We start from the raw sequence: 70,273 nt of genomic DNA, 5'->3' as shown, positions 1-70,273 counted from the left end.
CCCAGCCCCAGCCCTAGGCTCTCTCCCCTCTGCTTCCTCTGCCACCCCCACTCCCAGCCAGGCTCTTTGCCCTGCTATGTGGTCACCCCACTGTTGCTTCTGAATGGGCCGCCTCCCCAACCTGCCCCAGCCCAGGCCCCCTGCTGAGACTCTCCCCTGAAAGCCATGGTTGGGCTGGTGCTCCCTGCCTTGGGAGGGTGCTCCCTCTGTGTGTTTCCCACCATTCCTGAACTCTGGAACTGGGAGAATTCAACCAAAGGATAATTGGAGCAATGTGGAATTGTGTTCTCGGCGCTTTGATGGAATTTCTGTAAGATTTACTTTGTTTTAATACATAGTCTCAGGAGAGGGTGCAGGGGAGGGAATGGTCTCTGTACCAGAAAATAAGTCATTTCTTCCACAGATGCCTCCAGTGTGAGCAGAGGAGGATGCACATGACCCCAGACACAGGCTCCTCCTCCGTGAACACCATTCGCCTTTTAGAATGACCCCTGTAACATGGAATGTAGGAAAAAATATGATGATCAGGAGAAATGCTCTTATTTTAGGCTGGGCATGGTGGCTCATGCCTGTAATCCTAGCACTTTGGGAGGCTGAGGTGGGTGGATCACTTGAGGTCAGAAGTTCAAGACCTGCCTGACCAGCATGGTGAGACCTTGTCTCTACTGAAAATACAAAAAATTAGCCAGGCGTCGTGGTGGGTGCCTGTAATCCCAGCTACTTTGGAGGCTGAGGCAGGAGAATTGGTTGAACCTGGGAGGCGCAGGCTGCAGTGAGCCGAAATCGTGCCATTGCACTCCAGGCTGGGTGACACAGTAAGACTCTGTCTTAGAAAAAAAAAAAAAGAAGAGTAGCCTTGGCCTGGAAATTCGGTGTGATCCCAATGTAAAAATAATAATCATCATTATTGGACAGGTGAAATGTGAGGAAGTAATTGAGCTGAAATGTTCAAGCAGTTGTTTTAAGGTGAAGAGTTTTATTCTCTGTTGCATTTTCCTAATGGGTTGGGAGATGTGTGGCAGAAAAACTGGGAGGTTGAGGGTGTCCATTGGTAGAAGAGAGCTGGGGTTCCAGCTGGGAGAGGTCACCCCAACCCTGCCGCCCCTGCCAGCATCCCCTCCTCTTTCTCCCAGTCTTCCTGCCTGGGAAAGCAGCAGACATTCTCAGGGCTGCGGAGGGATGGGGGAGGCCCAGAGCCCAGGGCCGTCTAGGGAGTGGTGTTCAGTGGGCATCAGCCCCCAGGACTCTGGGGGTTGTCTCTGCATTGGCGGGTTTCTCCCTCGTGCCTTCAGAAACCCGATGGAGGCAACGTATCCACACACATTCTACTTCCACTTTAAAAACCTACTGAAAGTCACAGATCAGAACGAAACCTGGCTGTGCTTCACCGTGGAAGTTATAAAGCACCACTTAACTGTCTCCTGGAAGACGGGCGTCCTCTGAAACCAGGTAGCACCAAAGTCCTAGTTACACTCCAAATAGGAGCTAAGCAGCTGGGGATGCCGAAAACACAACAATGAGTGACGTGCCCGGTGCGGGCTCTCCTGTGTGTACTTTCCTGCCACATGTCTTTTTTTTTTTTTTTTTTTTTTTTTGAGATAGTCTTGCTCAGTCACCCAGGCTAGAGTGCAGTGGTGTGATCTTGGCTCACTGCAACCTCTGCTTCCTGGGTTCAGGAGATTCTCCTGCCTTAGTCTCCCGAGTAGCTGGGATTACAGGTGCCCATCACCATGCCCAGCTAATTTTTTTTTGTATTTTTAGTAGAAATAGGATTTCATCATGTTGGCCAGGCTGGTTTCAAACTCCTGTCCTCACAGGATCCGCCTCCCTTGGCCTCCCAAAGTGCTAGGATTACAGGCATGAGCCACCGCGCCCAACCTCCTCCCACATTAAGTCCGCGGCCCAGATCTTCCTCCCTGACTCTCCTGGGATCGGATGGTGGAGGGGGTTTGTCTCTTCCCAAAAGGCCTTGCTTAGAGCCCAGCACCCTCACTCTTGACTTTCTTTCCCAAAATCTTGTCATGGAGCTGTGCATCTGGCAGTCATCGGGAAACAGCAGCTGTGGGAAGCGGGGGCTGTGGTGTCCGGCACTGTGTCTGGGCCAGTCACCGCTGGGCTGGTGGGGCCGCCCCCGCCACTGCCCTGATTCCTTGATGTCAAGGACACATCATCACAGGATGGTGAACCCTTGCTCCTCACCATGCCGCCCCCATAGGGGCCACTGACCTCCCACCCACCCTGTCATGTCCCACCCACCCCTGCAGCCCCCACTGCCCAGGCAGGAGACTTTTCAAAGTGTGTTTGGGGAGGGAGCCATCTGTGTTTTGGGCAGGCCTGGCCTACAGTAGTGCTGGCCACAGAAACAGCCAGGACTCAGGACTGAAGCACAAGTCTTTCCAGTTCCCACATGCTAAAAAGGTGACAAGAACTTCTCTTCAAGTTTTTCTGATGAGCACTCACCTCCCACCCTCAAACCCCAGGGGCCTCTCTTTTCCTCCTGACTCTCTAGACCTGGCTTCCCTCTCTAGGTTCTCAGTTTTTGTCCCAGCGCTGGTCTCTCCTCCGATGGTGCCAATTCCAGGTCTTCCCCCTCCTGGGGCAGGTGCACAGGGAGCCTGAAAATCCCAGTGAGTAATGGTGCTGTGCCCCAGCCAGTGAAGATGGTTGGAGAGGAGATTCTCCTCACTTGTCTTTAAATGAGCATCTGCTATTTCTTACAAATGTTCCATGTCTCTGGACTTGGCCTAAGCCTTTTTATGTTCAGTGTCGTCTCATTCTCCCTAATATTAACGAAAGGGGGTTGCTTGTAGGACCACTTTTCTTTGAGGAAGCCTTGTTTCCTTTTCTTGAGAACACAAAGTGAGTGAGTGGTAGAGCCCAGATTCATACCCAGGTCCACTCAAAATGATGGCGAACAGAGATTGATTGATTGATTGATTGATTTCTTTTCTTTTCTTTTCTTTCTTTTCTTTCTTTCCCTCTCCTCTCCTTTCCTCTCTCTCTTCTTTTGCTGCTACCTCCAAACACCGATTTTTCTAATTCTGGTTATGTCAGGATGTATAGAGAGGGGCTGGGAGAGGCCTTCAAGGTGGGGCTGGTGTTTCCAAGCCAGGAGTCCTGAGCTGCCCCGTCTGGCCTGAGAAACACGTTTGGGAGACCTCATGGCATCGTAAGGGATGTGGAAAATGCTATGAATTATATGAAAAGAGGTCCCTGCCAGGCTCCTCTCCCCAGTGATCCCCCTCAGGAGTGTACCTGCCCCGATGCTGGGTGTGGTAGGAGTTAACCCTGCAGGCAGGAGGAAGCCCCAGCGGGTCCATCTCCAGCAGGGGCTGTGGGTAAGCAGAGCCAGGACGCGGGTGCATGGTGAGGCCAGGGAATGAGACCCAGCTCTACCTCAGGAAGAGGAGCAGGGTCCTCCCCGGAGGGCCTGAACACACCACACTGAGCTGACCCTGGGGAGGCCCTGAAAAGGCCTAAACAGGCTCCAGGACTGTGCTGACTTCCTGATAATCCCCCAGAAGGGGTCAGAGAGAGAAGATCAGTGGCCCCCACAAAATGAGTGGAAGCCCCTCCTCTGACAGGTATCTCAGTATATGGGGAGCAGGGACGGATTGGGGGGTGCAAGAGAGGAGCAAGGGGTAGTCCCAGGAGGAGTCTTAGGTCTTTTGATTTCCCCCACCTTTGTCCACAGACACCTGATGGATCCAGACACCTTCACTTTCAACTTTAACAATGACCTTTCGGTCCTTGGACGGCACCAGACCTACTTGTGCTACGAGGTGGAGCACCGGGACAATGGCACCTGGGTCCCGATGGACCAGCACTGGGGATTTCTATGCAACCAGGTGACCAACACAGTCACCTGCATCCAGGCAGGGTCCTCCCAATCCAGGGACATGCATGGGCAGAAGGTTCTTTGTGGTACCTGTGGTGTCCTGCAGAATGTCTGTCACCTGTGCTTCCTGCAGCTGCTGCTGCTTGGCCCTGGTGTTGGGGTGGGGAACTTTGGCTTCAGTGACTCCATGGCCAGTTGGGTTGAGTCACTAATTAGAGAAAATGCAATTTAATTTAATAATTAATGCAATATTTTAAAATGCAAATTTAATGCAAATAGACCACAATGAATAAAACTGAAGATTTTAATAAAGACTGACAGGAGAGTGCTGTCCCGTGTATATTGGAGCTGGGGCGAAATCAAGCCTCATTGCTCCTGATCTGTTTGTATTTAATGGACAATATTTTGCTTATCTTGGGATTTCTGCATAACACTTGATATTTTTAATACTGCAGAGAAAATCATGCATCCTAGTAACTGGGGTTTTGGTGACTCCTCTAATTTTGTGCTGGAGGCCCCCGCCTCCCCAGCCCCACCTGATCCAGGCCCTCCCTCCCTGTTCACCACACATCACCTCACACTCTGTTTCCTTTTCTAGGCTAGGAATCCTCTCCATGGCGTTGACAGCTGCCACGCGGAGCTGTGCTTCCTGGACCAGGTTTCTTCTTGGCAGTTGGACCCGGCCCAGACGTACAGGGTCACTTGGTTCATCTCCTGGAGCCCCTGCTTCAGCTGGGGCTGTGCTGAGCAAGTGCATGCGTTCCTTCAGGAGAACACACACGTAAGACTGCGCATCTTCGCTGCCCGCATCTATGATTACGACCCCCTGTATCAGGAGGCACTGCGAACGCTGCGGGATGCTGGGGCCCAAGTCTTCATCATGACCTATGAAGGTAAGAATGGAAGGTTTGGGTGGGGGGGGGGGGGGGGGGACAGGAGAGGTCTCTGGGAAGAAAAGGAGAAAGGCCTTGGTCTGCTGCCTGCAGAGACGATGGCTGCACTCTGGGACCCGACTTTGGGGTCTATGGGAAGAGAGAGGCCAGGCCAGGAGATGTGGCCCCGGGGAGGGAAGGGAGGGTGGCTGGAAGTGGAAGCAGAACTTGGGGCTTCCCGAAAGAATGAGAACTGGGCTGGCCCAGATTCCAATGGGGAGTGCCCGATGAAGGAGCTCAGTCCCTGGGGAGGGAGAGAGGGTGAGGGACTCAAAACCAGGATGTGGGAAGCCTCAAGTCCTGGAGAGTCGGGCTCCTTGGTGCCACCCCTCGGCCTCCACAGCCAGAGAGCGGACATATCTCCCCGTCCCTTTCAGAATTTGAGCATCGCTGGGATACCTTGTGGACTCAGGACGCCGAAATTCGATAGCGGTTTCCGGCGCTTTCGGCGATTTTCCTTTCTACTGTTCTCGGATTGGCGGAGCTTTGTTTTTGTTCTTTATCTCGAGGTTTATTCTTCTATCCCTTTCCAGGATTCTTCCTTGGTTTACATTTTGTCCTTTGTTTCTTCCTTACGATTTGTCTCACCTCCTCCTGCTCCATCTCAACCCTTTCACTGCTCTTCCAGAATCAGGGAAACTGGAAGGATGGGCCTCAGTCTCTAAGGGAAGGCAGACCTGGGTTGAGCTCTCAGAATAAAAGATCTTTCCAGGCATGTAAACAGGCTGTTCACCACTATCTTCCAGCCGCCATGGCACCAGCAAAGCAAGCAAGGCCCTGGACAAATAGATTTTTAAAAATCAGAGTGAATTAATTTTAATTGAAAATTTCTACCCTAAGCATATAATAGTAAGATTGTGCTCAATATTCTCAGAGTAGTTTTCAATTTATTAATGAAATGATTAACTGGCTTCATATCTAGACTAATAAAACATTAAGAATCTTCCATAATTGCTTTGCCTCATAATTGTATCACGAATTGCAAGTGTTTACATAAACACTAGCAAATACCGAAAAATAGCCAGGCTGCAGGTGGCGGCGCCTTTGTAGTCCCAGCTACTCAGGAGGCTGAGGCAGGAGAACATGAACCCGGAAAGTGGAGCTTTGCAGTGAGCCGAGATTGCCTCACTGCACACCCGCCAGCCTGGGCGACAGAGCAAGACTGTGTCTCAAAAAAGAAAAGAAAAAGAAAAACAAAACAAAACAAAAACAACAACAAAAACGTTAGCAAATGTGTAGATGTTCTTTTCCTTGTGTATGGAACCTGTAGTTGGGCAAAGGTCACCCATCCCTCTGGAGCCAGAAAACCCCAGCCAAACCCCGCCAGGAGAGGTCCCAAATGCAGACCCTCCCACCCTCACTACACAGAGTCCTGGGCGCTGATTGAAGGGACAGGAAGCCCAGCAGTAAGAGGACAGCCAGCAAGCTGTCTCCCTGCTGGAAAGTGAGCCACACAGGTATGTAGCCTCCGAGCAGTCTCTCCTGTAACCACCCCCTTCCTGGATTCCACCCCCTAGAGAGGGAGCCCAGGGAGGCTGCTATGGCTGAGACCCAGACAGGGCCATCAGGAAGCGAGCCCAGGAAGGGGCAGTGTCTCAGGCTGGCCCAGAGAGAGGGCTGGGGAGAGGAGCAGCCCAGGAGGCAGAGCCCAGCCAGCTGGTGAGGGAGGGAGCTGAGCCCTGAGACGGGAGGCTCCAGAGGCAGAGAGGCGAGCCCAGGGCTAGGGGTGGCAGGTGTCAGGCTGTAGTCAGCCTGGGTCTCACGGCCTCCGCGGCCGGGTTCCCAACTCTGGGATGTGTGACTTCTTATGTGCCTGATTGGAGCAGCAGGCGCTCCCCACTTCCATTTCTTTGTGAGTTGTCCCCGCAGCCAAAAGACCAAGAACTGGCTTCACATCACAGCGTTCTGGCAGAAACGACTCACTGCTTCCCTGGCCTTAGACACACACAACACACAACACACACACAACACACACACACACACAAACACACAAAACACACACACACAACACACAAACATGCAATAAGACACACATACACACAACACACACATACACACACAACACAATAACACACAACACACACAACACACAAACACAAGACACACACACAACACACAAACACACAAGACACACATACACACAACACACACATGCCACACAACACACGACCCACACACAGTGACAGAGACTGGACAAAAGAAACCTCCTTCCAGGTGCCCCAGGCTATCCCGCCGTGGGCACACCCCAGCCCCCGGGCCCCTGGAGCAGGAGACTCTGCTTCCCCACACAGGGGCGGGTGCGGGAGGACCCAGCCAACCAAGCTGCCCCTTGCTTGTGTCTCTAGCTCTGACAACAGCCTCCCAAATCCACTTGTTGGAAGCAAGTGATGAAAAAAAAAAAAAAAATGTGCAGTCATTCTGGGCCAGGGTAGGGGAGGCCAGAGAGGCTCTGGGGCTGGTGAAAGAACCCCACAGTTAGTCATGCTCAGGGCAGATCCCAGGGAGACCCGCCTCCCTGTCCCCCTGCAGAACTCCCACTTCCAAGGCCTCCAGGCTCCTGTCCGGGCCCTCCTCAACTCACAGCTTTGCCCATGACCCGGGGAGCCCTGTGGGAGTCCTGGTGAGGGGTGACTGGACACAGCCCCATGACACTGCTGGGGACCTGGGCTGGGAACTTGAGAGCCTGTGGTCCCTCTGGGGTGTAGGGAGACGGGCCCCACAGCGGTGGCAGAGCCAGGACTCGTACACAGCAGCATGGACTCCAGACCCAAGCTGGACCCTCCCCATTCTGGTCCCAGGGTGACCCCGGCTGCACAGCCCAGCACTGCCCAGGTCCCTCTGGCCCTGCCTGTCCCTCAATATTCTGGACTCCCTCAAGTTAGGTACCTTTTTCCTATTCCACTTACAGGGACCAGGGTGAATCTCGGGCAAAGCCTGTATCTGTGAAGGAGGCCATTCTCCCTGCTCCCATCCCTGCTGCCCACATGGGGAACCAGCTCCTTCCTGTCCCCGGGGACTTTTCCTGGGCTCTGGTGGAAACACCAGCAGGATGTGGGGTCTTTCCTTTTCCCTCAGTGTCGCAGAGGCCGAAATGGGGAGGTGCTGTCACTCCCCAGAAAAGGGCACAATCTCCTTCCTTCCCTCCAGCTGGCCCAGGGACGGTGCACACTCTTATCCCAGTCACCCTGAGGACTGCAGCGCTGCTATGAGCCCAGAGTCACCCCCAGGGAGACCTGCCCTCCGTCCTCACAAATTCTGCCCTGCCCTGACCTCAAGAGGACCAGGAAGGGGCCAGTTCCCACTGGTGTTTTGCTGCCCTGAGAGAGTCAGGCTCCAGGGCTCAGAGGAAAGTGGGTGTGCAGGGCGGCGGCACTGGCGGGGGGCACAGCAGTCCCCGGGGAGCCCTCCCTGCTGTTTCAGGTTGTGGCTCTTATGGAAGATCCTGGGTCCAGGGGCTGGAGTAAAATCATTCCCACTCACATCTAACCTACCCTGGGCTGGCTCGTGGGAGTCAGAAGCCCAGACAGTGGCTCCCCCTGTCCACCGTTGGCCAGGGAGGGCCCCGGCCTCCCTCTGTGCTGGTGGGGGGCCCCACCCACCCTGTCTTCTCTCCTCTCTGGAGGCGCTGCCCTGCTCTCTGGCTTGTACAATTTGCTACTGAGAATTTAACTCCAGACAGTATTTTTGCCCCAGTGTGCTGTAAACATTTGAGTCTGAGGCCATGTTTGTCATCAGATGAAATGGTTTACAGATGCAAAACTGTTGTGTGTAGTCTAACATTTCTGGTTTGTGAACCCATCCATGTTGGCCTCCCAGCACACCCTGCTGCAGCCCTCGGTAACACCAGAATAGAGCCTGGACCCAGGCTCTGGGGCAGACAGAACTTTTTTACCAAAGCCTGCTGTGGCCACCCAGGCTGTTTTTCCTTAACAGACCCCCTGGTCAACTGTAAGCAGGTGAGAAAAATGTGACTTCTCAAGTGTGCGGTTCAGGTCACACCCTCTAGAGGGCGAGCGTGCAGCAGAGACGTGCGGCATAAACCTTTGTCCCTTGCCTCAGGAGAGGCCGGTGACAGGCCGCAGGACTCCCAGGCCACACTGGAGACCTGCCTGGCTGACACCAGGAGTTCGTGACTCCATGGTGAACCTGGGCCAGGTGCTGAACACACGGGCTACCTGCACCTGCCCCCCTGCTTGGTCTTAGTTTTGTTTTTGGCCCTTGAGACGGAGTCTTGCCTGTCACTCAGTTGGAGTGCAGGCTATCTCGGCTTCACTGCCACCTCGCCCTGGGCCTGCTTATTCTCCTCCTGTGCCCAGCCTCCCTGAGTAGCTGGGATTACAGTAGCTGGACATAGCACTCTGGGTGGGTGCCACCACACCCAGCTAATATTTTATATTTTTGGTGACTGCAGCCACCCTGCTGCCGTGTGGCTACAAACTCCTGACTTCAAGTGATCTCCCTACCTCAGCCTCCCAGGTGCTGGGATTACAAGCATGAGCTACCACGCCTCGCCTGCCTGCAGCCTTTGTTTGTCTTTGCTACCACTCCAGGGTGGCGCTTACCTGGGATGACCTGCCTCTAAGGCTGCAGGGATGTACGTGAGTCCTGGGCCCCAGTCCAGTAGGACACCAAGGCTGGGGTATCAGGAGGCTGCAGTTTCGGCAGGACTCCAGTCTGCACCTCCCATGTGCTGGAACCAGGGAAGGGTGGGGCTGGCTCCCCCAGTTCTGCCTTCTGGACAGGTGCTCCATGGACAGAGACCCTGAAGAGCATCATGCCAGGTGAGGCCTCAAATGGTAAAGATAAGAGAAACAGAACTTAAGGAGAAGAAATACAGAGGTCAGACCAAGGCCGTGCACACTGTGGTCGCTTTTCTACTCTGACCCCCTCCTCTGGGGGCTCCTGTGACTGTGAGCGTCCTCCTCCCAACTGGACGGCACCTCCTCTCCCTGGGCCTTCTGCTCTGGCCCTGTCCTCCCTCTGACTGGGTCCTGGGTCTCAATGTTGGTCACTTATGACATCAAATTGGATTCTTCAGCTGGACACCCCCAGTCTCCTGGGCTGGACTCTGCAGTCACCCTTGGTGCTCCCAGCCCTTCCTCCCCTGTTCCTAAGCCCTGCTGTTTCTGCCTTTGGGAGGACACGCAGGCTATCAGCCCATGTTTGTCGAGTGCTACGGTCCTTGAGTGTGCATAGCCCCAAACTGGGAGCTGGCACTGGGTGTTATGACTCCCCTCGCTGTAAACGTTAACAACTCAAACAGAACCAGAAATAAGCAACATCTACTGAGTGCTGACCACCCACCAGGCTCCTGTTCCTTATGCCTGAAGGGGAGCGGCTCACTGAACCCTTGCGCCCAGCCCTACAGTGAGGCGCCATCATTTTCACCTTCTCTGTTCAGATGAGGAAACTGACTATTGCAGTTAGAGGTTGCAAAGCAGAGCTGGGGTTGATCAGTCAGGTAGGTCTCTATCCAGGTGTTCAAACCTGGCTGAGACAATTGAAACAAGTCTTGAAATCAGTTACAAAGATTCTTTCTTTCTTTTTTGTATTTTACCATTTACCTAACTTTACATGCAACTTCCTTAGTTCAGATGGCACCACGAAAAAAATTCTGTGCTCATGCCTTGCAATCCCCAGCTCTTTGGGAGGCCGAGGCCGGGCAGATCGCTTGAGGTCAGGAGTTCGACCAGCCTGGCCAACATAAGTGGTAGAAACCCTCGGCTCTCACCGGAAAATCATACAAAATTAGCCAGGCATGGTGGCACATGCCTATAATCCCGCTACTCCAGAGGCTGAGGCAGCAGAATGTCTTGTGAACGGAGTGAGCCAGCAGTGGATGACGCCACCGCATCCAGCCTGGGAGACAGAGCTAGACTCATCTGGAAAAAAAAAAAAAAAAAGTTAATTAAATTTTAAATATAGAATTTTTGTTGTTTTTGTTTTTGTTTTTCTGAGAATGGAGTCTTCATTTCCCAGGCTGGAGTGCAATGGTGCAATCTTGGCTCACTGCAACCTCCACCTTCTGGAGCGCCCAGCAGGAGAGGCAGAGGTTATCGCGGAGCTGAGATCGCGACCACTACACCGCAGCCTGAGCGCAGGGGAGCAAGACTCAGTTTCCAGCAAGTTGAGTTGTCAAGGCGCGGCCAAAATTTGAATTAGAGCTGATGGCTTCCGGAGCTGGGCAGCAGGTCCACACCCCGAAGCCTCCAGACCTGGCAGTTTGAGTGACAAGGCCCTGTAGCTACATACGGGAGTCCGAGACTTTCACTCTGTGCTGCTACGCATTTGTCCTGACTTGTCCTGCATCTTTCTGCCAAGGAAATGCATACTGGGTGAAAACTATCATGTCTCTTTTGATAGTGAATCCAAACCACAAGCCAATACCATGGTCGCCTGCAGCGATGTTGCAAATCCATATCACGAATGTAGGCGAGAAAAAGCCACATGACCATCTCTTCAATGAGGTGCGAAGCATTGCTGCCAGGGCCGGGCGCCGTGGCTCACGCTCTGTAATCCCAGCACTTTGGGAGGCCGTGAGGGCTGATCACAAGGTCAGGAGATCATCATGGTGAAACCCCGCCCCTACTAAAAAATAGAAAAAAATGAGTCAATACAGGGCGGGATTGTAGTCCCAGCTACTTGGGAGGCTGGAGGCAGGAGAATGGCGCGGAACCCTCGGGAGGCAGAGCTTGCAGAGCCGAGATTGCCGTCGTACCCAGCCTGGGCTTATTGTGAGCAGGCACCCGCCTCAAAAAAAAAAAAAAGGAAGTATTTGCTATTAAAATAGCATCTTAGGGCCGGGCACGAATCCCAGAATTTTGCCTGTAATCCCAGCATTTTGGGAGGCTGAGGCAGGTGACTGAGCTCGAGGTCAGGGAGTTCACTTCCACCAGCCTGGCCAACATGGTGAAACTCCATCCTATTGGGTGTAAATATAAATTGGCCAGGTGTGAAGGTGAACACCTGTAACCCCAGTCTGGAGGCTGTTGCTGGCATTTGGCTTTGGGTGTGATTTAATTCTCATGGCAGGAGCGGGAGGGAGTACTGCAGCCAGTGCCGGAGTCACCGGTCCCCGCCGTGTCGGAGGCTTAAATGAGTTTGTTCATATTCATATTATAGCTACATATATTACAAAGAGCACCTGGCCCATAGTAAGCCATTTAGAATATTGGTTGTTATCTATCACCAGAAATCTGTCCCTGTAAACAGAACGCTAAAAATCATCTTGATGGTTAGGCACAGTGGATGATGCCAGTAATCCTGCAGCACTTTGGGAGGGGAGGCAGGTGAATCACCTAAGGTCAGGAGTTTGAGATCAGTCTGACTAACATGGTGAAACCCCATCTCTACTAAAAATATGGACATTAACTGGGCGTAGTGGCATGCGCCTGTAGTCCCAGCTACTCGGGAGGCTGAGGCAGGGAGAACTGCTTGAACCCGGGAGGTGGAGGCACAGTGAATCGATTGGCGCCTACCGCACCCAGCCTGGGCGCATGTGAGTGAGACTGCCTCAAAAGTGCCCTCTTGCAGTAAGGTGCAGTGGCTCACGATGTAATCCCAGCACTTTGGGAGGCCGCAGGTGGGTGGGATTTCTAAGCCTGGGCAGTTGGAAGACCAGCTCAAGCAGCGCCATAGTGAAACCCTGTCTCTACAAAAAATACAAAAGTAGCGCTGGATGTGGAGGTGTGCACCAACGTCCCCAACCACTTGGGAGGCTGGAGAGACAAGAGGGATCACCTGAGCCTGGGGAGCTAAGATTGCAGTGAGCGATTGAGCCACTGTACCCGTGTCTGGGTGACAGGGCAAAGACTATACCCTCAAAAAAAAAAAAAAAAAAAATTTAAAAGCTGTAAGACCCTCAATAACGAAAACTACAAAATTCTACTAAGAGAAAGTTTTTAAAAATACCTAAATCAATGGTGAGATACAATCTATGTTCTTTGGGATTGAAAACTTCTTTAATATCAAGTGTAACCGGCCGAGCAGTTACTATACTGCACCTCAGCACTCTGGAGGGGCTGAGGCAGATCACTTGAGATCAAGAATTTGAGACCCTGGCCAACATGGTGAAACCTGGTCTCTACTAAAAATACAAAAAATTAGCCAGGCATGGTAGTGTGTGCCCGCAATCCTAGCTACTCGGGAGGCTGAGGCAGAAGAATTGCTTAAACCCGGGAGGTGGGAGGTTGCAGTGAGCCGAGATCAAGCCACTGCACTTCAGCTTGGGTGACAGAGCCAGACTCCATCTCAAAAACAAAACGTTGGAATCTTACAGATTTGGATGGTCCTATTCAAATTAGGTTTGGCAGCTCTTCTGTCCCCCTTGTGAAGCTCTTGCAATGTGCACCAAGTCAGGATGCCCCCTGTTCCCGGTAGTCAGATTTCCTCGCGAGCCACAGAAAAGACCACCCCTGCCCCGCCAGCAGCCTTTCTCGGCATGCTCACGTCTCCTTGGTGTGAAGCAGCACCTGGGCCTGCAGCTGCCAGGAGTGGTCCTAGATGGTCCCTGAGTGTCTGTGATCCTGAGCCAAGAGTGTGTCTTGGCCCCAGTGGTGGCCACCAAAGCCGGTGCACCAAATGACAGGTTCTGTCTCTCCTCGTGGGCTCCACAGCTCAGACCTGTGGGGTTCCAGCTGGTTCTTACTTTCCCACACCTAGTGTCCCTCATCCCTTTGTGACGGCCCCTTGCACCACCCCGCCGCAGACTTCAAGCTCCAGCATCAGAGGCGGCGAAGACAACACTTTATGGGGGTTGCTTAACCAGCCTGCAACTGGGTAAAGTCAGATTCGTATGTTTTAAAATTAGTAAACGAAATATATACATCTTAGTGGTTCTGTTTATTGGCTGAACTAATACACCCCTAAAAAGCATTACTGTGGAAGGGTACAGTGGCTCATGCCTGTAATTCAAGCTTTTTAAGAGGCAAAGTTGGAGCTGGGCACGGAGGCTCACACCTGTAAGCCCAGCACTTTGGGAGGCTGAGGTGGGTGGATCACAAGGTCAGGAGATCAAGACCATCCTGGCTAACAGTGGGTGAAACCCATCTCTACTTCAAAACCAAAAACAAAACAAAAATTAGCAGGGCGTGGAAAGCGGGTGCCTGTAGTCCCAGCTACCGGGAGGCTGGAGGCAGGAGAATGGCGTGAACCTGGGAAGGGGAGCTGCAGTGAGCCGAGAGACGCCACTGCACTCCAGCCCAACAGAGCCGCAGACTCCGCATCCTCAAAAAAAAAAAAAAAAAAGAGGCAAAGTTGGGAGGATTGCTCATCTGGAGCTTGAGGCTGTGGTGCGTGAGCCTCATCACTGCAGTTCCAGGATCGGGCAATGATAAAGATCCCGTCTCTAAAAAATTAAAACATTAAATTTAATTAATTAAAAATTCTAAAAAATTTTAAAAAATGTTTTGCAAAGCATTATTCTCTGCTGGGCTCGGTGGCTCACACCTGTAATCCCAGCCCTCTGGGAGGCCAAGATGGGCATATCGCTTGAGGTCAGGAGTTGGAGACCAGCCTGGCCAACATGGTGGAACCCCATCTCTACTAAAAATACAAAGATTAGCTGGGCGTGGTGGCACACACCTGTAATCTCAGCTACTCAGAAGGCTGAGACAGGAGAATTGCTTGAGCCTCAGAGTGGGAGGTTGCAGTGAGCCAAGATCGTGCCATTGCACCCCAGCCTGGGTGACAACACTGAAACTCTGTCCTAAAAAGAAAAAAAAGAAAAAAGCACATCTCCCCTACATCTCTCCAAAATTACTTAAAATATTTTAAGGGACAAATGGATATTGATTTCCAATGAGTTCAGGGTAGGCTGTGCTGCTAGACACCGTGGTGTCAGTATTTGAGCTAGATTCCTGTTCTTGCTATAGTAACATGTTATTGCTCCTAAATCATTCATATGTTAAAGACAAAATCATAGTGTGAATTAGGCACACTTAGAACTCATTGATCTTTTTTTTCTTTTTTTCTTTGAGACGGAGTCTCGCTCTGTTGCCCAGGCTGAAGTGTAGTGGCACGATCGGCAGCTCACTGCAACCTCTGCCTGGGATCCGCTGGCCCTCCCACCGCGAGCCTCTGGAGTAGTGCTCTAGCAAATGAACTGAACCCAAAGAGTGGGTCATGGGAACCTGAAACTCATTCAGACACACCCAGGGGTCTGGGGTTTCTACTGGTGTCTAAAGCAGGGGCAGTTCTGGGGACTGTGCCCTCAACATGTGAGAGCTGACACCATCTCAAGGTAGTGCTGGATGTGACTGAGAGGACACCGGCTGGTGTCTGCTGAAGAATGGATTGCTTATCTGTTGGTGGGAAGAAATCCCCCACATTTGGTCACAGAAGTCTTCTGTGTTGATTGTTGTTGTGTTGGTGCGAGAACAGAGGAAAAATACGGCTTGAGTTTGTGTTTTTCTACACACTGCTTCCCACGCCTCTCTCTCTCTTATCTCGGGCCGCTGCTTGGTGCCAGTTTTTATTGCTGAGATCTCCCGGCCAAAGCTGAAACCCTCTTCACAAACCTTGCTGTGAGCCTTCGGTGGCTCCGGTTCGACCCTGACCCATCTGAAGCTTTCTTCAGGATGTTAGGTCCATAATCTCTCTTTAACCATGGTTTTAACTCCCGGTCACCCATTCTAGGGCAGATGGAAAAGTCTTGCTTGGCCTTCTAGCACACTTACATAAATATTCCATAAAAGTAAGAATCACGCTTGCGCAGTGGCTCACTTCGTAATCCCAGCCTTCCTCAGGAGGCCAGAGGAGGACAGCTTGAACCCAGGAGTTGGAGACCTGCCCGGGCAATATATAGCTTGGCATCCTTGTCTCCCACAAAAAGGAAGAAAAAAAAAGACAGAAAAAAAAGGTGTAAAAGTAAGAATCACCAAAACTGACTCAAAAAAAAAAATCACTCAATGAGGTCGATCACCAATGAGGACACTGAAAAGGTAACCAATCCTTACCTAACCTCAGGCCTTGATGGTTTTACTGGCAATTTATACCAAATTGTCAATGAACAAATCATTCTACATTACAGAAACTATTCCAGAGAAAAGAAAATGATGGGAAGCTTCCCAAATCATGACCCAGGATTATCACAACCCTGATGCTACAACTGGGCAAAAATAGAACACAATTTTTAAAAAACTATAATTCATGAGTAACTTCAATCAAAGAGACGTGGCAGCCCAGGATCTGAAGAATCCCTGACTAAAAAGGCATTAAATCCCAGCTACGCCGTGACTCACGCCTGTAGTCCTGTGCACTTTGGGAGACTGGAGGTGGTGGATCGCCTGAGGTCAGGGAGTTCAAGACCAGCCTGGCCGGCCGGTGAAACCCTCCCCAATAAAGACACAGGACTGGTCGGGTGGTGCACGCCTGTAATCCTGCCTGGAGGCCCAAGGTTGGCAAATCACTCCGAGTTCGGCGACCAGCCTGTCAACATGGTGAAACCTCGTGTCTACTAAAGATACAAAAAAATTTTAGCTGGCAGGCCGGTGGCATGCTCGTAATCCCAGCAACTAGAGGCTGCGAGAATCGCCATAAACCGAGCATGGAGGCTGTGAGCCAAGATTGTGCCACACTGCACTCCAGCCTGGGTGACAGGGCAAGACTCCATCTCAAAACAAAAAGCAAAAAACAGAAAACAAAAAATTAGCCAGGTATTGGCAGGCACCTGTAATCCCAGCCACCGGGAGGTTGAGGCAGGAGAATCACTTGAACTCCAGAGGCGTGGAGGTTGCAGTGAGCCAAGATTCATTGCACTCCAGCCTGACCGGCGAGAAAGACTTTGTATCAAAAAAAAAAAAAAAAAAAAAAAAATACACAATTTAATAATAGATCATCAAAATATATGAGGCAAAAAATTATCAGAATCGAGGGAGAATTAAAAGTTCTACAATAATTGAGACTTCAGTGCTCGATGCTCAATGAATACAGAACAACCAGATAGATGGGGTAAAAAGGAAGGAAATAGAGAACCTCAACACAATAAGCCAACCAGGATTCAACAGACATATACAGAACACTTCACCCACTGACAGCAGCCAGCCAATCACTGTGGAAAACAGCATGGCAAAGTTCCTCAAAAATTACAAATAGAATGGCCAGATGATCCAGCAATTCCACTATCGGTGTACACTCAAAACACTGGAAGCAGAGTCTCAAAGAGATATTTGTAGACCCATGGAAATAACCCAGGTTTTCATCAATACGTGAATGGAGAGGCAAAATGTGGTCTACACATACAATGGAGTATTATTCAGCCTAGAAAAGGAAGGAAGTTCTGACCCATGCTACAACATGGATGAACCTTGAGGATATTATGCTGAGTAAAATAAGCCAATCACATAAAGAGAAACACTGAATGATTCCACTTACATGACGCACTTAGAATATTCAGAATGGCCAGCCCAGTGCAGTGGCTCATGCCTGTAATCCCAGCACTTTGCAAGGCTCAGGTGAGCGGATCACTGGAGGTCAGGAGTTTTTTGTTTGTTTGTTTGTTTTGAGACAGGCTGTGTCGCCCAGGCTGGAGTGCAGTGGCATGATCTCAGTTCACTGCAGCCTCCGCCTCCCGGGCTGAAGCAATTCTCCTGCCTCAGTCTCCCAAGTTGTTGCGATTATAGGGGCCCGCTACCATGCCCGGCTAATTTATTTATTTATTTATTTATTTTTATTTTATTTATTTTTTTTTGAGACGAAGTCTCACTCTGTCGCCCAGGCTGGAGTGCAGTGGCCGGATCTCAGCTCACTGCAAGCTCCGCTTCCCGGGTTCACGTCATTCTCCTGCCTCAGCCTCCCGAGTAGCTGGGACTACAGGCGCCCGCCGCCTCGCCCGGCTAGTTTTTTGTATTTTTTAGTAGAGACGGGGGTTTCACCAGGTCAGCAAAGAGAGACTCGATCTCCTGACCTCGTGATCCGCAAGTGCAGGGCATGCATGAGCCACCGAGCCCGGCCTATTTATTTATTTATTTATTTATTTATTTATTTATTTATTTAATTTTGAGACAGAGTCTTGCTCTGTCTCTTAGGCTGGAGTGAAATGGCACGATCTTGGCTCACTGCAACCTCCACCTCCTGGGTTCAAGCAATTCTTCTGCCTCAGCCTCCTGAGTAGCTGAGACTACAAGCGCCCGCCACCACACCCAGTTAATTTTTTTTTTTTTTTTTTTTTTTTTTTGTATTTTTAGTAGAAACAGGGTTTCACCATGTTGGCCAGGATGGTCTTGATCTCCTGACCTCGTGATCTGCCTGCCTTGGCCTCCTGAAGTGCTGGGATTACAGGCATGAGCCACCATGCCTGGACAATTTTTGTATTTTTAGTAGAGACAAGGTTTCACCATGTTGGCCAGGCTGGTCTCAAACTCCTGACCTTATGATCCATCTGCCTTGGCCTCCCAAAGTGCTGACATTACAGGCGTGAGCCACTTTGCCCAGCAGCGTCAGGACTTCAAGATCAGCCTGGCCAACATGCCGAAACCACGTCTCTACTAAAAATACAAAAATAGCCAGGCATGTTGGGATATGCCTGTAATCCCAGCTACTTGGGAGGCTAAGGCACAAAGAATCGCTTGAACCTGGGAGGCGGAGGTTGCAGTGAGCCAAGATCGTGCCACTGCACTCTAGCCTGGGTGACAGAGCGAGACTCCATCTCAAAACAAAAAGAAACAAACAAACAGAGTATTCAAAATGGTAAAGACAGAAAGTAGAATGGTGGGTGCCAGGGCTGGCAGAAGAGAGAATGGGGAGGAGGGAATGAGGAGTTTGCGTTTAATGGGTGCAGAGTTTCAGTCTTACAAGATAAAAAGAGCCTGCTCGGCGTGGGGGCTCACGTCTGTAATCCCCAGCACTTTGGGGGGCCGAGGCAGGTGGATCATTTGAGGTCAGGGGTTCAAGACCAGCCTGGCCAACATGGTGAAAGCCTGTCTCTACTAAAAATACAAAAATTAGCTGGGTGTGGTGGCACCTGCCTGTAATACCAGCAACTTGGGAGACTGAGGCAGGAGAATCGCTTGATCCCAGGAGGCTGAAGTCGTGATGAACAGTGATCATGCCACCAGCACTCCAGCCTGGACGACAGAGCGAGACTCTGTCTCAAAAAAAAGAAAGAAAAAAAAAAAGGAAAAAAAAAGAAAAGAGCCATGGAGAGGGATGGTGGTGGTGGTTGCACAACATTAAGAATATGTCGGCCGGGCGCGGTGGCTCAAGCCTGTAATCCCAGCACTTTGGGAGGCCGAGGCGGGTGGATCACGAGGTCAGGAGATCGAGACCATCCTGGCTAACATGGTGAAACCCCGTCTCTACTAAAAATACAAAAAACTAGCCGGGCGTGGTGGCGGGCGCCTGTAGTCCCAGCTACTCGGAGGCTGAGGCGGGAGAATGGCGTGAACCCGGGAGGCGGAGCTTGCAGTGAGCCGAGATCGCGCCACTGCACTCCAGCCTGGGCGACACAGCGAGACTCCGTCTCAAAAAAAAAAAAAAAAAAAAAGAATATGTCTAATGTGTTTAATACTGCTAAACTCTGTACTTAAAATGGTCAAGATGGTAGATTTTATGTTATGTATAAATTACCACAACATTTTTGAAATTGGAAAAAAAGAAAACCAGGAGCAAAAATTTTACCAGAGCAATAAATAGATGACAGGCACATGAAAAAGACATTCGACATCATTAGCCATTAGAGAAGTGAACATTAAAACCACAATATTACCACGGACCTATCAGACTTATCAATGGCTAAAATAACACAGTGGCAGCGCCAAATGCTGGAGAAACTGGATCATTTATACATTGCTGGGGAGAATATAAAATAGTACAGCTATTCTCCAATTTAGTTTAGCAGTTTCTTTCTTTCTTTTTCCTTCCTTCCTTCCTTCCTTCCTTCTTTCTTTCTTCCCTTCCTTCTTTCTTGAGATAGTTTCTCGCTCTGTCACCTAGGCTGCAGTGCAGTGGCACAATCTCAGCTCACTGCAACCTCTGTCTCCCGGGTTCAATTCATTCTCCTACCTCAGCTTCCTAAGTAGCTGGGACTACAAGTGCGCACCACCACGCCCAGCTAATTTTTGTATTTTTAGTAGAGACGGGGTTTCATCATGTTGACCAGGATGGTCCCTATCTCTTGACCTCATCATGATCTGCCCGCCTCAGCCTCCCAACGTGCTGGGATTACAAGAGTGAGCCACCGCGACCAGCCAAGTAGTTTCTTTTTTTTTTTTTTTTTGAGACGAAGTCTTGCCCTGTCACCCAGGCTGGAGTGCAGTGGCGCGATCTCCGCTCACTGCAAGCTCCGCCGCCTCCTGGGTTCATGCCATTCTCCTGCCTCAGCCTCCCTAGAAGCTGGGACTACAGGTGCCCGCTACCATGCCCGGCTAATTTTTATGTATTTTTAGTAGAGACTGGGTTTCACCGTGTTCGCCAGGATGGTCTCGATCTCCTGACCTCATGATCCGCCAGCCTCGGCCTCCCCAAGTGCTGGGATTACAGGCGTGAGTCACTGTGCCCAGCCAGTAGTTTCTTATAAAACTAAACATGTACTTAACATACAGTCCAGCAATTGCACTATTGGGCATTTATTCCAGAGAAATAAAAACTTATGTTCACATTTTTAAAAAAACAACAAAAACCTGTGTTCACTGCAGCTTTGTTCACAATAGCCAAAAACAGCAACCAATCTAAACGTCCAGTGGGCGAATGGTTCAACCTGCTGTGGTACATCCATGCCATGAATCGTGCCCTGCAATGGAAACAAACAACCTATGGAAACCAGCAACAATTCAGATGAACCTCAAGGGTATTATGCTGAGTGAAAAACGTCAATGACGAACAATTCCATACACACATTCCATGTATAATAATATACTGATGATTCTATATATATCAAAAGAAATCATATCAAAAGATCCCATATATATATTCTAGATACATATTCCATACAATCATATACTAAAGATCCAATATATATAACCTGCTTTTTTATATTTATAATTTTATTTTATGTTATTTTGAGATGGTGTTTCATTCTTGTTGCCCAGGTTTGAGTGCAATGGCGCGATCTGGGCTCACAGCAACCTCTGTCTCCCGTGTTCAAGTAATTTTCCTGCCTCAGCCTCCCGAGTAGCTGGGATTACAGGCAAGCACCACAACACCTGGCTAATTTTGTATTCTTTTTTAGTAGAGACGGGGTTTCTCCATGTTGGTCAGGATGGTCTCGAACTCCCAACCTTAGGAGATCCCCTCACGTCAGCCTCCCAAAGTTCTGGGATTACAGGTGTGAGCCACCGCACCCGGTCTATTTTTTTTTTTTTTTTTTTTTTTTTTTTTGAGATGGAGTCTTGCTCTGTCGCCTAGGTTGGAATACAGTGGTGAGATCTCCACTCACTGCAACATCCACTTCCCGGGTTCCAGTTATTTTCCTGCCTCAGCCTCCCAGGTAGCTGGGACTACAGGTGCGTGCCACCATGCCTGGCTAATTTTTTTTTTTTTTTTTTTTTTTTTAGTCGTGACGGGGTTTCACCATGTTGGTCAGGCTGGTCTTGATCTCCTGACATCAAGTGATCCCGCCCGCCTCGTCTTCCAAAGTGCTGGTATTACAGGTATGAGCTACCGCAATCAGCCATTTTTAACCTTCTTCAAATAAAATTACACAGGTGGAAAAAGTTTTTCTTTTCTTTTTTTTTTTTTTTTGAGACAGGGTCTCCCTCTGTCGCCCAGGCTGGTGTGCAGTGATGCAATCATGGCTCAAGTGATCCTCCCCCCTCAACCTCCCTAGTAACTGGAATTACAGGTGTGCGCCATCACATCTGGCTAATTTGTTTTTGTTTTTGTAGAGACGGGGTTTCACTATGTTGGCTAGGCTGGTCTTGAACTTCTGATATCAAGTGATCCGCCCGCCTTGGCCTCCCACAGTGCTGGGATTACTGGTATGAGCTACCACACCTCGCCTGAAAACGTTTTCAAAATAATAAAATGGGCTGGGCAAGTGGCTCACGCCTGCAGTTAGAGGCCTGGAGACATTAAGTAAACCACCCAAGGTCACACAGTAAGGAAGGGGCGGATCTCAGAGTTACCTGGCTGCAAAGCTGGTGTCCCTTCCCCACTGTGCCTTAACTGCCGCCTTACAGCTGGGTTTGACGATGCCTCCCTGGTCTAGGGTTATTATTCCATTTTCTTCTACGAAGTGTGTTTCTGATGAACGGAATTGATTATTTTCCACCGATGGTCCTTTGTCCATCTCTTTCTGATGGCAACAGAAAACTTCACCTTCAAGGGGTGCGCCTCTGCCCAGCGCCGCACCGTCTGAAAACTAAGCAGCGCCCATCTGGGAAGTGAGGAGCGCCTCTGCCCCGCCGCGGCACCGCCTGGGAAGTGGGTAACGCCTCTGCCCGGCTGCCCCACCGTCTGGGAAGTGAGGAGCGCCTCTGCCCAGCCCCCACACTGTCTGGGAAGTGAGGAGCGCCTCTGGACGGCTGCGGAGCAACCCTCCAGCTGTGAAGTGGCAGCCCTGTGTGTGATCTTTCTGCTCTCCCCAAGTTTTCATTTTCGACAGTAAAATGTACTTTTAAATTAAAAGATTTATATTGGGGAAGGGGGCGGCGGGGGCGGGGAGAGAGAGAGAGAGAGAGAAGAAAGGAAAGAAAGAAAGAAAACTTCACCTTCCAAAAACAACCACTAGGAGTCGGCTTTGTGCAGAGGTAGGACAAGCTTCTGTGCAGGTAGGGACGCTGCTGCACTCCCTCCCACTCAGGCATCCTCCTCCCTATCTGCCTTCGGGTGGCAGCCAGAGGAGTTCAGAGCCTCTACAGAGAGCACAACTTCTCCAGCTGGACTGAAGGGGGCCTGCCCCTCCACACCTGTGGGTATTTCTCGAAAGGTGGAGATGAGAGACTGAGAAAGGAAATAAGACACAGAGACAAAGTATAGAGGAAGAAAAGTGGGCCCAGGGGATGGGCGCTCAGCATACGGAGGACCGGCACCAGCACTGGTCTCTGAGTTCCCTTAGTATTTATTGATCACTATCTCTACCATCTTGGTGAGGGGGACGTGGCAGGACTATAGGCTAATAGTGGGGAGGGGATCAGCAGTCCCTGATGTAGGGTCCGGCCCTATGGGGCTTAGCAGGTATTCTCCCCATGTATGGAGACGAGTGATTGTAAGAAATAAAGACACAAAACAAAGAGATAAAGAGAAAACAGCTGGGCCCGGGGGACCACTACCACCAAGACGTGGAGACCAGTAGTGGCCCCAAATGGTTGGGCGCACTGTTATTTATTGCACACAAAACAAGGGGGCAGGGTTAGGAGGGTGAATCGTCCAAGTGATTGATAAGGTCAAGGAAGTAACGTCATCATAGAACAGGGGGCCCTTCCCTACAGGTAGTCAAAGCAGAGAGGGAAGGCGGCATACGTCAGCGTTTTCTTCTATGCACTTATCAGAAAGATCAAAGACTTCAAGGCTTTCACTATTTCTTCTACCACTATCTTCTAAGAACTTCAAAGAGGAACCAGGAGTACGTGAGGAACATGAAAATGGACAAGGAGCATGACCATTAAAGCACAGCACTACAGGGAGGGGTTTAGGCCTCCGGATGACTGCGGGCAGGCCTGGATAAGATCCAGCCTCCCACAAGAAACGGGTGGAGCAGAGCGTTCTCTGACTCCTCCAAGAAAAGGGAGACTCCCTTTCCCGGTCTGCTAAGTAACGGGTGCTCTCTTGGCAGGGGCGTCACCGCTTGACCAAGGAGCCTTCAAGTGGCCCTTACGCAGGTGGGACAGAGGGCTCACCTCTTGTATTCTCGGTCACTTCTCACAACATCCCTTCAGCACTTGACCATATACCCACCAGTTACATAATAATATTGATATTACTCTTAATAAAGGAGCGTAATATTAAAGAGTAATAAAGAGTAATATTAAAAGCTAATGATTAATGTCTATACTAATGATTGATAATGTCCATGATGATCTCTACATCTAATTTGTATTATAACTATTCTTATTGTAAGTATATTCTTTACTATACTGAAACAGTTTGTGCCTTCAGTCTCTTGCCTCAGCACCTGGGTAATCCTCCGCCCACACCTCTGAGGGGCTGACCTGCGCCCCACCTTCTGGAAGCTGGGAGGTTGGAAGAGGGAAGGCATGCAATGGACCCAGCACACAGCTGGGAACTTGAGGCACACCTAAGCCTTCACTTGTGCTGTGCCGAGTCCACACTTCCTTCCCCACTGGAGTCTCCAAACCTCCCTCACTCAACAGGGAGGTGCTGCTCAAAGTTCTGGGCACACATTAGGGCTGGGGAGGGGGCGGTGGAGAGGGGGCTCCAGCCTGTCCGTCCACCAGGCAAGGGGGCACCTGCCCCTCTCTCAGCCTGGTCTGGACCCGCCTCCCAGGCTCTGGCTGCAATGCCTTTCTCTTTCTCTTTCTTTCTCTTTGCAATTCTGTTGGGTCCTGCCCAAGACAGATAAAGACAGAGCAGCCTGTCTTTGTCTGAGGTTCCTCTGCCAGTGGGAGGGGCCAGAAGAAAACCAGAAAGAGGGCCAGAGTCAGAGAAACGTAAAGCACCCCAGGGTCTCCCACACCAGTGCCTGAGCAGGAACGGGGAGGGGCCATGACTCACAAGGCCCTGGGAGGTCACTTTAAAGAGGGCTGCCCAACTGCAAGGACTCTGTAAACGGGAAGAGAAGCCACAGCACTTCAGAAAAGAGTGGGACTGGACAAGCGTATCTAAGAGGCTGAACATGAATCCACAGATGAGGTACCTCTGCCCGCTCTGTCTGCCAGGCCCCTCCTGCCCCTTCCTGCCTAGTGGTCCTGCTGGGTCTCAGCCCTGGCCTCCCCCTGCCCCAGCCCCACCTCTGGGCTCCCTCCCCTCTGTCTCCCCCGCCGCCGACACTCCCAGCCAGGCTCCTTGCCCTGCTGTGTGGTCGCCCCACTGCTGCTTCTGAATGGGCCACCTTCCCCACCTGCACCAGCCCAGGCCCCCTGCTGAGACTCTCCCCAGAAAGTCACCACCGGGCTGGTGCTCCCCGCCCTGGGAGAGTGCTCCCTCTGTGTGCTTCCCACCATTCCTGAGCTCTGGAACTGGGAGAATTGAACCAAAGGATGATTGGGTCAATCCGGCATTTTATTCTCAGCACTTTGATGAAATTTCTGTAAGATTTACTTTGTTTCAATATAAAGTCTTAGGAGAGGGTGTGGGGGAGGGAATGGTCTCTGTACCAGAAAATAAGTCATTTCTTCCAAAGATGCCTCCAGTGTGAACAGAGGAGGATGCACATGACCCCAGACACAGGCTCCTCCTTCGTGAGCACCATTCCCCTTTAAAAATGACCCTGGTAACATGGAATGTAGAAAAAATATGATGATTAGGACAAATACCCTTATTTTACCCAGGGCACGGTGGCTTATACCTGTAATCCTAGCACTTTGGGAGGCTAAGGCGGGTGGATCACTTGTGGTCAGGAGTTCGAGACCAGCCTGGCTAACATGGTGAAAGCCCGTCTCTACTGAAAATACAAAAAATTAGCCAGGGGTGGTGGCGGGCGTCTGTAATCCCAGCTACTTGGGAGGCTGAGGCAGGAAAATCCCTGAACCCGGGGGCCGGAGGTTGCAGTGAGCAGAGATTGTGCCACTGCACTCCAGCCTGGGGGACAGAGCGAGATACCATCTTAAAAAAAATAAATAAATAAAGGTAGCCTTGGCCTGGGGAATTCAGTGTGATATCATCATCGGACAGGTGAAATGGGAGGAAGGAACTGAGCTGAAATGTTCAAGCAATTATTTCAGGGTGAAGAGTTTTATTGTCTGTTGCATTTTCCTGATGGGTTGGGAGATGTGTGGCAGAAAAACTGGGAGGTTGAGGGTGTCCCATTGGTAGCCCCAGAGCTGGGGTTCCAGCTGGGAGAGGTCACTGCAGCCCTGCTGCCCCTACCAGCATCGCCTCCTCTTTCTCTCTCCCAATCTTCCTGCCTGGGAAAGCAGCAGACATTCTCAGGACTGCGGAGGGATGGGGGAGGCCCAGAGCCCAGGACCGTCTAGGGAGTGGTGTTCAGTGGGCATCAGCCCCCAGGACTCCGGCGGAGGGGTCTCTGCATTGGGGTTTCTCTCTTGTGCCCTCAGAAACCCAGTGGAGGCAATGTATCCAGGCACATTCTACTTCCAATTTAAAAACCTATGGGAAGCCAACAATCGGAACGAAACCTGGCTGTGCTTCACCGTGGAAGTTATAAAGCAGCGCTCAACTGTCTCCTGGGAGAGGGGCGTCTTCCAAAACCAGGTAGCACCAAAGTCCTAGTTACACCCCAAATAGGAGCTGAGCAGCTGGGAATGCAGAAAACACAATAAGTGATGTGCCTGGTGCGGGCTCTCCTGTGTGTACTTTCTTGCCACATGTTTTTTTTTTTTTCTTTTTTCTTTCTTTTTTTTTTTTCTGAGATGGAGTCTCGCTCTGTTACAGACTGGAATGCAGTGGCGCTATCTCAGCTCACGGCAACCTCTGCTTCCTGGGTTCAAGCGATTCTCCTGCCTCAGTCTCCCGAGTAGCTGGGATTACAGGTGCCTGCCACCACACCCAGCTAATTTTTCTGTATTTTTAGTACAAATGGGATTACACCATGTTGGCCAGGCTGGTTTCGAACTCCTGACCTCAAGTGATCCACCAGCCTTGGCCTCCCAATGTGCTAGGATTACAGGCGTGAGACACCATGTCTGGCCTCCTCCCTACATTTTTGAAGTCCGTGGCCCAGATCTTCCTCCCTGACTCTCCTGGAATCAGATCGTGGAGGGGTTTTGCTTCTTCCCGAAAGGCCTTGTTTAGCGCCCAGCACCCTCACTCTTGACTTTGTTTCCCAAAATCTTGTCATGGAGCTGTGCATCCGGCAGTCCTCAGGAAACAGCAGCTGTGGGAAGCAGGGGGTGTGGTGTCCAGCTCTGTGTCTGGACCGGTCACTGCTGGGCTCGTGAGGCTGCCCCTGCCACTGCCCTGATTCCTCAGCAGAAGGCAGGCAGGGAACAAGGCAGACCCCAGAGGGCTAAGCCATAGCAGGGGCTGAGGATGCCTGGTGAATGGATACCTGGGAGAAAAGATGGCAGAATTCACACATGAGTCTATGAGACAGGGAAAGACACAATAAAATAAAGAAGGAAGGGGCCGGGCACGGTGCAGAGGCTCATGCCTGTAATCCCAGCACTTTGGGAGGCTGAGGCAGGCAGATCATGAGGTCAGGGGTTCGAGACCAGCCCGGCTAACATGATGAAACCCCATCTCTACTAAAAATACAAAGATTAGCCAGGTGTGGTGGTGGGTGCCTGTAATCCCAGCTACTCAGGAGGCTGAGGCAGGAGAATCGCTTGAACCTGGGAGGCAGAGGTTGCAGTGAGCCAAGATTGTGCCACTGTACTCCAGCTTGGGTGGCAGAGCAAGACTCCATCTCAGAAAAAAATAAAAATAAAAGAATAAAGAAGGAAAGAGAAGGATAGAACAAGGGAAACTCAATAAATAAAACACCCTGGGGCCTACTATGTACCCGGAAAAATGAAAAGTAAAAAAATAAAATAAGGCCGTGCATGTGGTTTACCCTCATAGTCCCAGAGTTTTGGGAGGCTGAGGCAGGAGGATCGCTTGAGCCCAAGAGTTTGAGACGAGCCTGGGCAACATGGTGAAACCCCGTCTCTACAAAAATTACCAAAAAATTAGGCAGGTGTGTGTCAGCACACACTTGCAGTCCCAGTTAATTGGGAGGCTGAGGTGGGAAGATTCCTTGTGCCTGGAAGGTTAAGACTGCAGTCAGCCCAGATTGCACCACTGCACCCCAGCCTGGGCAACAGAGAGAGACCCTGCCTCAAAAATAAATAAATAAGGAAACGCCCCCGGGCTCTGGCCCACCTTCTGCTCCCATTGCCTCACCCCTGCACTTCTCCTGCTCCTGGTCTGAGCTCCCCTGCTCTCCTCCTCCTCCTTCCCCAGGTCGATCCTAAGAGCCATTGTCATGCAGAAAGGTGCTTCCTCTCTTGGTTCTGCAAGGACATACTGTCTCCTAACACAGACTACCAGGTCACCTGGTACACATCTTGGAGCCCTTGCCCAGAGTGTGCCGGGGAGGTGGCCGAGTTCCTGGCCAGGCACAACAATGTGATGCTCACCATCTATACCGCCCGCCTCTACTACTCCCAGGATCCGAATTACCAGCAGGGGCTCCGCAGCCTGAGTGAGAAAGGGGTCTCTGTGAAGATTATGGACTACGAAGGTGAGATGTGGGGTGGCTGAGGTAAGCGGGTTCGGGAGGGACAGCATGAGGGGCAGGTGGGTCTCCAATGCCGTGGGGCGGGGCAGTGTCCCCTGGGAGTCTGTGGGGACGGAGCTGGTGTCCACTGCAACTGGCCGTCAGGAGACCTGGCCTGGGAGGGGAGGGCCCAGGGCCTGGAGAGAGGCCTGCTGGGTCCTCACTGCTTTCTCCTCGTTTTTTCTCAGATTTTAAATATTGTTGGGAAAAGTTTGTGTACGATGATGGTGAGCCATTCAAGCCTTGGAAGGGAATAAACACCAACTTTCGATTTCTGAAAAGACGCCTACGGGAGATTCTTCAGTGAGGGGTCTCCCCGGGCCTCATGGTCTGTCTCCTCTAGCCTCCTGCTCATGCTGCACGGGCCTCCCCTCCACCCTGGACCAGCTCTGTTTCTGCCTGGTCATCCTGAGCCCCTCCTGCCCTCAGGGCCATTCCACTGTGCTCCCCTGCCTCACCGCCTCCTCCCCGCTCTCCCAGGCTCTTCCTTCAGAGGCCCCTTTCTGCCTCCATGGCTACCCATCCACCCCCTCAGACCCCATTCCTCCAGCCTGCGTGCCCCTAACCTGGCTCTTCCCATCTCCCCAGCATAACCAAATCTTACTAAACTCAACCTAGGCTGGGCATGGTGACTCACGCCTGTAATCCCCCAGCACTTTGGGAGGCAAAGGTGGGAGAATCACTTGAGCCCAGGAGTTCGAGACCAGCCTGGGCCACATGACAAAGCCCCATCTCTACAAAAAAAAAAAAAAAAGCTAGATGTGGTGGCATGCACCTGTAGTCCAAGCTACTTGGAAGGCTGAAGTGGGAGGATTACTTGAGCCCTGGAGGTGGAGGCTGGAGTGAACAGAGATCGCACCACTGAACTCCGGTCTGGGCAGAGTAGATCGAGACCCTGCCTGAAAATAAATCAATAAATAAACTCAACCTAAATGGGTGTGAATATATGTAAATTTAATACCAGAAGTTTTGAGAAACATCCTTTGTAAATTTCATCCTACGAATTGGGTCATTCATGTCCTACCCAGCTAAAACAGAGGCCAGGAGCCAGGGAGGAAAAGCAGTCAGGCCACACGCCTTTGCTCCCGAAATGGACTTCTCTGCAAGCCTGACTCCTGAAACTGTGCGTTTACCCTGAAGCCAGCTTTATCCATAGCTTCTGCTATAAATGGCTGTAAGTCGTGGACTCCTTGCTCCAAAAGCAGCAACTCAGCAATGGAACCTCCCAGCTCCCAACGCTTCCTAGTGCCCACGGGCTTTCCCAAAGGGCAAGAGAACGTTTCTCCTCCTATAATTGCCATCTCTTTGTTCTCCCGACATGGTGAACACCACCCGGACTGCGTGTATGTCCCAAATTACAATTCTTTCTTTGCTAATGAAATATGAAATTTAGAGGCTCTTCTCCACACTTTAAATTTGACTTGACATTTTCAAGGCAGATGTAAGTTATTAGAGAATGAGACTCTATAAAAATGACCCCTTCATGCCGTGGCCTCCATAGAAGATGCCCCGGGCCAGGTGTCCACACGGTGGGCATTTATTTTCTCGCAGATCTGGAGGCTGCAGGTCCAAGTTCGAGGGTTGGGTGGAGTTGTTTTCTCTGAGGTCAGTTCTCCTGGCTGGCAGGGAGTCGCTTCCAGTCGTGTCCTCTGTGGCTTTTCATCTATGCACCTGCACCTCTGGGGTCTCTCTGCCTCCAAATATCAAATATCAACCTTTTTTTTTTTTTCTTTGAGACAGAGTTTTGCTCTTGTTGTCCAGGCTGGAGTGCAATGGCACGATCTCGGCTCACTGCAACCTCTGCCTCCCGAGTTCAAGTGATTCTTCTGCTTCAGCCTCCCAAGTACCTGGGACTAAAGGCATGCGTCACCACACCTGATTAATTTTGTAGTTTTAGTAGAGAAGGGATCTCACCATGTTGGCCATGCTTGCTCTCGAACTCCTGACCGCAGGTGATCTGCCTGTCTTGGCCTCCCCAAGTGCTGGGATTACAGGTGTGAGCCACTGTGCCCGCCTGGGATCATATGTTACATGCATATTTGTTTGATAAGCCTGGACTGCAACCACCTACATGAATATTCATAGCTCCTCCTGTAGCCTGTTGAATATGTATGTTTAGCCAACCTCTTCAGCATAAAGCTCCTGCCCCAACCCCTCCTGTTTCTAAATGTCTGTATCTGGTGTTTCCCAGAGGCTGCTTTTCCCAGGCTGTAGGATGGCTACCTTGCAGGCTATCACCCTTATCAAGAAATAAAGTGTTCTTTGCAAATGTATACCTTGTGTAATTTTTAGGTCTCTGCACCATGGGAGCACGCTACCAGGGGAAGGGAGCTGTGAGACCCACAGGAAGGCTCCAGACAGGCTGGCCTGGGACACCAGCCGCTGCCCTTCCATGACATGGGGACAAGAGAGGGCAAAAGTTCATCCAACCAGGGAGCAACTCTGGGCAGGAGATGGGGAAGGAGGAGAAGCAGGAAGGAAAGAGCTCAGTTTGGGGTGCGCATGACATCTTGGTGGGACGTCTGAGGCCCACACCCACCTGCTGTCCCCCACTCCCATGGTGGCCTCCTAGTGTGAAGGCCTGGGGGGAGGCAGACGCCTTGCCCTTCACTCTCCCTCCCTGTCCCCTGGCTCCTGGGTGGGGGGCGTCTCTGGGTTGACACCTGAGAGCAGGATCTGGGGGTCCCTGCAGAGGCATCATCCTGTCTGTCTTGATGGCGGAGAGGAGGCTCCAGCTGGGCGGGACCACCAGGGGAGGGACGTCTGCTCTGCTGGCTCAGCCTAGTGTGGACCCACCTCCAGGCCTCTGGCTGCAATGACTTTCTCTTTCACTTTGCAATGGCCTTGGGTCCTGCCTCAAGGAGCAGCCTGTCTTTGTCACAGGTCCCTCTACACAGGGGAGGGCCCCAGAGAAAACCAGAAACAGGGTGAAAGACTGAGTAAGATAAGCATCCCATGGCCTCCCACACCAGCGCCAGAACAGGAAGGGGGAGGGGCCAAGACTCACAAGGCCTTGGGAGATCACTTTTTTTTGAGACAAAGTCTCGCTCTCTCACCGAGGCTGGAGTACAGTGGCACGATCTTGACTCACTGCAACCTCCGCCTCCCGGGTTCAAGCGAGCCTCCCGAGTAGCTGGGGTTACAGGTGCCCACCACCACACCCGGCTAATTTTTGTATTTTTAGTAGAGACAGGGTTTCTGCATTTTGGTCAGGCTGGTCTGGAACTCCTGACCTCAGCCTCCCAAAGTGCTGGGATTACAGGCGTGAGCCACTGTGCCTGGCTGGGAGGTCATTTTAAGGAGGGCTGCCCAACTGCAAGGGCGCTGTAAGCAGGAAGTGAAACCACAGCGCTTCAGAAAAAAGAGCGGGACTGGGACAAGCATATCTAAGAGGCTGAACATGAATCCACAGATCAGGTACCGCTGCCCACTCAGTCCGCCCGGGTCCCTCCGGCCCCTTCCTGTCTGGTGGTCCTGCTGGGCCTCAGCCCTGGCCTCCCTCTGCCCCAGCCCCAGCCCCAGACTTCCTTCCCTCTGGCTTCCCTGCTATCCCCACTCCCAGCCACGCTACTTGCCCTGCTGTGTGGTTGCCCCACTGCTGTTTCTGAATGGGCCACCTTCCCCACCTGCACCAGCCCAGGCCCCCTGCTGAGACTGTCCACTGAAAGTCATGGCCAGGCGGGTGCTCCCCGCCCTGAGAGGGCGCTCCCTCGGTGTGCTTCTCGCCATTCCTGAGCTCAGGAACTGGGAGAATTGAACCAAAGGATGATTGGGGCAATCAGGCATTTTGTTTACAGCGCTTTGTTGGACTTTCTGTAAGATTTACTTTGTTTAAATACAAAGTCTTAGGAGAGGGTGTGGGGAGGGAATGATCTCTGAAGCACAAGATGAATCATATCGTCTAAGGATGACTCCAGAGTCAGCAGATGGCCCCAGACAGGTTCCACTCCAAGGTCATTCTTCATCTTTTAGAACATGACCAGTAACATGGAATATGAGAAAGAACGCAATGATCAGGAGAAATGTTCCGATTTTAAAATTTAGTAAAAAGAGAGCCCAGTCCCCAACAGCTTTCTCCTGCAGGGCCCTGTGATGCAGAGACTGGACAGGGCTGGCCTGGAAAGGGGCCCCAGCTCCATCTGCCCCCAGCTCTGTGGCCTGGGCAGGTTACCCCACCTCTCTGCACCTCTGGCCCCTCCTCTGTAAGATGGGAATGGCCCCGGCAGGCCTAGGGCAGCCTCACATGAGCTCATACCCACGCAGCACTTAGAAGAGTGGCCTGGGCCTCAGAAATCGGTTCAACCATGATTTTAAAATAATGTTAGCATGCAAAGTGAAGCATCAGGAAGGTATTGAGCTGAAAGGTTAAAAGCCATTTTTTTTTTTTGAGAGGGAGTCTCGCTCTGTTGCCCAGGCTGGGGTGCAGTGGCTGGATCTCAGCTCACTGCAAGCTCCGCCTCCCGGGTTTACGCCATTCTCCTGCCTCAGCCTCCCGAGTAGCTGGGACTACAGGCGCCCGCCACCTCGCCCGGCTAGTTGTTTTTTGTATTTTTTAGTAGAGACGGGGTTTCACCTTGTTAGCCAGGATGGTCTCGATCTCCTGACCTCGTGATCCGCCCGTCTCGGCCTCCCAAAGTGCTGGGATTACAGGCTTGAGCCACTGCGCCCGGCCTAAAAGCCATTTTTTAAGGGTGAAGAGTTTTATTATCTTTTGCATTTTCTTAATGAGCTGGGCAGTGGGTTGGCAGAAATACTGAGAGGGTGGGGAATGTACCCCTGGAAAGGCCAGAGTTGGGCCCGAGTTGGGAGAGATCGCCCCGGCCCTGGCGCCCCTGCCAGCATCCCCTCCTCTTCCTCTCCCCTCATTCTTCCTGCCTGGGAAGGCAGCAGAAATTCTCAGGGCTGTGGAGGCGTGGGGGAGGCCCAGGGCCATCCCAGGAGCTGTGTTCAGTGGACATGAGCCCCGAGGACTCCAGGGAGGGCTCTCTGTATGGGACGGTTTCTCTCTTGTGCCTTCAGAAATCCGATGGAGTGGATGGATCCACAGACATTCGACTACAACTTTGAAAATGAACCCATCCTCTATGGTCGGAGCTACACCTGGCTGTGCTACGAAGTGAAAATAAAGGAGGACCCCTCAAAGCTCCTTTGGGACACAGGGGTCTTTCAAGGCCAGGTACGACCCAAACTTCAGTCGAATCGTAGGTACGAACTAAGCAGCTGGGAATGCAGAAAACACGTAAGTAAAATGCCCGGTGGCGGCCTCTCAATTGTATTTTTTTTCCCACATTTTTTTTTTTCTTTCTTTCTTATTTATTTATTTATTTTGAGACAGAGTCTCCATCTGTCGCCTAGGCTGAAGTGCAGTGGTGCGATCTCGGCTTACTGCAACCTCTGTCTCCTGGGTTCAAGCGATTCTCCTGCCTCAGCGTCCTGAGTAGCTGGGACTACAGGCACCCACCACCACGCCAGGCTAATTTTACTATTTTCAGTAGAGATGGGTTTTCACCATGTTGAGCAGGCTGGTCTCGAACGCCTGATCTCAGGTGATTCACCTGCCTTGGCCTCCCAAAGTTCTGGGATTACAGGCGTGAGCCAGTGTGCCTGGCCACATCCCACATTTCTTTTTTTCTCTTATTTATTTATTTCTTTTTTTTTTTTTTTTTTTTTTTGAGACAGAGTTTTGCTCTTGTCGTCCAGGCTAGAGTGCAATGGCTCAATCTTGGCTCATTCAACTTTCGCCTCCTGGTTTCAAGCGATTATCCTGCCTCAGCTGCCTGAATAGCTGGGATTACAGGTGCCTGCCACCATGCCCAGATAATTTTTTGTATTTTTAATAGAGACGGGATTTCACCATGTTGGCCAGGCTGGCCTTGAACTCCTGACCTCAGGTGATCCGCTCATCTCGGCCTCCCAAAGTGCTGGGAACACAGGTGTGAGCCACTGCGCCCGGCCTCCACTTCCCACATATCTTAAGTCCATGGCCCACACCTTCCTGCTTGACTGCCCCAGCCACTGCCCTGATTCCTCCCAGCCTGCAAGGGGCAGTGGAAACTTTTCAGAAAGTGTGTTTGGGGGAGGGAGCTGTGCTGCTGGGCAGGCTCTGGACTCCCATAGCGGTGCTGGCCATGGAAACACCCAGGACTCAGGAGTGAAGCACAAGTGTTTCCAGTCCCCACACGCTAAAAAGGCGACAAAAACTGGTAAAAGTAATTTTAATATTTAATTTAATCCAATGTAGCTAACATACATTTCAAACACTGATTTTCAACATAAAATTATTTGTGAGATAGTGAAGTTTCTGTTTCTTCCAACACTGAAATGAGCAGTGTATGGTGTATTTTTCATGTGCTGAGGTCTCTCATCAGAGCCCTGCTTCAGGGTGCACACAGAAGCCCCTTGGCCAGTGCGCCCCCCAGCATGGGACAGTGCAGGTCCAGTGGCTTCTCCAGCAGATGGCAGGGGAGGGAACAAGGCCGACCCCAGAGGGCTGCAGCCACAGCAGGGGCCGGATATGCCTGGTGAATGATGCCTGGGGAGAATGGATGCCAGAATTGGCCAATAACGAAATGCCAACAGGGCTGGGACAACTTCCAAACGGGCGGTGCTAATACGTCTTGGGTGCACCTTGGTGATGCTTCAACAGCAGGACTGAGACGGGACATTGACAATGAAATGAAATGTGCTGCCCAGTTCTGGACGCTTGGAAGTCCACTGTCAAGGCACTGTAATTTCCAGGGCCTGGGCGGTAGCCGCAGTACAGTCACGCTGGGGTGAAGGTTAAGCTGTAGCTGGGTCGGGATGCTCTAGACAGCGCGGGCTCACGTCGGGTCACTGCCGCCCACCGAAGAGGGAAGCAGGGAGTTTGGGTTCGACCTGCCCCTCCAGCTAGAGGGCAAGAGACAGAAAAGTGGGGCCAAAGTCAGCCTCTTAAATAACCACAGCAGTGGCAATCACAAGCGCAGTCCCCACAGCCTCACAGCTGCTTGTAGGTGCCACCTCTTAAGGCTATTAACATAGCAATTAACACTGAACATGAGCTTTGGAGCAGACAATCACTCAAACTAAACAGGGGGATGGAGGAAAGGAGCTTCAGTGGCAAGACTCTGGGCTCCCCTGTGCTGGCTCCCTCCTCCCACTGCCCCACCCTGCCCTCCCTGCTCCCTTCCAGCATCCCCCCTGCCCCTGCTCCCTCCTCCCCAGGTATTTCCAGCCACAGTACCACGAAATGCTTCCCTCTCTCGTTCTGTGGCAACCAGCTGCCCTGCTTACAAGCCGCCCAGGATCACCTGGTTTGTATCCTGAACCCCTGCCCGACTGGGCCAGGCATGGCAGACAGGAATTCCTGGCTGAGCACCCCAATGTACTCCCTGACTATCTCACCAATACTACTACTACTGGGGTAGAGATTGATGGAGGGCGCCTCCGCGAGGGCTGCATCAGGCAGGCCTCAAGCAAGTGGAAGATCATGGACAAATGAAGTGAGAGGAGGGAGGGGTCAGGGGAGCGGAGTGGAGGAACAGCATGAGAGATGGATGGATCTTGCAGAATGCCATGGCTGGGGTGTCCTAGGGCAGGCCACTGCAGGGCAGGGCTGGTACCACCACAACTGACAGCCAGGAGACAGCCTGGGAGGGCAGGACCAGGTCAGGGGAGAGCCTGACCCTCCCTCTCTCATGTCAGTCAGAATTTGCATACCGCTGGGAAAAACTTTGTGTACAATGAAGGTCAGTCATTCATGCCTTGGGACAAATTCGATGACAATTATGCACCTGTAATCCATTGCCCCGTGGTCTCCCTCTGGTCTCATGGCCCCTCCACCTCCTGCCCATCCTCCCGGCCCTCCCTCTGGCCAGGCCCCTCCTGCCCTCTTCCCCTGCCCCCTGCCAGCACCCCTCACCCTAACTGTTATGCTCCCCTTTCTCACCTCCCTTCCTCCTCCCCTGCTTCTCTCAGCCCCTCCTGTGAGGCCCTGACTCCTCCAGCCTCCATCCACCCCTTCTCGGTCAGCTCTCCCCAACAGCCTGGGATCCCCACCTGGCTCCTTCCATCTCCTTTGCATAACGGTTGTCATAACACTGGATGTGGGTAAGGAATTACATGCCCGACAGCCAGAAGCTTTGAGCAATATCCAAGGCCAGATCTTGAGCCCTGAGAGAAGGAAAGCCACCACCGTGGAAACAGAGCTTCAGGCTTCTCGGGTGTTGCCATAGAAGATGGCCTGGCGGCACTACAGGGCCTGCATTTCTGCTTACAGATCTGGGAGGCTGCAAGTCCAGGGTGGGAGGGGTGGGCGGGCTGTCCCTGGCGGCCCTCCTGTCCTCCTGTCCCTCTCTGGTCGCTCCTCTGTGCACCTGCAAACTGGTAGGGGTCTATCTGCCCCTAAATGTCCCTCCCTGTTTATGGTCCCCAGTCAGACAGGTGATTAGGGGGCCTGTTCCTAAGGACCATGAGTTAATTTAACCACCACTTTAGTGGACCTGTCTCCAAATACAGTGCCATCCTGTGAGGAGGTAGGGATGAGGACTTCAACATATCAATGTTGGGAAGATACAATTCTAGCCCATGACAATGACCCAGGGGGCTTTGGGTCAAGCTTGGGTGGTGTGCAGGATCCCAAGGTTCTGTGTGTCTGTCTCCCAGAAGTCCTGCCGACCCTCACAGCCCTCCCTCCAGATTCTGCCGCACCCCACGCGACCCCATGGCTTTCCCACCCAACAGCACTCCAACCTGGTCTCCTGCTCATGCTCTGTCACTTCTCAAATCCCCCTACAGGGATGATGCAGGAAAGAGCCACCACCTCCAGTGATCAAGGTCCCATTTGTAAGTTTTGAGATAACCCTCCCTCAGTCGCCCAGGCTGGAGTGCTGTGGGAAGCGATTCCTGCCTCACTGCAACCTCTTGCCTCCCGTGGGTTCTAGCAATTCCTCCTGTCTCAGCCTAAGTATCTGGGATTATAGGTGTGCATGCCACCACAGCCGGGCTACTTTTGTATTTTAGCAGAGACGCCGCAATCTTGGCCAGGTGTTGAGTGAGACGTGCCGTGTGAGTTTGGATAACGGGAGATTTGAGATGCCAGGAACCTCCCAGGAAGCACAATAGAAAAGGGCAACCAGGGACCAGAGAGGCCATAGAAAGGGAGCTCAGGCCCTTGAGAGAGACGGGAACTGAGCACCTGGGTCTTGGACCAGAGGAGAAAACTGCAAGACAGGGTGGCCGGGGACACCAGCATCCACCCTTCCATGACATAGGGACAAGAGCTCAGCCTGCCAGGGAACAACTGGGCAGGAGATGTGGAAGGAAGGAGCTTAGTGTGGCAGCACGCGTGGCATCGTGGGGGGACATCTGAGGGTCACCTCCCACCCGCTATTCCTCCCTCCAGTGGTGGTCTCTGAATGTGAGGGCATGGGGGGAGGCAGACACCTGCCCCTCCCTCTCCCTCCCTACCACATAGCTGCTGGGTGGGGCCGTCCCTGGGATGATTCCTGAGGCCAGGATCCAGGGGTCCCTCTGGAGGTCCTCCCGTCCAGGTGAGAAAGCAGCATGGAGTGAGGCCTGCACTCAGATGGGCCTGGGAGGTCACTCACAGCGCAGGTGCCTCCTGGAACAAGGGCCCTGGAAGATAGAAATAGAACCCAAGCCCAGGACTAACATCAAGGCCAGGACAAGCCTGCCAAGGAGGCTGCATATGAAGCCCCAGATCAGGGACCACTGTGCGCTCTGCCCACAGGGCCTCTGCTGCCTCATCTTGTCTGGTGGCCCTGCTGGACCTCAGCCCTGGCCTCCCCCTGCCCCAGCCCTAGCTCTGGGCTCTCTACTCTCTGCTTCCTCTGCTGCTCCCACTCCCAGTCAGGCTCTTTGTCCTGCTATGTTGTCGCCCCACTGCTGCTTCTGAATGGGCCGCCTCCCCCACCTGCCCCAGCCCAGGCCCCCTGCTGAGACTCTCCGGGAAAGTCAAAGTCACCGCCGGGTTGGTGCTCCCCACCCTGGGAGGGTGCTCCCTCTGTGTGCTTCCCACCATTCCTGAGCTCTGGAACTGGGAGAATTAAACCAAAGGATGATTGGGGCAATCAGGCATTTTGTTCTCAGTGCTTTGATGGAATTTCTGTAAGATTTACTTTGTTTCAATACAAAGTCTTAGGAGAGGGTGTGGGGGAAGGAATGGTCTCCGTACTAGAAAATAAGCCATTTCTTCCAAAGATGCCTCCAGTGTGAGCAGAGGAGGATGCACATGACCCCAGACACAGGCTCCTCCTCCGTGAGCACCATTCGCCTTTTAGAATGACCCCTGTAAGATGGAATGTAGGAAAAAATATGATGATCAGGAGTAATGCTCTTATTTTAAAGTTTAGTAAGAAGAGAGCCTAGTTCCCGACAGCTCCCCGCTGCAGGCCGGTGATGCAGAGGCCGGACAGGGCTGGCATGGAAAGGGGCCCCAGCTCGATCTGCTGCCCCAGCTCTGTGGCTCGGGCAGATTACCTGGCCTCTGTACGCCTCTGGCACCTCCTCTGTAAAATAGGGATGGTCCCTGCAGTCCTCAGGCACATGCCATGAGCTCATATGCAGCACTTGGGATAGTGGCCTCAGCCGGCCGGGCACAGTGACTCATGCCTCTCATCCCAGCACTTTGGGAGACTGAAGCAGGCAGATCACGAAATCAGGAGTTCAAGACCAGCCTGGCCAACATGGTGAAACCTAATCTCTACTAAAATACAAAAATTAGGGCAGGGCACAGTGGCTCACGCCAACTCCCAGCACTTTGGGAGGCCGAGGCGGGCGGATCACAAGGTCAGCAGTTCAAGACCATCCTGGCTAACATGGTAAAACCCCATCTCTACTAAAAATACAAAAAATTAGACAGGTGTGGTGGTGGGCTCTATGGTTCCCAGCTACTTGGGAGGCTGAGAGGCAGGAGAATCGTTTGAAACCATTAGATGGAGAGAGTGCAGTGAGCCGAAAGACAGCCACTGCACCTGCTAGGCAGCCCCTGGGTGAAAGAGTGAGACCCTATGTAAAAAAAAAAAAAAAAAAAAAAAAAAGAATAAATTTGGTGTGATCCCAATATAAAAATCATCATCATCATCATCAGAAGGTAAAATGTGGGGAAGGCATTGAGCTGAAATGTTCAAGCAACTATTTCAGGGTGAAAAGTTTTATTGTCTGTTGCATTTTCCTAATGGGTTGTGTGGCAGAAAACTGGGAGGTTGAGGGTGTCCCATTGCAGCCCTGGGTTCCAGCTGGGAGAGGACACCCCGGCCCTGCTGCCCCTGCCAGTATCCCCAGTATCCCCTCCTCTTTCTCTCTCCCAATCTTCCTGCCTGGGAAAGCAGCAGACATTCTCAGGGCTGCGGAGGGATGGGGGAGGCCCAGAGCCCAGGGCCGTCCAGGAAGTGGTGTTCAGTGGGCATCAGCCCCCAGGACTCCGAGGAGGGGGGTCTCTGCATTGGGGTTTCTCTCTTGTGCCCTCAGAAACCCGATGGAGGCAATGTATCCACACATATTCTACTTCCACTTTAAAAACCTACGGACAGCCTATGATCGGAATGAAACCTGGCTGTGCTTCGCTGTGGAAATTATAAAGCAGCGCTCAACTGTCCCCTGGAGGACGGGCGTCTTCCGAAACCAGGTAGTGCCAAAGTCCTAGTTACACCCCAAATAGGAGCTAAGCAGCTGGGAATGCAGAAAACACAATAAGTGATGTGCCTGGCGTTGGCTCTCCTGTGTATATTTTCCTCTTACATGTCTTTCTTTTTTTCTTTTTTTTGAGACAGAGTCTCTCTCAGGCAACCTCTGCCTCTTGGGTTCGAGCGATTCTCCTGCCTCAGCCTCCTGAGTAGCTGGGATTACAGGTGCCCGCCACCACACCCGGCTAATTTTTATTCTACTTTTAGTAGAGACACGGTTTCACCATGGTGGCCAGGCTGGTTTCGAACTCCTGACCTCACGTGAACCGCCCCCCTCGGCCTTCCAGAGTGCTAGGATTACAGGCATAAGCCACCGCGCCCAACCTCCTCCCACATTTTTTAAGTCCATGGCCCAGATCTTCCTCCCTGACTCTCCTGGGATCGGATGGTGGAGGGGGTTTGTCTCTTCCCAAAAGGCCTTGCTTAGAGCCCAGCACCCTCACTCTTGACTTTCTTTCCCAAAATCTTGTCCACACGGGCCACTGACCTCTCACCCACCCTGTCGTGTCCCACCCACCCCTGCAGTCCCCTCCGCCCTGGCAGGAGACTTTTCAGAGTGTGTTTGCGGTGGGAGTTGTCTATGTGCTGGGCAGGCCTGGCCTACAGCAGTGCTGGCCTCAGAAACACCCAGGACTGAGGAGTGAAGCACAAGTGTTTCCAGTCCCCACACGCTTAAAAGGCGGCAAGAACTGGTGGAAAACATTTTAATGTCTGCATTAGCTCCATTATCTCACATATGATTTCAACATATACTTAATATAAAATGCCTCATGAGGGAGTTAAAGTTTGTCTATTCCCACAATGAGATTTTGAAATGAGCTGTGTATTGTTCACGTACCAACGTTTCTAATCAGAGCCCCATTTCAAGTGCTCAGTAGCCCCTTTGGCCAACCTTCAACTCCATGAGCAATGCTGGTCCAGTGAGCTCCATAGCAGGAAGGCAGACAGGGAACAAGACAGACCCCACACGGCCAGGCCACAGCAGGGGCTGAGGATGCCTGGTTAGTGGATGCCTGGGGGAAAGGATGCCAGAATTTACGCTTGAGGGCATGATGAAACAGGGAAAGACTCAATAAAATAAAGAAGGAAGGGGCCGAGCCCAGTGGCTCACGCCTGTAATCCCAGCACTTTGGGAGGCCGAGGCCGGCAGATCATGAGGTCAGGAGTTTGAGACCAGCCTGGCTAACATGGTGAAACCCCATCTCTACTAATACTATAAAAATTAGCCAGGCGTGGTGGCGGGCGCCTGTAGTCCCAGCTACTCGGGAGGCGGAGGCAGGAGAACTGCTTGAACCCGGAAAGTGGAGGTTGCAGTGAACTGAGATTGCGCCACTGCACTCCAGCCTGAGCGACGGACTGAGAGTCTGTCTCAAAAAAAAAAAAAAAAAAAACCCAGGAGGTAGAAGTTGCAATGAGCTGAAATCACGCCACTGCTCTCCTGCCTGCATGACAGAGCAAGGCTCCATCTCGTAAAAAATAAAAACAAAAAAATAAAAAGGAAGGAGAAGAATGGAATAAGGGAAACTCAATGAATAAAACGCCCTGGGGCCTACTATGTACCCAGAAAAATGAAAAGTAAAGAAATAAAATAAGGTCGTGCGTGTGGTTTATGCTCATAGTCCTAGAAATTTGGTAGGCTGAGGCAGGAGGATCGCTTGAGCCCAAGAGTTCAAGAACAGCCAAGGCAACATGGCGAAACTATGTCTCCACAAACGTTACAAAAAAAAATTTAGACAGGCGTGGCAGCACACACCTGCAACCTCAGCTAATCGGGAGGCTGAGGTGGGAAGATTCCTTGTGCTTGGGAGGTCGAGGCTGCAGTCAGCCCAGATGGCACCACTGCACCCCAGCCTGGGCAACAGAGAGAGACCATGTCCCAAAAATAAATAAATAAGGAAACGCCCTGGGGCTCCAGGCCCGCCCTCTGCTCCCATCGCCCCACCCCTGCACTCCTCCCTCTCCTGGTCTGAGCTCCCCCTGCTCTCCTCCTCCTCCTTCCCCAGGTTGATCCTGAGACCCATTGTCATGCAGAAAGGTGCTTCCTCTCTTGGTTCCGCGACAACCCACTGTCTCCTAAGAAAAACTACCAGGTCACCTGGTACACATCTTGGAGCCCTTGTCCAGAGTGTGCAGGGGAGGTGGCCGAGTTCCTGGCCAGGTACAGCAACGTGCAGCTCACCATCTATACCGCCCGCCTCTACTACTTCTGGGATACAGATTACCAGGAGGGGCTCCGCAGCCTAAGTGAGGAAGGGGCCTCCGTGGAGATCATGGGCTACGAAGGTGAGATGTGGGGGGCTGAGGAGAGCGGGTGCGGGAGGGACAGCATGAGGGGCAGGTGAGTCTCCAATGCCGTGGGGCGGGACAGTGTCCCCGGGAAGCCTGCAGGGATGGGGCCAGCGTCCACTGTAACTGGCAGCCAGGAGACCTGGCCTGGGAGGGGAGGGACCAGGGCCTGGATAGAGGCCTGCTGGGTCCTCACTGCTTTCTCCTCGTTTTTTCTCAGATTTTAAATATTGTTGGGAAAACTTTGTGTGCGATGATGGTGAGCCATTCAAGCCTTGGAAGGGAATAAATACCAACTTTCGATTTCTGGAAAGACACCTACGGAAGATTCTTCAGTGAGGGGTCTCCCCGGGCCTCATGGTCTGTCTCCTCTAGCCTCCTGCTCATGCTACGTGGGCCTCCCCTCCACCCTGGACCAGCTCTGCTTTTGCCTGGTCATCCTGAGCCCCTCCTGCCCTCAGGGCCATTCCACTGTGCTCCCCTGCCTCACCACCTCCTCCCCGCTCTCCCAGGCTCTTCCTTCAGAGGCCCCTTTCTGCTTCTATGGCTACCCATCCACCTCCCCAGTCCTGTTTCCCCAGCCTGGGTGCTCCTAACCTGAATCTTCCCATCTCCCCAGCATAATCAAAAAAATTTTTTTTTTTTTTTTTTTTTTTTTGAGATGGAGTTTCGCTCTGTCACCCAGACTGGAGTGCAATGGCTGAATCTCGGCTTACTGCAAACTCCACCTAGCTGGTTCAAGTGATTCTCCTGTCTCAGCCTCTGAGTAGCTGGAATAACAGGTGCCTGCCACCACGTCCAGCTAATTTTTTTTTTTTTTTTTTTTGTATTTTTAATAGTGACTGGATTTCACCACATTGGCCAGACTGGTCTTGAACTCCTGACCTCAGGTGATCTGCCCATCTCTGCCTCCCAAAGTGCTGGGGTTACAGGCGTGAGCCACCCCACCCGGCTACATAACCAAATCTTATTAAACTTAGTCTAGGCTGGCCACAGTGACTCATGCCTTTGGCAGGCAGAGTTGGGAGAATTGCTTGAGCCCAGGAATTTGAGACCAGCCTGGGCCACATGACAAAGCCCCATCTCTACAAAAAAAATACAGAAAAAAAAAAAGCTAGGTGTGGTTCCATGCACCTGTAGTTTAAGCTACTTGGGAGGCTGAAGTGGGAGGATTGCTTGAGCTGGGGAGGTGGAGGCTGCAGTGAACTGAGATCACACCACAGAACTCCAGTCTGAGCAACAGATTGAGACCCCCTCTGAAAATAAATCAATAAATTAACTCAACCTAAATGGGTATGAATATATGTAAATTGAATATCAGAAGTTTTGAGAAACATCCTTTGTAAATTTCATCCTATGAATTGAGTCATTGATGTCCTACCCAGCTAAAACAGAGGCCAGGAGCCAGGGAGGAAAAGCAGTCAGGCCACACACCATTGCTCCCAAAATGGACTTCTCTGCAAGCCTGACTGCCGAAACTGTGCGTTGTACCCTGAAACCAGCTTTATCCATAGCTTCTGCGATAAATGGCTGTAAGTCTTGGACTCCTTGCTCCAAAAGCAGCGACTCAGCAATGGAACCTCCCAGCTCCCAACCCTTCCTAGTGCCCACGGGCTTTCCCAAAGGGCAAGAGAACGTTTCTCCTTTTTTTTTTTTTTTTGAAACGGTGTCTCGCCCTGTCACCCAGGCTGGAGTGCAATGGCGCAGCCTCGGCTCACTGCAACCTTTGCCTTCCTTGTTCAAGTGATTCTCCTGTCTCAGCCTCCCGAGTAGCTGGGATTACAGGTGTGCACCACCACGCCAGCTAATTTTTGTATTTTTAGTAAAAACAGGTTTCGTCATGTTGCCCAGGCCAGTCTTATTTTTATTTTATTTTTTGGAGACGAAGTCTTGCTCTGTCACCTAGGCTGGAGTGCAATGGTGTGAACTGGGCTCACTGCAACCTCTGTCGCCCAGTTTCAAGCTATTCTCCTACCTCAGCCTCCCGAGTAACTGGGATTACATGTGCATGCCACCACACCTGGCTAATTTTTGTGTTTTTAGTAGAGATGGGGTTTCAGCATTTTGGTCAGGCTGGTCTTGAACTCCTCACCTGGTGATCCAGCCGTCTCGGACACCCAAAGTGCTGGGATTACAGGTGTGAGCCACCAGTCCTGGCTTAGGCTGGTCTTAATGTCCTGACCTCAGGTGATCCGCCCTCCTTGGCCTCCCAAATTGCTGGGATTGCTGGTATGAGCCACAGCGCCTAGCCCATTTCTCCTTTTCATAAAACGTGTTGCCGTCTCTTTGTTCTCCGGCAACCTCCGGTGAACACCACCCGGACTGCGTGTATGTCCCAAATTACAATTATTTCTTTGCAAATGAAATGTGAAATTTAAAGGCTCTTCTCCACACTTTAAATTTGACTTGACATTTTCAAGGCAGATGTAAGTTATTAGAGAATGACTCTATAAAAATGACCCTTCATGCTCTGGCCTCCATAGAAGATGTCCCGGGCCAGGTGTCCACACAGCAGGCATTTATTTTCTCGCAGATCTGGAGGCTGCAGGTCCTAGTTTGAGGGGTGGGTGGGGTTGTTTGCTCTGAGGCTGCTCCTCTTTCTGGCTGTGTCCTCTGTGGCCTTTCCTCTGTGCACCTGCACCACTGGGGTCTCTCTGCCTCCAAATATCATCTTTTTTTTTTTTTTTTTTTTGAGACTGAGTTTTACTCTTGTTGCTCAGGCTGGAGTGCAATGGCACAATCTTGGCTCACTGCAACCTCCACCTTCAGGGTTCAAGCGATTCTTGTGCCTCAGCCTCCTGAGTAGCTGGGAGTACAGGTATGCGCCACCACGCCTGGCTAATTTTGTAGTTTTGGTAGAGAAGGGGGTTTCTCCATTTTTCTCAGGCTCGTCTCGAACTCGTGAGCTTAGGTGATCCACCCTCCCCGGCCTCCCAAAGTGCTGGGATTACAGGTATGAGCCACCGTACCTGATCTTTTATTTTTTTTTTGAGACGGAGTTTTACTCTGTTGCCCAGGTTGGAGTGCAATGGCACGATCACTGCTCACTGCAGCCTCTACCTCCCAAGTTCAAGCGATTCTCCTGCCTCATCCTCCTGAGTCGCTGGGATTACAGGTGCCCCGAACCACTCTCCACTAATTCTTGTATTTTTAAGTAGAGATGGGGTTTCACCATGTTGGCCAGGCTGGTGTCGAATTCCTGACTGCCCACCTCGGCCTCCCAAAGTGCTGAGATTACAGGCAAGAGCCACAGCACCTGGCAGACCTCCTCCTTTATGGACACCAGCCAAGTAAATTTGTGCCCACAGTAGAGGTCTCATTTAAATTAATCATCTCGGCCGGGCGTGGTGGCTCATGCCTACATGTAATCCTACCACTTTGGGAGGCCGAGGCCAGAGGATCACTTGAGGTCAGGAGTTTGAAACAAGCCTGGTCAACATGGTGAAACCCCGTCTCTACTAAAAATGCAAAAAATTAGCTGGGCGTGGTAGTGGACGCCTGTAATCTCAGCTACTCGGGAGGCTGAGGCCGGAGAATCGCTGGAACCTGGAAGGCAGAGGTTGCAGTGAGCCGAGATCGCGCCATTGCACTCCAACCTGGAAGACAGAGTGAGACTGCATATAAAAAATAATAATAATAATTAATTAATTAATTTGGGTTGGGTGTGGTGGCGCACGCCTGTAATCCCAGCACTTTGCGAGGCCAAGGTGGCGGAGGTGGAGGTCAGCCTGGCCAACATGGTGAAACCCCATCTCTACTGAAATTCCAAAAGTAGTTGGGTGTGGTGGTGGACACCTGGAATCCCAGCAACTCTGGAGGCTGAGGCTTGAATCGCTTGAACCAGGGAGGCACAGGTTGCAGTGAGCCGAGATGGTGCCACTGCACTCCAGTTTGGGTGACAGAGTAAGACTCCGTCTCCAAAAAAATTAATTAATTAATTAATTAATCAGTCATCTGTTGAAAAGGACCTGTCTCCAAATACAAGCACACATTGAGGTAGAGGGGTTAGGGCTTCAATATACTGATTTTTGGGAGAAACAGGGCAGCACGGCAACAAGCTGCAGTCATTGTGGGCGGGCCTGAGTGGGGAGTGCAGGGGTTCCTGTCCTGCGTGTCTGTCTCCCAGGGGAGTCTCGACCTGACCCTCACAGCCCCTCCACCCAGATCTTCCTTGGTGCTCCACCCAGCCCACCCTCCTGCACCCAAGAGCACCCAGCCCTCCCTCCTGCTCATGCCCCTCCTTTGTCAAATCCCTCCCAACAGTGCACCACTGGGCTAGGACACAGCCTAGGGAACGTGAAAGAGAAAGAGCCAAGAAAACTTGATCAGTGATCAAGTTGGTGTTTAAGTGAGATTTTCAATAAAAAGTAGAATTGGGTACCACAGGGAGGCTTGAGATGCCCAGAGCTTTTCGAGAAAGCAGAACAGAAAGTAGAAGGGCAACCAGGAACCAGAGGCGCTGGAGAACCGGAAGCTCGAGCCCTCAGAGGAGACAGGGAGTAGGCACCTGGGTCTTGGGCCTGTCAACGAAAAGAGTCAAACTCTGTAAAATATTTGAAGAGATGTGTTCTGAGCCAAATACCAGTGACCATGGGCCGTGACACAGCGCTCAGGAGGCCCTGAGAACATGTATCCAAGGTGGTAGAGGTGCGGCATGACTCCCCAGACCCCCTAGATAAGAATTTGGTTTTATATATTTTAGAGAAGCATGAGATATCAATCAAATACATTTAAGAAATACAGAAGCTGGGCGCGGTGACCCATGCCTATAATCCCAGCACTTTGGGAGGCCGAGGCAGGTGGATCACGAGGTCAGGAGTTCAAGACCAGCCTGGCCAACATGGTGAAACCCCGTCTCTACTAAAAATACAAAAAATTAGTTAGGTGTGGTGGCGGGCACATTTAATCCCAGCTACTTGGGAGACTGAGGCAGGAGAATCACTTGAACCCAGGAGGCAGAGGTTGCAGTGAGCCAAGACCACGCCACTGTACTCCAGTCTGGGTGACAGAGCAAGACTCCGTCTCAAAATAAAGAAAAGAAAAGAAATACATTGGTTTGGTCCAGAAAGGTCGTACAACTCAAAGTGAGGGGAGGAGGGCTGGGGCTCTTCCAGGCTACAGATAAATTGAAACGTTTTCTGGTTGACGATTGGGTGAGTTTGTCTAGAGACCTGGCATCCACAGAAAGGAAATGTTCAGGTTAAGATAAAAGACTGTGGAGACCAAGGTTCTTTTGAAGTCTCATAGTGGCTGCCCTTAGAGACAATAGATGACAAATGTTTCCCATTCAGGTCTTTAAAAGGTGCAATTAATTAATCTGTTTAGGACTGGGAGGGCCTAGAAGAAAAGATCCAGCTATATTAATAGAGATTCTTTACAGATGCAAACTTTCCCCCACGAAGGACAACTTTGCAGGGCCTTTTCACGATATGGCAAAGAAACATGTTTTGGGGTAAAATATTTTGTCTTTTTTCTTTGTCACATAATGTTGTGCCTGAGTCAGATTGGAAAGTAACTCACAATGTACAGGGTTAAATAAAACCCACCTGTGCCAGGCGCGGTGGTTCATGTCTGTAATCCTAGCACTTTGGGAGGCTGAGGCGGGTGGATCACCTGAGGTCAGGAGTTTGAGACCAGCCTGGCCAACATGGTGAAACCCTGTCTCGACTAAAAATACAAAAATTAGCCAGGCGCGGTGGCGGGCACCTATAATGACAGCTACTTGGGAGGCTGAGACAGGAGAATTGCTTGAACCCGGGAGGCGGAGGTTGCAGTGAGCCGAGACCGCACCATTGCACTCCAGCCTGGGCAAGAAGAGCAAAACTCGGCCTCAATTAAAATACAATAAAATAAAATAAAAATAGAACCCCTCTGATGAGGATGTGTGGTTTGTAAGGCATGAGTCCCCAGATCCCTTAGATAGGATTCTGGACAAGATTAAATACAAACAAATCAGAGCTTAGTCTTCAGGCCTATGAAGTAAAACTAAAATCTTTGGCCCCCCCGATCCCCCCACTAGCTTTGGTCCCTAGTGGCCAAGGGTATCTCAGAAAAACCTTAAAACTGAGTTCCCGGGTGTGATGGGAGGGGAGGTCGGGCACGCCTCATTATCACCCCACCCTTTTGCAGTTTAGACACAACTGACCAGCGGTAATGTTAAAACAGAATCGTAAGACGGGCAGAACCAGAACAGACTCTTCATGGCAATAAGATACCAAATCACAACCAGGACCTCAGGCCGTGCCAGGCAAGGGTGAGGTCACACAGCCCACACTTCAACAGTAAACTCTGTTCTGCCTGCCACAGAGTTTTTCTTTTGCTCTAGCAGCTAAACAAGCACTGCCTCCAGATAAAGATGAAAACAATCACAGCTCATCCAGCGTCCTGACACGGAGCCACAGAGCCCCTGCTCCACAGCCCTCATTCCTGCTTTCCCTGCACAAGACACTGATTTCAGTGACTTTCTCCAGATCAGAAGACCATGGACCACAGACCATGGACCACGGACTGGTTCTGCGTGGTTTACAGACCTGGAAAATCTCGGTGCCTCTATGTCCTGAAAGGACCTTTTGACATACAGGCTTAATTGTGGTACATTTAAATGTCTCCACCGCAATGTGAGGAGGGATTATACGGTGGCTTTTTTTTTTTTTTTTTTTGGTTTTTTTTTTTTTTTTTTTTTTTAGATTTTTGTTTGTTTGTTTTGTTCGTTTTTTTGTTTTTTGTTTTGAGATGGACTCTCACTCTGTCTCCCAGGCTGGAGGACAGTGGCACGATCTCGGCTCACTGCAACCTCCACCTCCCAGGTTCAAGTGATTCTCCTGCCTCAGCCTCCTGAGTAGCTGGAATTACAGGCACCCGCCACCACGCCTGGCTAATTTTTGTAGTTTTAATAGAGACGAGGTCTTACCATATTGGCCAGATTGGTCTCGAACTCCTGACTGTCACGCGTGTCCATATAGAAGACCACCTAAACAGGCTTTGTGTAAGCAATAAGTCTGTTTATTCACTTGGGTGTAAGAGGGCTGAGTCTGAAAAGAGAGTCAGCGAAGGGAGATAGGACAGGGGCAGCTTTATAGGACTTGGGTAGGCAGCGGAAAGTTACAGTCGAAGGTGGTCATCTGTTGTCAGCAGGGGAGGGGGTCACAAGGTGCATGGTGGGGAGACCATGAGACCCATTGTCCAGGAGAAGTGTCATAAGGTCGATTGATCAGTTGGGCAGGGCAGGAGCAAGTCATAACGGTGGAATGTCTCAAGGTTGGTTAATCAGTTAAGGCAGAAACTGGCTGTTTCACTTCTTTTGTGGTTTTTCGACTGCTCCAGACTTCTTGGCTGCTGCAGGTCGTCTGGATGTATATGTGCAGTTCACAGGGGTTACAATGGCTTAGCTCCGGCTCAGAGGCCTGACACTGACCTCAGATGATCCACCTGCCTCAGCCTCCCAAAGTGCTGGGATTACAGGCGTGAGCCACCGTGCCCGCCTGGGATCATGTGTTACACACATGTTTGTTCAATAAGCACGGACTGCAGCCACCTACATGAATATTCATAGCTCCTCCTGTAGCCTGTTGAATATGTATGTTTAGCCAACCCCTTCAGCATAAAGCTCCTGCCCCAACCCCTCCTGCTTCTAAATGTCTGTCTCTGGTGTTTCCCAGAGGCTGCTCTTCCCAGGCTGCAGGATGGCCACCTGCAGGTCACTCTTAACAAGAAATAAAGTCTCCTTTCCAAATTTATACACTGTGGCCAGGCGCGGTGGCTCACATCTGTAATCCCAGCACTTTGGTAGGCCGAGGTGTGTGGATCTCCTCAGACTGGGAGTTCAAGACCAGCTGAACAACATGGAGAAACCCTGTCTCTACTAAAAACACAAAAATTACCAGGCATAATGGTGGGCGCCTGTAAGCCTGACCAACAAGGAGAAACACTGTCTCTACTAAGAATACAAAAATTAGCCAGGCATAGGGGTGGCGGTCTGTAATCCCAATTACATGGGAGGCTGAGGCAAGAGAATCGCTTCAACCTGGCAGGCGGAGGTTGCAGTGAGCTGAGATCATGCCACTGCACTCCAGCATGGGTAAACAGAACAAGACTCCGTCTCAAAAAACAAACAAACAAACAAAACAACCACAAAAAGCAAAAGCAAGCAAATAAAAATCCAAATGTATACTTTGTGTAATTTTTAGGTCTCTGCACCATGGGAGGACACTACCAGGGGAAGGGAGCTGTGAGACCCACAGGGAGGCTCCAGACAGGCTGGCCTGGGACACCAGCCGCTGCCCTTCCATGGCATGGGGACAAGAGGAGGCCAGAGCTCAGCCTACCAGGGAGCAACTCCGGGCAGGAGATGGGGAAGAAGGAGAAGCAGGAAGGAAAGAGCTCAGTGCGGGGACGCACATGGCATCCTGGTGGGACATCTGAGGCCCACACCCACCTGCTGTCCCTCCCTCCCATGGTGGCCTCCGAGTGTGAAGGCCTGGGGGGAGGCAGACGCCTGACCCTTCACTCTTCCTCCCTGTCCCCATGGCTGCTGGGTGGAGACCATCTCTGGGATGACCCCTGAGGGCAGGATCCAGGGGTCCCTGCAGAGGCATCAGCCTGTCTGTCTTGAGGGTGGAGAGGCGGCTCCGGCTGGGCGGGACCACCAGGGGAGGAGCTTGTGCTCTGCTGGCTCAGCCTGGTGTGGACCCACCTCCCAGTCTCTGGCTGCAAAGACTTTCTCTTTCCCTTTGCAGTTACCTTGGGTCCTGCCGCACAGAGCGGCCTGTCTTTATCAGAGGTCCCTCTGCCAGGGGGAGGACCCCAGAGAAAAACAGAAAGAGGATGAGAGCCTGAGGAAGATAAAGCATCCCAGAGCCTCCCACTCCAGCGCCAGAGCAGGAAGAGGGAGGGGCCATGATTACGAGACCCTGGGAGGTCACTTTAAGGAGGGCTGTCCTAAAACCAGGAGCCTATAGCAGAAAGTGAAACCCTCCTGCTCCAGACAAAGATCATAGTTGGGACTGGCCAGCCAAGGATGAAGCCTCAGTTCAGGTACCGCTGCCTGCTCGACCCGCTGGGCCTCTCTGCTGCCCCTTCCTGCCTGGTGGCCCTGCTGGGCCTCAACCTTGGCCCCCCACTCCCCCGCCCCAGCCCCAGCCCTGGGCTCCCTCCCTTCTGACTCCCCTGCCCCCGCCACTCCCAGCCAGGCTCTTTGTCCTGCTCTGTGGTCGCCCCACTGCTACTTCTGAATGGGCCGCCTCCTCCACCTGCCCCAGCCCAGGCCCCCTACTGAGACTCTCCCCCAAAAGTCATGGCAGGGCTGGTGCTCCCTGCTCTGGGAGGGTGCTCCCTCTGTGTGCTTCCTGCCATTCCTGAACTCTGGAACTGGGAGAATTGAACCAAAGGATGATGGGAGCAATGTGGAATTTTGTTCACAGAGCTTCGATGGATTTTCTGTAAGATTTACTTTGCTTTAAATACCAAGTCTTAGGAGAGGGTGTGGGGAGGGAATGGTCTCTGAAACACAAGATAAATCATGTCTTCCAAGGATGTCTCCACTGTGGGCAGAGGAGGATGCAGATGACCCCAAACACACACTCTTCCTCTACGATCAGCATTCACCATTTATAATGACACCGGTACCATGGAATATAGTGGCCGGGCGCGGTGGCTCACGCCTGTGAGCTCATCCCAGCACTTTGGGAAGCCGATTCAGGCGGATCGCCTGAGGTCGGGAGTTCGAGACCAGCCTGACAAACATGGATAAACCCTGTCTCTACTAGAAATACATAATTAGCCAGGTGCGGTGGCGGGTGCCTGTAATCCCAGCTACTCTGGAGGCTGAGACAGGAGAATCGCTTGAACCCAGGAGGCGGAGGTTGCAGTGAGCCGAGATCGTGCCATTGCGCTCCAGCCTGGGCAACAAGAGCGAAATTTAGTCTCAAAAGAAAACAAAAACAAAATAAAAAACATGGAATATATGGGGGGGAAAAAGCCTCCATGATCAGGAGAAATGCTTTTATTTTAAAATTTAGTAAGAAGAGAGCCCGGTCCCCAATGACTCCCTCCTGCAGGGCCGGTGATACAGACACTGGACAGGGCTTGTCTGATAAGAGGCCCAGCCCCATCCATCCCCAGCTCTGTGGCCTGGGCAGGTTACCCCACCTCTTTGCGCCTCTAGCCCCTCCTCTGTAAGATGGGAATGGCCCCTTGAGGCCTAGGGCAGCCTCACATGAGCTCATACCCACGCAGCACTTAGAAGAGTGGCCTGGGCCTCAGAATTCAGTTCTACCGTGATTTAAAAATAGTAATATACTGAGGTGAAATGGCAGGAAGGAACTGGCTGAAAGGTTAAAATCTATGATTTTTAAAAAAATTATTTAAAAATATTTTTGTTTTAAATCTTTTTTTTTTTTTTTTGAGATGAATGTTAGCTCTTGTTGCCCAGGCTGGAGTGCAATGGCACGATCTGGGCTCACTAACCTCTACTCCCGCGTTCAAGTGATTCTCCTGCCTCAGCCTCCTGAGTGGCTGGGATTACAGCACCAGCCACCAGGCCTGGCCAATTTTGTGTTTTAGTAGAGACTGGGTGTCACCATGTTGATGAGACTGGTCTCAGACTCCTGACCTCAATGGTCGGTACACCGGCCTCCCAAAAGGCTGGGATTACAGATATGAGCCATAAAAGGCCATGTACTTTATTCTCTTTTGCATTTTACTAATGCGTTGGGAGTGGGTGGGAGAAATACGGGGAGGTGGGGAATGTACCCTGGAATGACCAGAGCTGGGCCCTGGCCGAGGAAGAGGAGTCACCCGGTCCTGCTGCCCCTGCCAGCACCCCTTTTTCTTGCTCTCTCCCAGTCTTCCTGCCTGGGAAGGAAGCAGAGTCTCAGGGCTGTGGAGAGATGGGGAGGCCAGAGCCGTCCAGGGGAGCTGTGTTTGGCAGGACATCAGTGGGAGGAGGGCTCCTGGGGCTCTCTGCATTGGCTGGTTTCTCTCTTGTGTGTCTGCAGAAACACAGTGGAGCCCGAATGTATGAGACACATTCTTCTAGCTTTAATAACAGACCCATCCTTTCGTCCGAGGAATACCGTCTGGCTGTGCTGTGAAGTGAAAACAAAGGGAGCCCTCAATGCCCACTTGGGGCCTTAAAAGATCTTCGGTGGAGCCACCCAGACTCAATGCTTTGCAGGCAGGAGCTAAGCCAGCTGGAAAGCAAACCGCACTGGCCAGGTGAAATGCCCAGGGCTGTCAGAGATGCCCTTCTCTCCCACTTTCCAAGTCCGTGGCCCTGACCTTCCCGCTGGACAGTCTGGGATCCCGGATGCGTGGAGGGTTTGCCTCTGCACAAAAGGCCTTGTTTTTTTTTTTTCTTTTGAGACAGAGTTTCTCTCTTGTTGCTCAGGCTGGAGTGCAATGATGCAATCTCCAGCTCACTGCAACCTCTGACTCCTGGGTTCAAAGCAATTCTGTTGCCTCAGACTCCCGAGTAGCTGGGATTACAGGTGCCACCACCATGCGGGTAATTTTTTTTTTTTTTTTTTTTTGTATTATTGATGAGACCAGATTTTTACCATGTGTCGGCCAGGTTGGTCTTGTACTCCAGACCTCAGGTGATCCACCTGCCTTGTGGCTTCCCAAAGTGTTGGGATTACAGGTGTGAGAGCCTGAGGTGCGGCCTAATTTTAATATTTTATTTAATCCAATGTAGCTAACATTACTTCAAGATTATTTAACATAAATTCTTGACAAGATAATGAAGTTTCTTTTTTCTTGTCATGCTACAGGTCTTTGAAATGAGCCGTGTAAGCCATGCTGGCCGAGTGGCCAGGCTGCAATATCCCCAGCCTTACTTTGGGAGGCTGAGGCCCGATTGGATCACCTGAGGTCAGATGTTCGAAAAACCAGCATGGCCAACCTGGTGAAATCCCGTCTCTAAAAATACAAAAATTAGCCAAAGCGTGGTGACAGTCACCTGTAATCCCAGCTACTTGGAGGCTGAGGCAGGAGAATGGCTTGAACCCATGAGGCCCAGAGGTTATGGTGAGTTGAGATTGCATCATTGCCTCCAGCCTGGGCAACAAGAGTGAAACCATGTCTCAACAACAACAACAACAAAAAGAAATGGCGGTGTATGATGTATTTTCGGGTGCCCAGGTCTCTCATCAGGCCCCATTTCCAAGTGCTCAGTGGCCCCCTTGGCCCAGTGCCCCCACCACATGGGAGGCGCCAAGTCAGTGGCCTCCCCAACAGATGGCAGGGGAGGAACAAGGCAGACCCCAGAGGAGCCAGGCCACAGCAGGGGCTGAGGATGCCTGGTGAATGGATGCCTGGGAGAATGGATAATTCATACAAGGCGTGGTGGGGCGGGAAAACTCCCAGCGAAGGGGAAGCATGTGTCTTGGTGCACTTGGTGCTTCAACAGCAGGACTGAGGCAGGGGACATTGACAATGAATAGAAATGTGTGCTGGCTCGAGTTCTGGATGCTGGGAAGTCACTGTGAGGCACCAGTGACTTTCCAGGACCTGCGAGCTGCACAGTCCGTGGGGGTGAAGGTTGTTGCCAGTCCGGGGCAGCTCCAGACAGAGTGGCCTGGGATGTGGTCACTTACTGCTCCATGCCCCGGGGGACAAGAGGAAGCAGGAGTTTAATCTTACACACTGCCCCTCCAGCTAGGGGCAAAGAGACAGAAAGTGGGGCTAAAGTCGCCCTTGAATAACCACAGCAGTGGCACCCACAAAGGTGCAGTCCCCACAGCCTCATAGCAGCTTGTATGTGCCACCTCTTAATGGTTAATGGTAATGGTTATGGTTATGGCCATTACCATAGCAATTAACACTGAACATGAGCTTTGGAGCAGACAATCACTCAAACTAATCAGGGGGATGGAGGAAAGGAGCTTCAGTGGCAAGATCCCCTGGGCTCCTGTGCTGGCCCCTCCTCCCACTGCCCCAACCCTGCCCTCTCCTCCTGCTCCCCCTCTCAGAGCATCCCCTGCCCCTGCTCCTCTCCCAGGTGTATTTCCAGCCACAGTACCACGCAGAAATGTGCTTCCTCTCTCGGTTCTGTGGCAACCAGCTGCCTGCTTACAAGCGCTTCCAGATCACCTGGTCTGTATCCTGGACCCCCTGCCCGGACTGTGTGGTGAAGGTGGCCGAATTCCTAGCTGAGCACCCTAATCACCCTGACCATCTCAGCGCCCGCCTCTACACTACTGAAACAGATTATGCTTGAGGCTCTGCGAGCTGCGTCAGGCAGGGGCTCACGTGAAGATCATGGACAATGAAGGTGAGAGGAGGAGGGGTCAGGGGAGTGTGAGTGGGTGGAACAGCATGAGAAATGGATGGATCTGCAATGCCATGGCTGGGGGCATCCCAGGGCAGCCTGCAGGGGCAGGGCCGGCACTGACCACAACTGACAGCCAGGAGACAAGGCCTGGGAGGGCAGGACCAGGGTCAGGGGAGAGCCTGACTGCTTCCTGCCTCTTCATCTCAGAATTTGCATACTGCTGGGAAAACTTTGTGTACAATGAAGGTCAGTCATTCATGCCTTGGGACAAATTCGATGACAATTATGCATTCCTGCACTGCAAGCTAAAGGAGATTCTCAGGTGAGGGTCTCCCTCTGGCCCTCATGGTCTCTCTCTTCTCACCTCCTGCTCTCATCCTCCTGAGGCCTCCCCTGGCCAGGCCATCCTGCCCTCCCTTCTGCCCCCTGCTTGCCCTCAGAGTTACACCCCCTCACCCCAACTCCTCGTGTTTCCTCCACCTCCCTGCCTCCTCCCTGCTTTCCTGGGCCCCTCCTGTGAGTGAGAGGCCCCTTCGGCCTCCAGAGTGACCTCCATCCACCCCCGAGGCCGCCCTCCCCACAGCCTGGGATCCCCAACCTGGCTCCTTCCATCTCCCTGGCATAGCGGAAGTTGTCATAGCACTGGATGTAAGTGGGCGTGAATATTCACAAGCCCGACAGCCAGAAGCTTTGAGCAACATCCTTCAAGGCTGACCTGAGCCCCTGAGAAGGAGCATGCCCGTGGAAACAGTGCTTTGAAGCCCGGCTGCCATAGAAGATGGCTGTTGGTGCCCACAGGGCCGACATTTATTTTCTTACAGATCTGGAGGCTGCAAGTCCAGGGTGGAGGGGTGGGCGGGGCTGTGTCCTCTGCGGCCGCTCCTCCTGGCCCTGTCCTCTCTGGCCGTTCCTCTGTGCACCTGCAACCCTAGGGTCTATCGGCCCTCTAAATGTCCTCCTTGTTTATGGTCCCCAGTCAGACAGGATTAGGGCCCACCCTAAGGACCATGAGTTAATTTAATCACCACTTTAGTGGACCTGTCTCCAAATACAGTTATCCTGTGAGGAGGTGGGGATGAGGACTTCAACATATCAGTGTTGGGAAGATACAATTTAGCCCATGACAACGACCCAGGGGGGCTTTGGGTCAAGCTTGGGTGGTGCGTGCAGGGATCCCCGTTCTGTGTGTCTGTCTCCCAGGAGTCCTGCCCTGACCCTCACAGCCCCTCCCTCCAGACTTTGCTGCACCCTGGGCCGCACCCCATGGCTTCCCCACCCAACAGCACGCAGCCTGGCCTCCTGCTCACACCTGTTACTTCTCAAATCCCCCCCACAGGATGGAGATGCAGAAAGAGCCAAACACTCAGTGATCAAGGTTCCATGTGAATAAATTTTTTTTTTTTTTTTGAGACAGCCTCTCCCTCAGTCGCCCAGGCTGGAGTGCTGTGGTGCGATCTCGGCTCACTGCAACCTCTGCCTCCCAGGTTCCAGCAATTCTCCTGTCTCAGCCGCCCAAGTACAGGCACATGTCACCACACTGGCTAATATTTGTATCTTTAGTAGAGATGGGATTTTGCAATGTTGGCCAGGTGTTGAGTGAGATTTTACAAAAGCGTAGGCTTGGATAACGGGAGGCTTGAGATGCCAGGAACCTTCCAGGAAGCACAACAGAAAAGGGCAACCAGGGACCAGACAGGCCATAGAAAGAGATGATCTAAGGCCCTTGGGAGAGACGGGAACTGAGCACCTGGGTCTTAGACAGGAAGAGCAAACTGCAAGACAGGGTGGCCGGGGACACCAGGCTCTGCCCTTTCATCACATATAGACAAGAGCTCAGCCAGCCAGGAAACAACTCTGGGCAGGAGATGTGGAAGGAAGGAGCTCAGTGTGAGGGTACGTGTGACATCCTGGGGGGACATCTGAGGGCCCGGCCACCAGCTATTCCTCCCTCCAATGGTGGCCTTTGAGTGTGAGGGCATGGGGGGAGGCAGACACCTGCCCCTCACTCTCCCTCCCTACCACATAGCTGCTGGGTGGGGGGCGTCCCTGGGATGATTCCTGAGGGCAGGATCCAGGGGTCCCTCTGGAGGTCCTCCCATCCAGGTGAGAAGGCAGCATGGAGTGAGGCCTGCACTCAGATGGGCCTGGGAGGTCACTCACAGAGCTGGTGCCTCCTGGAACAAGGGCCCTGGAAGATAGAAATAGAAGGCAAGCCCAGGACTAACATCAGGGCCAGGACAAGCCTGCCAAGGAGGCTGCACATGAAGCCCCAGATCAGGGACCACTGTCCGCTTTGCCCGCGGGGCCTCTGCTGCCCCTTCCTGTGTGGTGGCCCTGCTGGGCCTCAGCCCTGGCCTCCCCCTGCCCCAGCCCCAGCCCTAGGCTCTCTCCCCTCTGCTTCCTCTTTTGCTCCCACTCCCAGCCATGCTATTTGCCCTGCTATGTGCCCACCCTTCTGCAGCTTCTGAATGGGCCGCCTCCCCAACCTGCCCCAGCCCAGGCCCCCTGCTGAGACTCTCCCCAGAAAATCACCATCGGACTGGTGCTCCCCACCCTGGGAGGGTGCTCCCTCTGTGTGTTTCCCACCATTCCTGAGCTCAGGAACTGGGAGAATTGAACCAAAGGATGATTGGAGCAATCAGGCATTTTGTTCTCAGCACTTTGATGGAATTTCTGTAAGATTTACTTTGTTTCAACACAAAGTCTTAGGAGAGGGTGTGGGGCAGGGAATGGTCTCTGTACCAGAAAATATGTCATTTCTTCCGAAGATGCCTCCAGTGTGAGCAGAGGAGGATGCACATGACCCCAGACACAGGCTCCTCCTCCGTGAGCACCATTCGCCTTTTAGAATGACCCCTGTAACCTGGAATGTAGGAAAAAATATGATGATCAGGAGAAATGCTCTTATTTTAAAGTTTCGTAAGAAGAGAACACGGTTCCCGACAGCTCCCTGCTACAGGGCCTGTGATGCAGAGGCCGGACAGGGCTGGCATGGAAAGGGGCCCCAGCTCCATCCATCCCCAGCTCTGTGGCCTGGGCAGGTTACCCCGCCTCTCTGTGCCTCTGGCACTTCTGTAAAATAGGGATGGCCCCTACAGGCCTCAGGCACGTGCCATGAGCTCAGACATATGCAGCACTTACGAGAGTGGCCTGGGCCTGCCAGGCACAGTGGCTCACGCCTGTCATCCCAGAACTTGGGGAGGCCGAGGTGGGCAGATCACGAGGTCAGGAGTTCAAGACCAGCCTGGCCAACATGATGAAAACCGGTCGCTACTAAACATACAAAAACTAGTGCTGGGCACGGTGGCTCACGCTTCTAATCCCAGCACTTTGGGAGGCCGAGGTAGGCAGATCACAAGGTCAGCAGTTCAAGACCATCCTGGCTAACATGGTAAAACCCTGTCTCTACTAAAAATACAAAAAGTTAGCCGGACATGGTGGCACGTGCCTGTAGTCCCAGCTACTTGGGAGGCTGAGGCAGGAGAATCGCTTGAAACCAGGAGGCAGAGGTTGCAGTGAGCCAAGATTGCGCCACTCCTCTCCAGCCTGATGAAAAGAGTGAGACCCCGTGTAAAAATAAATAAACAAAAATACAAAAATCTGCCAGGCGTGGTAACACAAGCCTGTAATCTCCCAGCTACTCAGGAGGCTGAGGCGGGAGAATCACTTCAACCCGGGAGGTGCAGGTTGCAGTGAGCCGAGATCGCGCCACTGCACTCCATCCTGGATGCCAGCGAGATTCCATCTCAAAAAAAAAAAAGAAAGTATTTGGTGTGATCCTAATGTAAAAATAATAATCATTATTGGACAGGTGAAATATGAGGAAGGAATTGAGCTGAAATGTTCAAGCAACTATTTGAAGTTGGAGAGTTTTATTGTCTGTTGCATTTTCCTAATGGGTTGGGAGAAGTGTGGCAGAAAAATGGAGAGGTTAAGGGTGTCCATTGGTAGCCCCAGAGCTGGGGTTCCAGCTGGGAGAGGTCACTCCGGCCCTGCTGCCCCTGCCAGCATCGCCTCCTCTTTCTCTGTCCCAGTCTTCCTGCCTGGGAAAGCAGCAGACATTCTCAGGGCTGCGGAGGGATGGGGGAGGCCCAGAGCCCAGGGCCGTCCAGGAAGTGGTGTTCAGCGGACATCAGCCCCCAGGACTCTGGCAGCGGGGGGTGGTCTCTGCATTGGGGTTTCTGTCTTGTGCCTTCAGAAACCCAACGGAGGCAATGGATCCAGGCACATTCTACTTCCACTTTAAAAACCTACGGAAAGCCTATGGTCGGAACGAAAGCTTGCTGTGCTTCACCATGGAAATTACAAAGCAGTGCTCAACTGTCTCCTGGAAGAGGGGCGTCTTCCGAAACCAGGTAGCACCAAAGTCCTAGTTACACCCCAAATAGGAGCTAAGCAGCTGGGAACGCAGAAACCACAAGAAGTGACGTGCCCAGCACGGGCTCTCCTGTGTGTACTTTCCTTTTACATTTCTTTTTTTCTTTCTCTTTTTCTTTTCTTTTCTTTTCTTTTTTTTTTTTTTTTGAGACAGTCTCGCTCAATTGCCCAGGCTGGAGTGCAGTGGTGCGATCTTGGTTCACTGCAACCTCTGCCTCTTGGGTTCAAGCGATTCTCCTGCCTCAGCCTCCTGAGTAGCTGGGATTACAGGTGCCCGCCACCACACCTGGCTAATTTTTATTCTATTTTTAGAAGAGATGGGGTTTCACCACAGTGGCCAGGCTGGTTTCGAACTCCTGACCTCACGGGATCCACCCCCCTCGGCCTCCCAAAGTGCTAAGATTACAGGCATGAGCCACCGCGCCCAACCTCCTCCCACATTAAGTCCGCGGCCCAGATCTTCCTCCCTGTCTCTCCTGGGATCGGATGGTGGAGGGGGTTTCTCTCTTCCCAAAAGGCTTTGCTTAGAGCCCAGCACCCTCACTCTTGACTTCCTTTCCCAAAATCTTGTCATGGAGCTGTGCGTCTGGCAGTCATCGGGAAACAGCAGCTGTGGGAAGCGGGGGCTGTAGTGTCTGGCACTGTGTCTGGGCCAGTCACTGCTGGGCTGGTGGGGCCGCCCCCACCACTGCCCTGATTCCTCGATGTCAAGGACACATCATCACAGGATGGTGAACCCTTGCTCCTCACCATGCCGCCCCCACAGGGGCCACTGACCTCCCACCCACCCAGTCATGTCCCACCCACCCCTGCAGCCCCCACTGCCCAGGCAGGAGACTTTTCAGAGTGTGTTCGGGAAGGGAGCCGCCTGTGTTCTGGGCAGGCCTGGCCTACAGCAGTGCTGGCCTCGGAAACGCCCAGGACTCAGGAGTGAAGCACAGGTGTTTCCAGTCCCCACACGCTAAAAAGGCAGCAAGAACTGGTGGAAGACATTTTAATGTCTGCATTAGCTCCATTATCTCACATACGATTTCAACATATACTTAATATAAAATGCTTCATGAGGGAGTTAAAGTTTGTCTATTCTCACAGTGAGATTTTGAAATGAGCTGTGTATTGTTCACGGACCAATGTTTCTAATCAGAGCCCCATTTCAAGTGCTCAGTAGCCCCTGTGGCCAACCTTCAACTCCATGAGCAATGCTGGTCCAATGACCTGCGTAGCAGAAGGCAGACAGGGAACAAGGACGACCCCCATAGGGCCAGGCCGCAGCAGGGGCTGAGGATACCTGGTTAATGGATGCCTGGGGAACAGGATGCCAGAAATCACACATGACCTGTGACGAGACAGGGAAAGACTCAGTAAAATAAAGAAGGAAGGGGCCGAGCGCTGGGGCTCACGCCTGAAATCCCAGCACTTTGGGAGGCCGAGGGGGCAGGATCATGAGGTCGGGACTTTGAGACCAGCCTGGCTAACATGGTGAAACCCCATCTCTACTAAAACTACAACAATTAGCCAGGCATGGGGGTGCGCCCCTGTAGTCCCAGCTACTCGGGAGACTGAGGCAGGAGAATTGCTTGAACCCGGGAGGCAGAGGTTTCAGTGAGCTGAGATCCTGCCACTGCACTCCAGCCTGGGTGACAGAACAAGACTCCAACTCTCAAAAAAAATAGAGGAAGGGCCCGGTGCGGTGGCTCAAGCCTGTACTCCCAGCACTTTGGGAGGCTGAGGCATGCGGATCACAAGATCAGGAGATTGAGACCATGCTCAATAACTCAGTGAAATCCTGTCTCTACTAAAAATACAAAAAATTAGCCGGGCGTGGTGGCAGGTGCCTGTAGTCCCAGCTACTTGGGAGGCTGAGGCAGGAGAATGGCGTGAACCCGGGAAGTGGAGCTTGCAGTGAGTGGAGATCACGCCACTGCACTCCAGCCTGGGCGACAGAGCAAGGCTCCGTATTGAAAAAAAAAAAAGAAGAAGAAGAAAAAAGAAAAAGAAAGGACAAGGATGGAAGAAGGGAAATTCTATGAATAAAAAGCCCTAGGGCCTACTATGTACCCAGAAAAATGAAAAGTAAAGAAAATAAAGCAGTGCATGTGGTTTACGCTCATAGTCCCAGAGATTTGGGAGGGTGAGGCAGGAGGACAGCCTGAGCCCAAGAGTTCAAGATCAGCCTGGGCAACATAGTGAAATCCTGTCTCTGCAAAAAGTACAAAAAGATTAGACAGGCGTGGTGGCACGCACCTGCAGTCCCAGCTAATCAGGAGGCTGAGGTGGGAAGATTCCTCGAGCCTGGGAGGTGAAGGCTACAGTCAGTCCAGATCGCACCACTGCACCCCAGCCTGGGCAACAGAGAGAGACCCTGTCTCAAAAATAAATAAATAAGGAAACGCCCTGGGGCTCCAGGCCGGCCCTCTACTCCCATCGCCCCACCCCTGCACTCCTCCTGCTCCTGGTCTGAGCTCCCCCGCCCTCCTCCTCCTCCTTCCCCAGGTCCATCCTGAGAGCCATTGTCATGCAGAAAGGTGCTTCCTCTCCTGGTTCTGCGAGGACATACTGTCTCCTAACACAGACTACCAGGTCACCTGGTACACATCTTGGAGCCCTTGCCTAGATTGTGCAGGGGAGGTGGCCGAGTTCCTGGCCAGGCACAGTAATGTGAAGCTCGCCATCTTTGCTGCCCGCCTCTACTACTTCTGGGATACAGATTACCAGCAGGGGCTCCGCAGCCTGAGTGAGGAAGGGGCCTCCGTGCAGATCATGGGCTACGAAGGTGAGATGTGGGGGACTGAGGGGAGCGGGTTCGGGAGGGACAGCATGAGGGGCAGGTGGGGCTGCAATGCCGTGGGGCGGGGCAATGTCCCCGGGAAGCCTGCAGGGATGGGGCCAGCGTCCACTGTAACTGGCAGCCAGGAGACCTGGCCTGGGAGGGGAGGGACCAGGGCCTGGAGAGAGGCCTGCTGGGTCCTCACTGCTTTCTCCTCGTTTTTTCTCAGATTTTAAATATTGTTGGGAAAACTTTGTGTACAATGGTGATGAGCCGTTCAAGCCTTGGAAGGGACTAAAATACAACTTTCTATTCCTGGACAGCAAGCTGCAGGAGATTCTCGAGTGAGGGGTCTCCCCAGGCCTCATGGTCTGTCTTCTCTAGCCTCCTGCTCATGCTGCGCGGGCCTCCCCTCCACCCTGGACCAGCTCTGCTTTTGCCTGGTCATCCTGAGCCCCTCCTGTCCTCAGGGCCATTCCACTGTGCTCCCCTGCCTCATCACCTCCTCCCCGCTCTCCTAGGCTCTTCCTTCAGAGGCCCCTTTCTGCCTCCATGGCTACCCATCCACCCACCAAGACCCCGTTCCCTGAGCCTGTGTGCCCCTAACCTGCCTTTCCCATCTCCCCAGCATAACCAAACTTTTTTTTTTTTTCTTTGAGACGGAGTGTCGCTCTGTCGCCCAGACTGGAGTACAATGGCTTGATGTTGGCTCACTGCAAACTCCGCCTACCAGGTTCAAGTGATTCTCCTGCCTCAGCCTCCTGAATTGCTGGGATTACAGATGCCTGCCACCACGCCCAGCTAATTTTTTGTGTGTGTGTATTTTTAGTAGTAACTGGGTTTCACCATGTTGGCCAGGCTGGTCTTGAACTCCTGACCTCGGGTGATCTGCTCATCTCAGCCTCCCAAAGTGCTGGGATTACAGGCATAAGCAACCCTGCCCAGCCACATAAACAAATCTTATTAAACTCAACCTAGGCTGGCTGCAGTGACTCACGCTGTAATCCCCCCAGCAATTTGGGAGGCAGAGGTGGGAGAATCCCTTGAGCCCAGGAGTTCAAGACCAGCCTGGGCCACAGGACAAAGCCCCATCTCTACAAAAAATAAATAAATAAATAAATAAATAAAAAGCCAAGTGTGGTTGCATGCACCTGTAGTTTAAGCGACTTGGGAGGCTGAAGTGGGAAGATTGCTTGAGCTGGGGAGGTGGAGGCTGCAGTGAACTGAGATCGTGCCACTGAACTCTGGTCCGCATGACAGATTGAGACCCTGCCTGAAAATAAATTCATAAATAAACTCAACCTAAATGGGCGTGAATATATGTAAATTGAATACCAGAAGTTTTTTTTTGTTTTTTTTTTTTTTTTTTTTGAGACGGAGTCTCGCTCTGTAGCCCAGGCTGGAGTGCAGTGGCCGGTTCTCAGCTCACTGCAAGCTCCGCCTCCCGGGTTTACGCCATTCTCCTGCCTCAGCCTTCCCGAGTAGCTGGGACTACAAGCGCCCGCCACCGCGCCCGGCTAGTTTTTTGTATTTTTTAGTAGAGACGGGGTTTCACCGTGTTCGCCAGGATGGTCTCGATCTCCTGACCTCGTGATCCGCCCGTCTCGGCCTCCCAAAGTGCTGGGATTACAGGCTTGAGCCACCGCGCCCGGCCAAATACCAGAAGTTTTGAGAAACATCCTTTGTAAATTTCATCCTATGAATTGGGTCATTCATGTCCTACCCAGCTAAAACAGAGGCCAGGAGCCAGGGAGGAAAAGCAGTCAGGCCACACACCATTGCTCCCAAAATGGACTTTTCTGCAAGCCTGACTCCTGAAACTGTGCGTTGTACCCTGAAACCAGCTTTATCCATAGCTTCTGCTATAAATGGCTGTAAGTCTTGGACTCCTTGCTCCAAAAGCAGCGACTCAGCAATGGAACCTCCCAGCTTCCAACCCTTCCTAGTGCCCACGGGCTTTCCCAAAGGGCAAGAGAACATTTCTCCTTTTCTTTTTTGAAATGGAGTCTCGCCTTGTCGCCCAGGCTGAAGGGCAATGGACCAGTCTTGGCTCACTGCAACCTCCTCCTCCCTTGTTCAAGTGATTCTCCTGTTTCAACCTCCCGAGTAGCTGGGATTATAGGCGTGCACCACCATGCCAGGCTAATTTTTGTATTTTTCATAAAAACAGGTTTCATCTTGTTGCGCAGGCTGGTCTTATTTTTATTTTATTTTTTGAAACAGAGTCTTGCTCTGTTGTCCAGGCTGGGGTGCAGTGGTGCGATCTCAGCTCGCTATAACCTCTGTCACCCAGGTTCAAGCTATTCTCCTGCCTCAGCCTCCCAAGTAGCTGGGATTACATGCACGTGTCACCATGCCTGGCTAATTTTTGTGTTTTTAGTAGAGATGTGGTTTCAGCATCTTGGCCAGGCTGGTCTTGAACTCCTGATCTCATGATCCAGCTGTCTCGGACACCCAAAGTGCTGGGATTACAGGCATGAGCCACCAGGCCCAGCTTCGGCTGGTCTTAAACTCCTGGCCTCAGGTGATCTGCCCATCTTGGCCTCCCAAATTGCTGGGATTGCTGGTGTGAGTCACAGCGCTTAGCCCATTTCTCCTTTTTATAAAACCTGTTGCCATCTCTGTTCTCCCGACAAGGTTGAACACCACTCGGACTGCGTGTATGTCCCAAATTACAATTCTTTCTTTGCAAATGAAATGTGAGATTTAGAGACTCTTCTCCACACTTTAAATTTGACTTGACATTTTCAAGGCAGATGTAAGTTATTAGAGAATGAGACTCTATAAAAATGACCCCTTCATGCTGTGGCCTCCTTAGAAGATGCCCCGGGCCAGGTGTCCACACAGCAGGCATTTATTTTCTCGCAGATCTGGAGGCTGCAGGTCCAAGTTTGAGGGGTGGGTGGGGTTGTTTGCTTGGAGGCTGCTCCTCCTGGCTGGCAGGGAGTCTTCCAGCTGTGTCCTCTGTGGCCTTTCTTCTATGCACCTGCACCTCTGGGATCTCTGCTTCCAAATATCAACTTTTTTTTTCTTCTTTTTTTGAGACAGAATTTTGCTCTTGTTGTCCAGACTGGAGTACAATGGCACAATCTCAGCTCACTGCAACCTCTGCCTTCCAAGTTCAAGTGATTCTCCTGCCTCAGTCTCCTGAGTAGCCGGGACTACAGGCGTGTGCCACCACGCCCAGCTAATTTTATAGTTTTAGTAGAGATGGAGTTTCTCCATGTTGTTTAGGCTGGTCTTGAACTCGTGAGCTCAGTTCAAGATCCACCCTCCTCAGCCTCCCAAAGTGCTGGGATTACAGATATGAGCCACCATACACAACCTCTTTTTTTTTTTTTGAGATGGAGTTTCACTCTGTTGCCCAGGCTGGAGTGCAATGGCAGGATCACTGCTCACTGCAACGTCTGCCTCCTGGATTCAAGCAATTCTCCTGCCTCAGCCTCCTGAGTAGTTGGGATTACAGATGCCCAGAACCACTCTCTGCTAATGTTTCTATTTTATAGTAGAGATGAGGTTTCACGGAGGAAGGAGACCACCTCTCTCATTGTCTCCTGTTTCAGAAGGAAGCAAAAAGTTAGAAAGAAGCAGAAGTAAGATCAATGGCCAGATTGTTTGGCACTGCTACCTGGGCCTGGTAGTTAAAGATCAACTCCTGTCCTGACCATATGAGGAAGCATTGTGAAACTCTCTGTTCTGTTCTGCTAGCCCCCACTGCTGATGCATGTAGCCCCCAGTCACATAGCCCACACTTGCACAATCTATCATGACCCTTTCATGTGGACCCCTTAGAGTTGTAAGCCATTAAAAGGGCCAGAGACTTCTTCAGGGAGCTTGAGCTTAAGATGCAAGTCTGTCGATGCTCCCAGCTGATTAAAGCCTCTTCCTATAACCGGTGTCTGAGAGGTTTTGTCTGCGTCCATTCCTGCTGCATCACCATGTACACTCGAGGCCAGGCTGGTCTCAAATTCCTGACTGCCCACGTTGGCCTCCCAAAGTGCTGGGATTGGCCGGGCGCAGTGGCTCAAGCCTGTAATCCCAGCACTTTGGGAGGCCGAGACGGGTGGATCACGAGGTCAGGAGATCGAGACCATCCTGGCTAACACGGTGAAACCCTGTCTCTACTAAAAAAAATACAAAAAACTAGCCGGGCGAGGTGGCGGGCACCTATAGTCCCAGCTACTCGGGAGGCTGAGGCAGGAGAATGGCGTAAACCCAGGAGGCGGAGCTTGCAGTGAGCTGAGATCCGGCCACTGCACTCCAGCCTGGGCCACAGAGCGAGACTCCGTCTCAAAACAAAACAAAACAAAAAAAACAAACAAAAACAAACAAAAAAAACAAAGTGCTGGGATTAAAGGCATGAGCCATGACACCTGGTCAACCTCCTTTATGGACCCCAGCCAAGTTAATTTGTCTCCACACTAGAGGTCTCATTTAAATTAATCATCTCAGCCGGGCCTGGTGGCTCACACCTGTAATCCTAGCACTTTGGGAGGCTGAGGCGGGCAGATCACTTGAGGTCACTGTCACGCACGTTCATGTGAAGAGACCACCAACAGGTTTTGTGTGAGCTACAAAGCTGTTTATTTCACCCGGGTGCAGGTGGGCTGAGTCCGAAAAAGGAGTCAGCAATGGGTGGTGGGATTATCATTAGTTCTTATAGGTTTGGGCTAAGTGTACAAAATACATTCTTGGCCGGGCGCGGTGGCTCAAGCCTGTAATCCTAGCACTTTGGGAGGCCGAGACGGGCGGATCACAAGGTCAGGAGATCGAGACCATCCTGGCTAACACGGTGAAACCCCGTCTCTACTAAAAAGTACAAAAAACTAGCCGGGCGAGGTGGCGAGCGCCTGTAGTCCCAGCTACTCGGGAGGCTGAGCCAGGAGAATGGCATAAACCCGGGAGGCGGAGCTTGCAGTGAGCTGAGATCCGGCCACTGCGCACTCCAGCCTGGGTGACAGAGCGAGACTCCGTCTCAAAAAAAAAAAAATAAAAAATAAAAAAATAAAAATAAATAAATAAATAAAAATAAATAAATAAAAAAATAAAAAAAAAAATAAAAAAAATAAAAACAAAATACATTCTTAAGGGTGGGGGAGAATATTACAAAGAACATTCTTAAGGGCAGGGGAGACTATATTGTATCGGTTAGGGTGGGGCAGGAACAAATCACAATGGTGGAATGTCATCAGTTAAAGCTATTTTCATTTCTTTTGTGGGTCTTCAGTTGCTTCAGGCCATCTGGATGTAAACGTGCAGGTCACAGGAAATGGCTGAGCTTGGGCTCAGAGGCCTGACATTCCTGTCTACTTATATTAATAAGAAAAACAAAACAAAATAGTGCTGCAGTGTTGGGGTGGTGAAAGTTTTTGGGGGTGGTATGGAGAGATAATAGGTGATGTTTCTCAGGGCTGCTTTGAGCAGGATTAGGGCAGCGTGGGAACCTATGGTGGGAGAGATTAAGCTGAAGAAATATTTTGGGGTAAGGGGTGATATTGTGGGGTTGTTAGACAGAGCATTTGTTGTATAGAATTATTGGTGATGGTCTGGATGTGGTTTTGTATGAATTAAGAAACTAAATGGAAGACACAAAGTCCAAATAAAATAAGGAGAAAAATAGTGTTTTTTTTTTTTTTGAGATGGAGTCTCACTCTGTTGCCCAGGCTGGAGTGCAGTGGCACAATCTTGGCTTACTGCAATCTCCGTCTCCCTGGTCCAGGTGATTCTCCTGCCTCAGCCTCCCGAGTAGCTGGGACTACAGGTGCCCGCCACCACGCCTGGCTAATTTTTTTGTATTTTTAGTAGAGACGGGGCATCTGCAGCACTGTAATATGTTCGTAATGGTCCCAACGCCCGTGCTGGAAGGTTGTGGGTTTATGGGAATGAGGGCAAGGAACACCTGCCCTGCCCAGGGCAGAAAACAGCTTAAAGGCATTCTTAAGCCACAAACAATGGCATGAGTGATCTGTGCCTTAAGGGCATGTTCCTGCTGCAGTTAACTAGCCCAACCTATTTCTTTAATTCGGGCCATCTCTTCATTTCCCATAAGGGATACTTTTAGTTAATTTAATATCTATAGAAACAATGCTAATGACTGGTTTGCTGTTAATAAATATGTGAGCAAATATCTGTTCAGGGCTCTCAGCTCTGAAGGCTGTGAGATCCCTGATTTCCCACTTCACACCTCTATATTTCTGTGTGTGTGTCTTTAATTCCTCTAGTGCCGCTGGGTTAGGGTCTCACTGACTGAGCTGGTCTCGGCACCAAAGTGCTGGGATTACAGGCATGAGCCACCGCACCTGGCCAGAAAAATAGATATTAAAGTACTAGGAATTGGGACTACATCCAATTAGACAGTGTCCAAGGGGGTTCAATGTAATTATTTGCTCGGTTGGTGAGTTTTGGGGCTCTATCTTTGAGTTTTTTTATGTTGTCATATACCCGGCTGGATTGATTCAGGTAAAAACAACACTCTTCATTTAAAAATATACAGTCTTCTTTTGTTAGCGGTGAGTAAGTCGATGCCTTGGTGATTTTGGAGGAAAGAGAAATGCAAAGCCAGCAATTGTTCGTTAAAGAAGGATTAGCAACGGCTAGGAGAGAGTGAGATTGATGGTGTGGTGGAGATAGCAGGGGAGAGGTAGAGCGCAGCATAAGAATGGGTACCAGAATAAGAGTGAGTATAAAAATAAAGAATAGGACTTCATCAGGGTGAAAGTATTGGAGGATACCTTGCCCCTGAAGATCTTCTATCCACTTCAAGAGAGACTTAAGGGTGGTGATTTGAGGTAAAACCAGGAGCCACTAAATACCAAGAGCCTGAGAAACCACTTGGGTGATTTGACTAATAAAGTCCAGTCCGTTACCAGACTGTATAGAGGTGGGAAGGCCAAACCGAGGAATTCTGTCTAACAGAAAGGAAGAAATGATCATGGTGGCCTTCTCAGACCCTGTGGGAAAGGCCTCTCTACCCATTCTGTGAAAGTGTCTACCCAGACCAAGAGGTATTTTAGTTTTCTGACTTGGGGCATGTCAGTAAAGTCAACTTGCCAGTCCTGGGCAGGGGCAAATCCCAGAGCTTGATGTGTAGGGAAGGGAGGGGGCCTGAACAATGCCTGAGGAGTAATGGAATAGCAGATGGAACACTGAGAAGTGATTTCCTTGAGGATAGATTTCCATGATGGAAAGGAAATGAGAGGTTCTAAGAGGCGGGGTAGTGACTTGTAACCTACATGGAAGAGGTTATGAAATGACGACAGAATAGAATGGGCCTATGAGGCTGGAAGGAGATATTTTCCTTGGTCCAAGAACCATTTGCCTTGTGTGGGAAGAGATTGATAGGTGGAAGTTTCAGTGGGCAAGTAGGTGGGAGTGACTGATGAGAAGGAGAAAAACTGGCCATGAGGGACAGAAGTTGGAACTCTAGCTGCTTCTTTAGCATTGCCCTGAGCAATGGGATCTGATGCCTTTGGATGGCCCTTGCAGTGAATGACTCCAGCTTCCTTTGGAAGTAAAGTGGCTTTAAGGAGAGTTTTTATTAAGGAGGCATTAATGATGGAGGGTCCTTGCATAGTGAGGAAACCTCTTTCTGCCCATATAACAGCATGGAGGTGCAGGATACGGAAGGCATATTTAGAGTCAGTATAAATATTGATGTGTAGTCCCTTTGCAAGAGTGAGGGCCTGAGTTAAGGCAATGAGTTTGGCTTGCTGAGAGGTAGTGGAGCAGGACAGAGTGGTAGCCTCAAGGATAGATATGGAAGATACTATAGCATAGCCTGCCTTTGCTAGTGAGTGGTGATTAGGCCTGGTGGAACTGCCATCAATAAACCAAGTGTAATCAGGGTG

General features: G+C 51.6%; 3 protein-coding genes across 3 annotated transcripts; all 3 read left to right on the top strand.

The window, feature by feature from the left end:
- Window positions 1–24,397: 24,397 nt before the first annotated feature.
- APOBEC3C (apolipoprotein B mRNA editing enzyme catalytic subunit 3C) lies at window positions 24,398–28,661 on the top strand. The gene is given in 4 exon segments (NM_001346000.2): window positions 24,398–24,516; window positions 25,881–26,037; window positions 27,727–28,006; window positions 28,231–28,661. Coding segments are annotated over 4 exon segments (573 nt in total). The 5' UTR covers window positions 24,398–24,499; the 3' UTR covers window positions 28,350–28,661.
- A 5,895-nt stretch (window positions 28,662–34,556) lies between these two features.
- Window positions 34,557–42,676, top strand: APOBEC3D (apolipoprotein B mRNA editing enzyme catalytic subunit 3D). Its single transcript, XM_031656117.1, is given in 7 exon segments — window positions 34,557–34,563; window positions 35,246–35,334; window positions 35,726–35,749; window positions 35,751–35,842; window positions 39,506–39,668; window positions 41,730–42,009; window positions 42,233–42,676. Coding segments are annotated over 7 exon segments (774 nt in total). The 3' UTR covers window positions 42,352–42,676.
- An 8,000-nt stretch (window positions 42,677–50,676) lies between these two features.
- Window positions 50,677–63,509, top strand: APOBEC3F (apolipoprotein B mRNA editing enzyme catalytic subunit 3F). The gene is given in 19 exon segments (NM_001345941.2): window positions 50,677–51,045; window positions 53,007–53,019; window positions 53,022–53,028; window positions 53,031–53,046; window positions 53,048–53,070; window positions 53,072–53,111; window positions 53,113–53,137; window positions 53,139–53,143; window positions 53,145–53,159; window positions 55,006–55,173; window positions 55,175–55,190; window positions 55,193–55,202; window positions 55,205–55,210; window positions 55,212–55,220; window positions 55,223–55,282; window positions 55,490–55,604; window positions 59,481–59,637; window positions 62,153–62,432; window positions 62,656–63,509. Coding segments are annotated over 19 exon segments (1,101 nt in total). The 5' UTR covers window positions 50,677–51,028; the 3' UTR covers window positions 62,775–63,509.
- The last annotated feature ends 6,764 nt before the right edge of the window (window positions 63,510–70,273 follow it).

Source organism: Papio anubis, chromosome 16 (genome assembly GCF_008728515.1).
Source record: "Papio anubis isolate 15944 chromosome 16, Panubis1.0, whole genome shotgun sequence".
Classification (NCBI taxonomy): Eukaryota; Metazoa; Chordata; class Mammalia; order Primates; family Cercopithecidae; genus Papio; species Papio anubis.
The sequence above is the reverse complement of the archived record's forward strand: the minus strand, read 5'-3'. Positions and strand labels throughout refer to the sequence as shown.